The 71,138-nt window shown below is 36.2% G+C and overlaps 2 protein-coding genes and 1 pseudogene across 2 annotated transcripts; 2 read left to right on the forward strand and 1 right to left on the reverse strand.

The window, feature by feature from the left end:
• The first annotated feature begins 21,573 nt into the window (after positions 1-21,573).
• Positions 21,574-26,275, forward strand: LOC125855756 (uncharacterized). Its single transcript, XM_049535469.1, has 8 exons — positions 21,574-21,577; positions 21,621-21,689; positions 21,771-21,843; positions 23,273-23,331; positions 23,422-23,490; positions 23,822-24,069; positions 25,763-25,969; positions 26,210-26,275. Exons 1-8 carry the CDS (start codon positions 21,574-21,576, stop codon positions 26,273-26,275), a joined length of 795 nt encoding a protein of 264 aa, XP_049391426.1.
• Positions 26,276-26,343: 68 nt separating this feature from the next.
• LOC125855757 (uncharacterized) lies at positions 26,344-27,003 on the forward strand. The gene is made up of 3 exons (XM_049535470.1): positions 26,344-26,518; positions 26,606-26,897; positions 26,993-27,003. Exons 1-3 carry the CDS (start codon positions 26,396-26,398, stop codon positions 27,001-27,003), a joined length of 426 nt encoding a protein of 141 aa, XP_049391427.1. The 5' UTR covers positions 26,344-26,395.
• A 27,163-nt stretch (positions 27,004-54,166) lies between these two features.
• LOC125855758 (F-box protein PP2-B11-like) lies at positions 54,167-60,471 on the reverse strand (annotated as a pseudogene).
• Positions 60,472-71,138: the final 10,667 nt, after the last annotated feature.

Consider the following 71,138-nt stretch of genomic DNA (forward strand, 5'->3'; position numbering starts at 1 on the left):
AGCCAATTAGAAATTCGTTTGAATTAGTCGTAGCAAAAAACATTTGTCATAAAATACATTGTAAATTAAAGGGGGTAACACAGAAGTGGCAAATATCAAAAGGGGTTTTGTAATAAGTGATAAAACAACAAAATAAACAAGAAAATCAAGTATGGGGAATGTTCTTGGGATGTGACCACAATACAAGTTAAGATAAATCGTAGGGTACATGCTTTCAATAGGAAATTTGCAAGACAATAGTGACTAGGCTAAGCTTTAAATGGAAATAAGTCCCTCTCGGGCAACTTACCCCGTTTCAAATGTGTTCCTCTCGGACACCCATTTTCCGCATGAAGACCGGCCTATGCCTTACCCCACTCACTCTCTCGAGATGAGTGTTAGGATATGGGACTAAGGCTCACCCTCTCGGGCTAAACCTCATTTCGACTCACTGCTTAGGCCATCAGTCTAGTGGTTTTGGTTTCGCGACCTCTCTCCCAGGCATGCCGAAAAAACATGGGTGGCTTTGTATTTGGGACTACAAACCCTTTAGATTAAATCACAACCACTAGGTAAAATCACCATTAAAATACATCTAACCTATCAGCAAGCAAGACCCAACAAGAATACCAACCCATATTTGCTAAATCACACCCCAAGAATGGGGTTTTTTTAGCCATAATCAAGAACTAAGAAATTATACCTAACATGACAAAGAAATCAACTGGGTATAAGAAATTAAACCTTGAATTAAGCTACGGAAGAAGAATAAAGAAGACCCACTTCCAACTTGGTGAAGATGAACTCCTTTCTTCAAGTTTCCACAAAACCCTCTCAAAAACTTGAGAGAAAAATATAGAAAAATACTATAGACTAATAATAATTTTTACTCTAAAATGTTCCACTACAAGAAAAAGCTTTATTTAAGGCCAATATTTAGGGACGAGTTAATAATCCCGCCTCTAAAAGTACATATATTGGGACGAGATTTTATTTCGGTCTTAAATTCCATATGTTATTGTGAAGGTCCCAAATCCGGTCTTTAGAAAAAGTAGTAGCTGGTCCCAAATTAAAATTTAGGGGTCTTGAGAAATATATTAAAAGGCGGGAACTAATGAAAAGTTAAAAAAAGTCATCTATTTTCACCAAAATTAGGCACCTAAAATTTCATTACTAATTAAAATTCTAAAAGGAAAAGAAAAAAAAAGGTGCTTCAGTTTGTTTCTCAAAATATATCATGAAATTAAAAAACCTTAGCTAGGAACGATCATCCCTAACATCTCTTTCTTTACAGCGATCTGTGTTAGCTCTCAACTAAAAATCTGTGTTTTCTCAAAATAGATAAAGCACAGGTCGATCTACCTAGCTAGCAACAAACGTAACCCAGGTCTCATCGATTAGTATTTAATCTGTGTTTTCTCATAACAGAGAAAGAAGAGATCTACCTAGCAGTGATTTCACTCAATCTATATCTTTTGTTCACTCGGATCTCAAGTATGCCTCTACTTCTATGAGTTGATTTGATTTTTTCTGTAAAGTCGATTTGTTGTTTGTTTTGTTCGAGTTGTCACTCTTTTTGTTTGAGTTCTTGTTCTCTAAGACTAGATGCTGATCATTTCTTAAAGAAGATTCAGTTTTGTAGTGTGATATGATCCAAAAAATGAAGGTGATAGATTAGTCCCTAAAGAAGTAAGTGTTCCTAAAGATTAAAAATAATGAACTAAACTTGAAAAGAGGCACTAACAACTCGAGCTAAAACAATATTAAGAGAGAATATAGAGAGAGTTCTGTTCAAATTGAGAAATATGTTATGAGTTACAAGTGAACTATAAACAGAGCAAGTGAGACAAGTGAGATTATAGTATGTTACAACTGAATAAATGAAAAAATGATAGTTTCGTTTGTATCTGAAACTGATGAAATATGTAAAACACAATAGAATTTATGCAAATGACCTCCTGTTCGTGGTGGTGCACATAGAATATTGAAAGAGTGCCAGTTTCGTTTTGAGTCTGAAACTTGGAAAACTCGATAACTTTCAAGAAGATACATTCTAATAGTTGTTTAAAGCATTCTTTCAAATTTTTTTCTAATTGGTTCTCTAATTTCTGTCTACTTGAATATCATCTATGATCCTCTTCTTTGAGTTTTTTTTTTCCTTCTCTAAATTTGATTTGTTGATTGTTTTCTTCTTATAGCATAGTGCTAAAGAATCAATCATATTTTTACGATGAAACTAACTCGAGCTAATGAAAGATGAAGAAAGCAATAGCACTGATGCAAATTACCTCTTGTATATGATGTACATAGTAGGTAGAAACAACAATAGTTTCATTTAGGTTTCAAAACTTGGAAAACTCAAGATTTTCAAGAAGATACGTTCTAATGGTTGCACCATATTTTTTTCTGTTCTTGTAAAGCTGAATCACTAACTTTTTTCTGTTTGTTCAACTTTCTGGTAAGCTTCCTCTTTTGGGAGCTGATTTTTTCTTCTTTTCTATATTTGATTTGGTCGAGTTACACTACTTGTTTTAATTACTCTTCTTCTCTAAGATTAGTTGGTCAATTTTTTTGAAGTATATTCAAGTTTATCGTGTGATAAGATCCCAAAAAGAAGGGGATCAGTCCTAAGAGAAATGACTGCTCCTAAAGAAACAAAACAGTGAGCTACTCTTGAACAGAGGCTCTCACAGGTCATGAGTTAAAAACAATGTTCAGAGAGAAGATACCGGGATTTATATTCTACTAGAGAAATCTATTTTGAAAGTGGTTGCAGTTATGAAAATTGATCCTAATAAGTAACCACGTGCAACTAATTCCTAAAAGATTTCTATCTAACTAAAATAAATTAGTAATTACAAAAGAACCATTGAATTATTATCTACTATAAATGGATCATATCATAGTGTTTTGTGTGTGTCTAAGGAATCGATCATGCTTTTTTACAATCAAATTAACTTGAACTCACAAAAGATGTAAGAAGAAACAAAACAGATACAAATTACCTTATGTGGTGTTGTACATAGAAAGTAGAAATAATGATAGTTACATTTGTGTTACAATTTAGCAAACTCGAGATCTTTCAAGAGATACGTTCTTATAGTTGTACAATATATTAGTCCATTCCTATCAAACTCCATCACCACAAATTTATGAAAAAAACTGTAAATAACAGATTGTAATTAACTGTTAGAAGGTTAAATATACAGTTGAGTTCTTACAGTTATATTTCCTGTGGTTCTATATATAGAAGGTAGAAACAATGATAGTTCTCTTTGGGTTTGAAACTGGACAAACTCGAGATATTTCAAGAAGAAACGTTCTTATACTTGCATGCTACTTATGTGAAGAATAAGCAAATCGTTCAAGCTCTTAAAAATATTCTAAAGGGCGTAGAAAAGAAGGAATGGGAGTGGTTAGTTAAGGAACACTTTTGTTTCGAAAGTTTTCAGGTATATCTAGTGATCTAATAGTCTATATTATTAAAGCAAGCATTTCGCAGCTCATCGTGATATTTAGATGTGAAACTTTTTTTGAAGTTAATAAGCTTTCTTAGATATGAAAGTTTTACCTAACAATACAGGCGAGGAGCAATAGAAATGCAGAAAATCGAGCTAAGTTAAAGATGTTTCATCATATTGGTAGCAAACCTATTAGAGAGATTATTTATCAGCAGGTATTATCAAAAAAAATTATTTTTTGATGAAAATATTTAAGAAGTGTTATTTGACATGTTTTTCTCTATGTTCTAGATGTAATGGTGTCCCTACTTCCTGTGTTGATGCGATCTGTGCAACCTCTATAGCATTTTTATATTCATTCAAAGGCAGTTGATTTACCTGAGTTGTCACAGTAGTTTCTTCCATGTGAGTTATGTGATTCTTTCCCTTCGACTTGTTGGAGGGATTATGCCGTGGTTCCACATCGTTCCTGATTTGGATATTTGATTGATCCTGAGCTTTGATCTTGAAAGAGAAATTTGAAGAAGAATTTGAAGAACCTGATGGTGCCAAATGATTTGAGTGCTTATGAGTTCCCATCTGTTCTTCATTGTGATTTCTTGAGCCTTGCAGACCATTCACCATTTGGACCTGGTTGTTTTCAGGTCAGCTATCCTCCTTCCCATTCAATTAATTTTGAGATTTAGAACAACCATTTGCTTGTTCGATGAGTATCTCGGAGTTGTTGTCGGAGATTTAGAACAACCATTCCTTTTCAAAATTACTCAAAATTTCAGTGAGATGTTCCTTGAGATACGACGAATACTCCCCTGAGTTGGAATCTTGCTAACTCTCCTCCGTTGTTGGTCTAACATCGACACACTTCAGCTGCGATCCACCGGCACTTCCTCAAATCTTTTCACTCTGTATTTTCTAAATTGGGATGATAGGGGCTCTTTGAAATTTATGTTGTGGGTGATCCCTAGAGAGAGAAATCACTTTCTCCATTCCTTTCTAATTGAATTAATCCACCTAAGGTTGATCGAGATAATTTTTCTTGCCCATTCCAACTCTCCTTCTGAAATAGTTATCACCATCGCTTCAGTTTTTTGAATTTTCAAAGAGTTGGATGCTGAATTCATGGATGAAGTTTGTTGGATTTTACTCCCATTAAGATTAGGCTTTGAATTTGATCCATCTGCGGCTGGGAGAGCTCCAACGGTGGTGCGTGTGTCATTCTGATAAGCCTAGAGTGTGAAAAAAATCACCTTTATAGAGGTTGTGGTTGTTCGATATATTGCATTCATAGTTGATCTCTGTTTTAAATATAACTGATCTTTTTTTTTCCTGCACGTAAAGTGGCACACACATCTTTTTGCTTTGTTTTTTTTATTGATCTTTGTTTAAAATATAACTGTTCTTTTTTTTTTTCTGCACATAAAGTGGTACACACATGTTTTTCCACTATTTTTTGTTTTTGTACAACTGTGCGCGAACATCTTTTTCTTTTTGCACAAATATTTCTAATGATACTCCTTAGTGTAAATGTTTTGTGATAGAAAAATCATTATGAATGCAATATATAGTTCTCTTATATTTGATACTATCACTGTAATGCAATATGATATATAGATAGTGCTTGTAATCTTTGTTGAAGAACGGGGGGGGGGGGGGGNGAGGGGTTTCATTCATTCACAAGTACAAGAGAGTTATATCTTTTTTAGTTCCAATTTTCTTTCCCTTAGCTATCTGCAGGTGATATCGACATTTAGTTGTGCTAAGATCCAGGTTGCTTCATTTCATTGTTTTTAGCTAACTGATTTCTCATTATATTGTCATCCATATTAAGTCGTTTCATTGTGCACGTTTTTAGCTTTTAATTTATAATTAATTCCCTGCTACACAAATAACCTGGATGTTTCTCCTGAAACATTTATATCTTGCTTGTCCAATTCCTCCGCAACAGCTTGTTTCCCCTGTGAATGAATTTATGTTTTCAATATAGATTTTGATTCTTGGTTAATGAATCTCAAAGTTTTCTAAATCATTTTTTCTTACGTTCATACAGATTATTGATATACTTGGGTAGCCCTTGGTGAATTTTTGATTTCTTTTGTGAAGATTGAAGCTACAAGTTAAGATGAAAGTTTAGAAGAAGCACAAGACCATTAATATTTTGCTAGGAAAGTTATGCCAAACTTGAAATCGTGGCCTCGCTTGGGATATTGTTAATTTGCTAAGCTTTTTTTTACGTTAAGAAAATGTTGAAACTAACAACATGGGATGCTAACTTATTTTTTATATTTATGTCAGCATTTTGTATGAAGATTTATCGTAGCAATCTTATATTTATTGAAAAAGCTTATAAATTTTTTTGTGATATAAAGATCCAGAACCATTGATGGTCAACTAGAGACCAAAATTTTTGCTCGTCTCTAAAGGTTCATCTAGGACGAGATAGTTTCTCGTCTCTAAAAGGTTCATCTAGGATGAGACAACTTCTTGTCCCTAAAGGTTCATCTAGGACGAGGTGTCTCTTGTCGCGAAAAACAATTTAGGATGATGTAGTTGCTCATAAAAAAATGTAATCTAGGATGGGTTAATTGCTCGTCCCAAAAGAGTATTCTAGGACAAGTTAGTTGCTAGTCGCTAAAGGGATTTAATGACCAGAAAATGACTAATTTTCCAAGAAGGAAATCATCTATTTAGGACGAGATAAGTAGTCTCTAAAGGTATTCTAGCGACTAGCTTTGTTGCCATCTCTAAAGACATTTTACGACCAGCAAAAGGACCCCGTCCTAGTTGACCTTTCGCGAAGAAGCATTTAAGGACGGGTGGCGACCAGCCTTTTCCCATCTCAATAGACTATTTGGAAACATATAAATTGACTTTTGAAGAGAGAGAAAAGGGTCTTACAAAATTTTGGAGAGATTTTTACATACTTTGATGATATTAAACATTCTTGTAGATGGTTTTGAGCTTGGATATTGCGGTTTTAAGATTTTAGTCTCACTTTTGGAATTGAGCATTGGAGATTTTGTTATTTCGATGAAACATCTTTTGGGTAACTATTTCTTGCTTTTTGTTATGTGTGGCTAAACCCCCTCTCCTTAGGGGTGTGAATATGTAATCTAATACATAAATTAGCTTATAGGATTGTGTAACATCTCGCAATTTGAAAGAACTAGAAAGAGTTAGAATTGGAAACAGTCATTTTAGGAAAGAATGAAAAATCTGGAAATTTGTCAAGTTAAGCTAAGTTGAGTTTTGGGTCAACTTCAAATGAACATAAATCCTAGATCAGTATGATTTAGGTGTTCTTCCAGATACCTTAGGAAAGATCTTGGAATTATCTTTCCAACGCCACCAAGTTTGTGCGATTCCGAGTTAGTATAAGTGAGATATGCCTATTTGAAGTTGGGCTGTTCAAATAAGGAAAGTCTAATCCAGATTTTTGAAGGGTAGTTTGGTCTTTTCCTTACCCAATTATTTTATTTCTTTTTTAGGATTTTAATTGGGGTTTAATCAGAATTATATTAGTTGAAACAATTGGAAGAAAAGAGGAGAAAGGAGAAGAAAAGTCAAGATTCGTCAAGATCGTTCAATTTTGGTTGTGGATTTAATCAAGTATTCAATCCTACGAGGTATGTGAGATCACATACCGTTGGGTTATTTCACCCACGCGCCAATCATAATTTAATTCAGAGAAATTATGTAGTTTTGAACGCAAATATTATGAGTTCTTGATGATAATTCGTTTGAAATCTTGTGGGTTCTTGTTGTTGAAGTTTCTTGAGTTTGATTCATGACTTAGGTGTGATTTCGAGTAGAATATTATGTATTTTGAGGATATATTTAATTCTAAGTGTTTGGGGAAATAACCAAGTGAAATTAGAGGGTTTAGAGTTGAAAAACGAAGGAGAAAAGTTAGAGTTCACCTGGGCAGGTACTTGGGGTGCCGCTCCAACGAGAGCCCCTCTGAAGTTTGGGCTCTGGGGCGCCGCACCAGCCAGAGCACCCCAATAGGGGCTCTGAAGTTTAGGCTCTGGGGCACCGCGCCAGCCAGAGTGCCCTAACCCAGTCCCTGGAATTCACCCTCTGGCACCTCGCGCATCTCAGAGTGCCAGGGATGTCAGTTCTTCCACCTTTTCCCATTTCTTTCCGTACTAGTTCCCTAGCAACGTACCTATATTTTCTAGTCAATTTCTACACTCTAAGGTACTTCTAAACATCATAAAATCATCATTAACATGAGATCATCAGCCTTGAATCCTTACTTCAATTCAAACAAAGTTAAGAGTTAAGTTAAGAGAAGTTAAGAGTCAAGTCAAGAGAAGTTCATAGAGTTTTCCAAAAGTCTTTTACAAACATTTTAACTTGTTTTAAGGTTTGAGTTTAGAGTTGAGTAAAGAGTAAGAGTTAAGTTCATTTCTTCAAAGATTATACGGGAACTAAGTATTCCCAAGAGTTGAAATGTTTTCACATTTAAACAAGAAAGGAAACACCGATTTCCAAGAGAACCTTGAGCTAGTTTTGAGTAATTATCTCGAATCATAGAAAGAGTTTTGTTTTCTAAAACATATGAGCTGAGTATATTTTGGGAGTAGTATTGAGCACCGATATGGGGACGCAATTTCATAATAACTCAAGTCTCCATAAACCATGTAGCCATCATGGGTAGAAAGGATCATACTTTTTAGATGATTCTTTAGTGCTTTTTAGCACAGACTAGTGGATCCACTTAGTTGAGGCGTTCTATATCACGGCAATGTATAAGACAGTTCTGGCAGCGTGGATGAGATGCTGTATCATCACTTAGGCTCATAGTGATGGTTGTTGGTTAGAGAAATTCCACAATGTTATATTACTTTATATGTAACTTGAGTTGCTTTTGTATTTCCTTAATACATTGAGTTGACATCTACTATTTTAAATGCTTTGAATAAACTGCACCTTTATTGTTGTTTTACTTTGCATTTGAGTTGATTATTCATGAGTTGAGTAAAGCTAAGGTAAGTGTTCTTTTCAGATTCCTTTCAAGCTTATGTCTTGTTTAGCATTCCCCTCGCATACTAGTACATCCAATGTACTGATGCCATTTGGCCTGGATCGTTTGATGCTGCAAACACAGGTAACTAGGATTAGCATCGAGCGCCTCATTGATCCAATTGAGCACTTAGAGTCAGTTGGTGAGCCTCCTTGATTTTTAGAGGAATCCTTTTATATTGCTTTAGTAGTTTAGTTGTTAGGATGATCGGGGGTCTTATCTCGACATCCCTCTTTGTTTTTGAGGCTTTATACACGAGTAGTTATAGTTCTTTAGTCTTTTCATGTTCAGTTATATACGGTAAGACTTTAGTTGCCATTTTTGCTAGTTTAATATTTCTTAAAGATATTGCATGAGTTGTCCTTTGAGACTATTTCCTGTTATTTATGTCTTCCGCTGAGTAAGTAAGTCATGCCAAGGGTTCGCTTGGGGCTTGCAATGATTCTCGAGTGCTAGTCCCACTGAGGGTTTAGGCTTGGGGATTGAAAAACTTGGTATCATAGAATAGGGTTCAAGAGTCCTAGGGAGTCTATGAAGTCGTGTCTGTAGAGTCCTAGTTATTTGTGTGAAGCGCGCCACATCTATAATTATGAGGCTGCAACACTTAGGAAACTATCTCACTTGTTTCATACTCATTTCATGCGTTAGTGTTTTATCTCTATAATGTTTCCTTCTAATTCGTGCTTGCGCGTGTCTTTTAGTTAATCATGCCTCCACGAAGAGTTGTCACATGTTGTCCTGTGAGGCGTAACGTTGAGGAGCAAAGGGTACCAAATGCACGTGAAGTGCAACCCCATGGAGAGGTCAACAATGCTGAATTTAGGGAAGCAATTCGAATACTAAGTCAGGCTGTGACCAACCAGATTAGGCAACAAAGAGGGGCTCGACAAGAAGAGGCTGATACTTCGAGGGTTCGAGAGTTCTTGAGGATGAATCCTCCAAGCTTTACTGGTTCAAGCACTACTGAGGATGCTGAGCAAGTTGAACTAGCTACATTTCAACTGAAGAATGTATCTAGTACTTGGTTTGACCAGTGGAAAAAGGGTAGAACTGAGGGAGCACCAATTTTGACTTGGGAAATGTTCGAAGAGTCTTTATTGGGGTGTTTCTTTCTCCATGAATTGAGAGAAGCAAAGGTATGTGAATTCCTTACTTTTAAGCAGGATTCACTAAGTGTTGATGAGTACAACTTAAAGTTCACCCAACTTTCCCAATATGCTTCGGAGATGGGTGCAGATATGAGGAATAGGATGAGTTTGTTTGTTCCTGGGCTGTCTCGTCTGTCGAGTAAGGAAGGTAAGGCTGCGATGCTAATAGGTGACATGGGTATAGCAAGGTTGATGGTTTATGTGTAGTAAGTTGAGGAAGAAAAGCTGAGGGATAGGGAGAAATTTAGAAACAAGAAAGGGAAAATAGGGAATGAGTCTGGGAAGCAGAGAAATAATGTGAACCGTTCGTCATTTCATCAAAAGAAAAAGGGACCTGCTCCATCATTTGCTAGTGCACCTGCACCCAGAAACAAATGTCAGTATAATAGTCAGAATTCCCAGCACTTCAAAGCTAGACCTGCACAGTCTCAAGGTAGTGTGGCACAATGAGGTAACTGCGCTCCTGCATATGCTAAGTGTGGCAGGAACCACCCATGTAAGTGTCACGGTGGCTCTACAAGTTGTTTCAAGTGTGGACAAGAGGGTCACTTCATGAAAGAGTACCCCAAGAACCGGAAAGGTAATGAGAATCAGGGTAATAAAGCCCAATCTTCATAAGTTGCTCCACCAGGCAGGGCTGCACCTAGAGGAGCTACTTTCGGTACTGGCGGAGGATGAAACCTCCTATGTTCTATCACTAGTCGTCAAGAGTAATAAAATTCTTCAGATGTTGTCACTGGTATGATCAAAGTCTTTACTCTTAATGTTTATGCTTTGCTAGATCCAGGAGCGAGTTTATCTTTTGTGACTCCTTATGTTGCAATGAAATTTGATATTCTTCCTGAGAAACTTTGTGAACCCTTTTGTGTTTCTACACCGGTTGGGGAGTCTATTCTAGCTGAGCGAGTATATCGTGATTGTGTCATTTCCAACAATCACAAGAACACCATGGCTGATTTAGTTGAGTTAGACATGGTGGATTTTGATGTCATTCTAGGTATGGACTGGCTGCATGCCTGTTATGCCTCCATTGATTGTAGAACTCGAGTTTGTAGGTTCCAAATTCCTAATGAGCTAGTTATAGAGTGGAGTAGCAGTTCAGCAGTGCCAAAGGGTAATTTTATTTCATACCTTAAGGTGAGAAAGTTATTTTCCAAGGGATGTGTCTATCACTTAGTACGAGTCCTCCTATTGAGTCAGTTCCAGTTGTGAGTGAGTTTTCAGATGTTTTTCCAGATGATCTACCCGGAGTCCCTCCCGAGAGGGAGATAGACTTTGGTATAGATATTTTCCCAGATACTCGTCCTATATCTATTACGCCATGTAGAATGGAACCAGCAGAGTTAAAAGAGTTGAAGGAGTAGTTGAAAAATCTCCTTGATAAGGGCTTTATTCGACCAAGTGTCTCACCTTGGGGCGCTCTGGTCTTATTTGTGAGGAAGAAGGATGGTTTACTTAGGATGTGTATAGATTATCGTCAGTTGAACAAGGTTACCATCAAGAATAAGTATCCTCTTCTGAGAATTGATGATCTATTCAATCAACTTAAGGGTGCTACCTATTTATCTAAGATAGACCTCATATCAGGCTACCATCAGTTAAGAGTAAGGGAATGTGACATTCCAAAGACAACATTCAGGACCTGTTATGGTCATTATGAGTTCCTAGTTAGTCCTTTGGTTTGACCAATGCACCTGCAACGTTCATGTACCTTATGAATAGAGTATTCAAGCCTTATTTAGATATGTTTGTTATCGTGTTCATTGATGACATACTCATCTATTCAAAGAATGAAGAAGATCATGCTAGTCATCTTAGAGTAGTCCTCCAAACTTTAAAAGATAGAGAGTTATATGCCAAATTCTCTAAGTGTGAGTTTTGTCTCGAGTCTGTGGCATTCTTAGGACACATTGTGTTTGGAGAGGGAATTAAAGTTGATACCTAGAAAATAGAGGTAGTGCAGAATTAAACCAGACCGACGTCTCCAACTGATATTAGGAGTTTCTTGGGTTTGGCTGGCAATTATAGAACGTTCGAAGAAGGGTTCTTATATTTTTTATCCCCTTTGACCATGTTAACTCGGAAAATAGTGAAGTTTTAATGGTCTGAAGCTTGTGAGAAAAGCTTTCAGGAATTTAAAAAGAGGTTGATTACTGCCCCAGTATTGACCTTACCAGAAGGCACGCAAGGCTTTGTTGTATATTCTGATGCGTCTAGAGTTGGTTTGGGTTGTGTGTTAATGCAGAATGACAAAGTTATATCTTATGCCTCAAGACAGTTGAAAGTTCATGAGAATAATTACCCAACCCATGATCTAGAATTGGCTGCCGTAGTATTTGCGTTGAGAATATGGTGCCATTATCTTTATGGTGTTCATGTGGATGTGTTCACCGATCACAAGAGTCTTCAGTATGTGTTTAGTCAAAAAGAGCTTAATCTCAGACAAAGGAGGTGGTTAGAATTACCCAAGGATTATTACATGAGTATTCTTTACCACCCAGGTAAGACTAATGTTTTTGCTGATGCCTTGAGCATGTTGTCTATGGGTAGTACCACCCATTTTGAGAAAGATAAGAAAGAGCTAGCAAGAGATGTGCATAGACTTGCCCGATTGGGAGTTTGACTAATGGATCTACAGAAGGAGGAGTAGTGGTTATGAATGGGGCTGAATCATCATTAGTGTCAGAAGTAAAAGAGAAGCAAGACCAAGTATTTTGCTTGAATTGAAGGCAAATGCTCATAAGCAAAAAGTATTGTCTTTTTAACAAGGGGAAGATGGTGTATTGAGGTATCAAGGTAGGTTTCTGTACCAAGGGTGGATGAACTCCAAGAAAGGATCATGGAGGAAGCTCATAGCTCTAGATATTTCATTCATCCGCGTTTCATAAAGATGTATCATGACTTGAGAGAAGTTTATTGGTGGAGTAGTATGAAGAAGGGCATTGCAAAGTTTGTTGCTAAGTGTCCGAATTGCCAATATGTTAAGGTAGAGAATCAAAAGCCCGGTCGTATGGATGATCAATATAGACTGCATCACAGGTTTACCACGGTCTTGCAAGCAACATGATTCTATTTGGATGATTGTTGATAGAATGACAAAATCAGCCCACTTTTTGCCGATAAAGACTACCCATACAACAGAGAACTATGCCAAGTTGTAAATCCAAGAGGTAGTCAGACTTCATGGGGTGCCAATTTCGATTATTTCAAACAGAGGTGCACAATTTACTGCACAGTTTTGGAAATCTTTTCAGAAAGGCTTGGGTTCAAAGGTGGACCTAAGTACTACCTTTCATCCTCATACAAATGGTCAAGCAGGGCGCACTATTCAGACTTTAGAAGATATGTTGAGGGTATGTGTGATTGATTTCAAGGGGAATTGGGATGATCACCTACCTCTCATTGAGTTCACTTACAACAATAGTTATCACTGTAGCATCCAAATGGTTCCTTATGAAGCTTTTTATGGGAGAAGATGCAGATCTCCTATTGGATGGTTTGAAGTTGGGTTGATAGGACCAGACTTCGTTCGTCAAGCTATGGAGAAGGTGAAAGTCATTCAAGAGAGGTTGAAAACACTACAACAAAATTGATTTTTAACGACCAAATTTTAACGAAAGAATATAAATCCAGTCGTTATAGGTATATATATTCCGTCACAATTTTTTTCCCGTCGTTAAAAGGCAATTTTAATATAATATTAACGAAAGGACAATATCCGGACTTTAAGAAAATTAATACCCACACATTAATAATAAACTAATGACACAAAGTTTTATTTTAATTAACAACCCATTTTATTTTAACCCTTTTATATTTAACAATTTATTTATTTTTAACAAATAACTTATCCTCTATTACCCTATCCACCCACCCATCAGAACTAGGTCTCCCATTACCCCCACCCCTCCGTGAGAAAACATCGAGCTTCAGAGAGATGATGAACAATCTTCTCGATTTTTCCGCTAACAGACTTGCACCATGCATGCCACCTTTTCCCCCACTTCGAAGAGATGCGGCAGTTTCTCAACACATCGTCCTTCTCTTATGCTAGAAAGTGAGATACCTAAGGTAGATAACTCATAGAACTGATTTGTTGGAGAAAAATCAGCAAAACTGACCACGAAAATTCTAGTACCTTTAACTCCAGGTATTTGTTCAAACTCTTATAAAGGAAATCAACACCATTTTTTTCTAATTGTAGAAGTCAGCTTTCATTTTTTACTCTAAATTTCACTTGATTGTTGTTGTTCTTTGCTCTGTGTTATGCTAGAAAGTGAGATACATAAGGGAGATAACTCAGAGAGTTGATTTGTTGGAGAAAAATCAGCAAAACAGACCACGAATATTCTGGTACCTTTAACTCTAGGTATCTGTTCAAACTCTTATAAAGGAAATCAACACCATTTTTTTCTAATTGCATAAGTCAACTTTCGGTTTTTACTCTAAATTTCACCTGATTGTTGTTGTTCTTTGCTGTGTGTGACAATAATTTCGCATCTTCTTGGAGTTCCCTTCTTTTTAAAGTATGTTCTTTTGTTTTGACTATGAATTGTTAGGTGAAAATTCTGATTTTGCCCAATTTTATGTTTATTCTTTATGAATAATCTAGTTGTTTTCAATAGGTTTTTGGTGTACATGATCTTAAATTATGTATACTAGTCATTTCCAACATATGTTTGTGTGTACTTTCTGCAGTTGCCTCGATTGATAATAAAAGAAGTCGCAACAGTGATAATTATTGAATAAATTTGTCAATCTGAAATCTGATAATTTCCAGGACAAAATTTTCATTATCCTTCACTAGTGTAATTCTACCTTAAAATATGATACATTTTTTTGTGTAAACTGTGGAGATTAGGTTTCCTTATTTCCATTTTCTTTATTTTTTTTGTTGTTCTAGTCAAAACACAGTAGTTGTAGCACTAATATGAGTTCAAAATACTAACTTTTTAATAACAACGAGAGTGGCCGAGGACCTGACCTTTTATGTACATAGGACACTACAATCTTTACAAAAAATGTAGCAAGGAGGAATTCTATATATCATCTTTTTGATAAGCTATTGTAACTTTAATACAATAACTTACAAAATATTAGCTTTGTCACATCTAAGTCTGTTGAAAATTTCGCCCTAGTCTTATTGGGTTTGTTCTATCTGTGTTGCTTTATTACTTTATGATTATGATCTGTATCTACATGTACAAGTATACATCTTGAATTTTTCTACCGTGGGAATAAGATTCATTCTCAAAGCCATTTCTTGGTTAAGCAATAAATAACTCATGATTTGATAACGAGTCACAACAACATTTTGATGTACACATGGAGTTGAGGTTGTAATATTGCCTTTCTTTTTCCTTTTTCTTGAACTAGGAGTAGCTCTTTGAGTATTGTCCAGTCATTCAAAGAAAATACATATTTCTTTGGTTCAGGCTCTTACATTATTGTTAAGTTACATTAAATGCTTACAGTGTAACATTTCCTTGCATTATCGTTAAGTTGATGACATTTTTATAATACATGGTTCTGCCCTGCTTGGATTGACTCCACTCCCCTGTAATCTACTTCTGTAATTTTGGGTCTGCTTAAGACAGCTTCATGTGGTTCCATGGCTTAGGCTAGGTCTACTTTCAAAAATTTAACAGTATGTGCTACTATTAGCATGATTAAACTCTTCTATATATTTACAGTTCAAAATGCATAGCCTGTTTAGGATTTAAAAAAATCCATGTCTCTGTTTAATATCATCTTAGATGTGAGAAAAGTATTGTATATTCTACAATCTATCAAATAGTACTAAATCAATACCTATGTTAAAAGAGGTTTTTCATGTGAAGATCTAACTGTGAATACATGTTCATTTTCAGAGTATACATCACCTTCAATTGACAATTCAATGATTCATTTTCCCCTGAAACTCCAAAGTCACTGCCTCTCTGTGTTATTCTAGTGAGTAGTCACCAATAAACCTTCTCCTATGGGTAACAAATGGGCATTTAAGTTTTCACATCTCCATGATCTCATTCGGAACACGTTATACACCAAAAAGTAGTATTATTTCCCCTGATTCTTCATGTTGTTTTGCGAATGCCTTCACATTTGTTAATGTTGTAGTCAATTACTACACAATCTATTTTTTCTGTCTAACCTTGTTCTTCTGTATGATCTTTTCCTTGTGTAGATACTTTCAAATTGAATAGGAGTTAAGAATTAACATTAATTACTGTTGAGAATTAATATGTTGCATTCAGGGTTCATACATCCTTCTTAATTTGCTTCCTATGTATTTTGTTTCTTAGAAAATGGATAAATTCTTTTAAATTAGGCAATACACATAGCATTGGAAAGACTATACTAAAATTATTTCTCTGATTTCATGTAGCTGGTTGATTTTTTTGTAGGCTCTTTGTTTCATTTCATATTTTCTTTTCTATGAAGTGCATCTCATTTACGCTTATTTCTTTCTCGGTTGGTGTAGACTTCAATTCTAAATCTATCTGTGGTGCTTCTTGCTATTGAAAGTGACTGCAAAACTACTCTTTTGAAGGCTCTGTGTTGATTTGTTTTGTAAGGTATGTTTTTTTTTCTAAGCCTTTCTTCTTTACTAATATGTTTTTGAAAATATTTTATGTATTTGTCCAAATTTTTTTGGTCATTTCTTTTGCTATGTTATTTAATCTGGTCTTATCGGCCATTTCTTAAGAGGTATTGGTGGTTGCGATCTTTTAGTGTGTTCCATCGATTTTTGAGTAATTGTAACTACCACTGTCCAAACTTTAATGTGTTCAATACATGTAATAAAAAATTGTAGAACTGTAAGAAAATTTAAATGCTACAAACAAAAAAATATAAATACCTCACCTTTTTTCTTTAGTCTTTACATACTCTTCTATAAATATAATGGGATCAGATTATAGGACTTATCTAACCTTGTTTGTAATTTTATAAATTTGTTGTGAATGTATATTCAGTTCCTAATCATAAATGTAGAGACTATAGACCAGATCATCTTGATGAGTTTTCCAACTTTTCAAGAATTTCAAATGAACTGTGAATTTTACATAAATAACATATGTTGTCAATATCTTGGTCACTATTTTGGAGTTTAGTTGCAAGCAAATCTTGGTATATTTCTCATGTAATCACTATTTGATTCCCTCATTTGCTTTAAAATCATCTGCAAAGTTTATTCTGCCATACATTCAAGAAAAAGAGTAACCATAAGTAGATTTACATTATAGTTCCTAACGTTTTTTAAGAAGTAAGAGGTTGTATTAATAGTTATCTTGGAGATGCAAGATAGCCACAAAGAAAATAGTTGATAATTTTCAGAATTGCCAAAAAAATAATTGAGATTTGAGAGTTAAAAACTTATAGCTAAAATTCAAAGTTGTTTAACTAATAGGAGGGAGCTAATGATGTCTATTGGGGAAATAAAATCATTTACACAAGATTTTTATAAATAACTAAACATATTATTGATGTTTAGAATGTACATTCAAAAGTTATTATTTTGAAATATTTGGTCTTTTACTATTTATATGTTGAATTTTCTTGAATTGCTAGATTTTTGCCATGTAATTTGACTATTCAAATTTGTGTAACTTTTTTTACCATCTTTTGAGTACCTGGTTGTTATACTAAAGTATTGTTATATCTATTTTACATGCATGAAGATTATGGCACCTAATAAGCAATGGATGAAACTTATTAACGATAGACTTGCTAATGCTTATATAGATGGGGTAGAGAATTTCTTGGATTATGCTTTTACAAAATTAGGAGAACTAATGTCGATCCGTTGTCCATGTATTAAATGTGGTAATGCAACTTCTAGAACACGTGTTGTAGTTAGGTCACATTTAATAGTACATGGGATAATACCAAGTTATACTTTTTGGTATCACCATGGGGAGATGTTAGGTGAAGCACAATCATATTTTGAATTTATAGATGATAATGACATTGAAGAGGATGACGGTGAGGATGAAATACATGGGTTGCTAAGAGATTTGTACCCCGATTTTGATGGAGATAATATGAGTAATAGTACTGGTGATGATCTTCGGGAGGAGGAACCAAATGCTGAAGCAAAAAGATTTTATAGGTTATTGAAAGATCTTGATCTACCATTATATGAAAGTGCAAAATTTTCTAAACTTTCTACTTTGATTAAATTGCTTCACCTTAAAAGGATTGGTCATTAGAGTAATGAGTCATTTACAATGCTATTTAAGTTTTTGAAAGATGATTTATTGTTTGATGGAACAAACTTGCCAGATTCATATTATTAGGCAAAGAAGGTAATTCTAGATCTTGGGCTTTCTTGTAAGAAAATTGATGCATGTAAGAATGATTGCATGTTGTATTGGAAGGATGATAATTGTCTTCAATCGTGCAAAGTTTGTGGTGCATCTAGATGGAAGGATGCTAAACATAGTGGGGAAACAAAATTGAAAAAAGGAAAAAAGATACCATGCACGATTACGTTATTTTCCTCTAAAGCCAAGACTTCAAAGATTATTTATGTGCTCAAAGACATCTCCTTTGATGTCATGGCATCATGACAAAAGAGTTGATGATGGAATAATGAGGCATCCAGCTGATTCAATGGCATGGAAAAAATTTGATGAACTACACCCATTTTTTGCAGCTGAACCTCGTAATGTACGACTTGGACTTGCTAGTGATAGTTTCCAACCATTTGGAATGTCGAGAACTCCCTACAACATTTGGCCTGTGGTACTTGTTCCTTATAATTTGCCCCCTTGGCTTTGCATGAAGCAAGAGAATTTTATTTTGTCAATGCTTATACCTGGTCCTAATGGTCCTGGTGATGCAATTGATGTCTATCTACAACCTTTAATAGAGGAGTTGAATGAATTATGGGAAACTGGAGTAGAGACACTCGATGCATCAACTAGAAAGAATTTTAAGTTACATGCATCTTTGTTGTGGACCATTAATGACTTTCCAGCATATGCCAATTTGTCTGGATGGAGTACAAAAGGAAAACTTGCTTGCCCATGTTGCATTAAAAAAACTTGCTCTACAAGGCTAAACAATGGCCAAAAAGAGTGTTATATGGGCCACATGCGCTATCTTCCTCTTAATCACAAATGGAGAAATGATAAAGTGTCATTTGATAACACTGTTGAGCAAGGCTACCACCAGAAATGTTGTCTGGTGATGATATACTTGATCAAGTTGCTGATTTAGATGGGTTGCCATTAACAAAGGATCCACGGATAAAGATTAAAATATCGCATAAGAAAAGGGGTGATAACTGGAATAAGAAGAGTATATTCTTTGATCTTCCATATTGAAAAGCTTTATTGTAGCGACATAATCTTGATGTGATGCACATTGAGAAGAATATATGTGACAATATTTTGGGGACAATTTTAGATATCAAAGGGAAAACAAAAGGCACATTGAGTACTCGGTTGGATTTACAAGAAATGAATATACGGAAAGAATTGCATCCAATACAAAATGGAGATGAATATGAGTTGCCGGCAGCATCTTACACATTTTCTGTTGAAGAGAAGCAAAAAAAATTCAATTTTTTGAAGAATTTAAAGGTCCCAGATGGATTTTCCTCAAATATTTTTCAATGTGTCAACCTTAAGGATAAAAAAATTTCGGGATTAAAAAGTCATGATTGTCATATAATTCTACAACATTTACTCCCTCTTGCCTTGTGTGGTATGCTTTGCAAATATGTGTTTGAACCACTTATTGAGTTGTCTATTTTTTTCAAAGTTCTTGGGGCAAAATGTTTGAGCATAGAGGAGTTAGAACAAATAGAAGCCCAAATACCAAAAACACTATGCAAGTTAGAAAAGGTGTTCCCTCCTGCTTTTTTTGATGTCATGGTGCACTTGTCTATTCATTTACCTAATGAAGCTAGGATTGCTAGACCAGTTCAATATCGACGGATGTTTCCAATAGAGAGATACCTACATTTTTTGAAGTGTTTTATTGGTAATATGGCTCACCCTGAAGGTTCTATTGTAGAGGGATATTTAGCAGTTGAATGTATGATATTATGTTCAAGGTATTTGAATACAATAAAGACAAAGTTTAATTGTCCAGAGAGAAATTATGATGGTGGGGTAATTGAATCTGATGGTGGTTTAACCATATTTTGTGAGCCTGGAAAAAGTTTAAAGGGTAGTTCACCAGACAAAATTGATTCACATGATTTGGAGGAGGCACATTTTTATATTTTGAAGAATTGTGATGAAATTCAACCATTTCTCGAGTAAGTATTGATTAAATCTAATAATTTACTTCTATCTTGTCCATATTTCAACTTAAAATAACATGTAGAACTTCAATTCATTGTAGAGAATTTTCACAAATTCATAGTGAGGCCTCTCAACAAAGTTCAGATGTGGAGTGGAATAGACAATTCATTAGTTGGTTACAAAAGAAGGTGAGTAGAAATTAATCAATTTTCTTAAATCAAGTATGTAAATATTGTTTTCTAAAAGGGTATTTGATGTTGTTAGGTTGCAGAGTTGTACAAACATGATGATAGTAAGATAATAACAGATTTGCTATCGTTATCATGTGGTCCTCTACCATATGTGACAAGATTCAAAGGCCATATTGTTAATGGATATAGGTTTCATGTGCAAGAGTATGATAAATATTTGAAAACTCAGAATTGTGGGGTAGTTGTAGTAGGTGAGACCGGTGAAGAGCAAAAACATATGAATTACTATGGCGAGTTAACCGAGGTTCTTGAATTACAATTTGTTGGGGAGAGAAGAGTGATTTTATTCCAATGTACATGGTTCGATGTGTATGATCAGAAGAAGGGAGTTAAAATGGATGAATATGGCTTTGTAAATGTTAATAGTCGGCGATGTTTGAAAATAAATGAGCCATTTGTATTAGCCAGCCAAGCATCACAAGTATTTTATGTTATCGATCATTCGAATAAAGATTGGCATATAGTTCAAAATGTTCAACCTCGTGATTATTTTGATATATTGGAAAAAAAGGATGATGACTTAGAAGAGTTAGATAACTCTACACAAATGAAAAGAAAAAGAACTCATTAAGGTTTGCAGCTTTATCATGCTTGCTTTTACTTTATTAATTTCTTATGGTAATGATTCTTATAGTATTTTCTGTGAAAATTTGTTTAATAATCTTGGTCTTTAATGTTACCTTGATTTTACTAAAGTAGTAATGGTTCATGCGAGGAACCTGTGTTACATGTACATGTGTCTTTTTCTGAATGTGTTTTCTGTTAATATTTCATCTTATGAAAAACTTCCTTACCTATTTGATCTTTTGATTATTATTATTATTATTTTTATTTTGTATTAGGTTGACATGAATCCCTCAAAAACTCTGAAGTATGAAATGGGACAAGCTTCAAAAATTCCCAAGCATGGACTCATTCAGCCTGGTGCCTTACCAAAGGGACTAGGTCAAAGTTTGAAAGTTATGAGCACTACAAGAGTTAATGCTGAACAAAGGACTTCGATTTCCAAAAATAGAAGTTACAATGCCACAACTTCTAAGTTGAATAAGCTAGCAAACAATAGTTTCCATGTGCATCCTTGTTTTGATGAAAAGGAAGACAATGCTCCCTTCCATCAAGGAGCTGAAATGAATCAATACACTTTGATTAGTGGTGCAATGGCTCGAGGACAAACCTTAGGGATTAATGTTGAAAAATCGACTCTGATTGACAAAAATAGAAGTACTACAACAACTTCTAGTCGAAATAAGTCAGCAAAGACTAGTATCCCTGTGCCTCCTAATTTTTATCCAATGGAAGATGATGACACCCTCTTTCAAGAAGCAGAAGTTACTCGAGATGCTCAAAGAAGTGATAATTTGAAAAAGAGTTAGTCCAGTTAATATATTTGATCAAGAAATTTTTCTTTGCTTTCTTTACTTAATCTTTTTTGTATTCTTTTTGGTATTAATAATGGGCATGGACTTCTTATTTTGGTTGACTTTCATCAAAATTTGCAGGTGCGTTTGAATTTGATAAGTCAAGAAAAGTGATTGGAGTGCCTCGATTTGCTCAAAAAAGTGATACTAGTATTTTATTTTATTTGTGCAACTTTTTTTTGTTAGTTGAATTGAATTGTTAGTTTTTATAACTTGCACTTAAATTTGCAGGTCCATTTGAATCTAGAAAAGCAAAAAAAGTGTTTGAAGTGGCTCAAGGTGCTAAGGAAACTGAAACCAGTATGTATTTTCTTTTATGTAATATTTTCTTGTTGTTACTTGTAAAGCAGTCAAAAAATTATCTTGCCTTGCTTCCATCTGCAATAGATATGTTAGCATATGATAGCATCTTTCCATAGTCATTCTTGATCATTTGAGTTAATTTTCAAGCTAATTAATGGCTCCAGTTTGCGTCATTTCTTAGAGGAAAGTGGTAGGCCCAAATATCTTACAGGAAAAGTATCCATTGTGAAACCGATAATATTTAAATTAGAAGGAGTTCCATAAGCAGTGTTCCTGCAATAAACATATTGTAAGCTTAACTTTTTTACACATTGGATGAAATCTGAAGTCTGGTAAGCCCCTCATAATCTTCAAGGCCGTAGTTAAGGACTCCATAACCAATATAAATAGCAGGGGAGACATGGGGTCCCCTTGTCGTATTCCTCATTTTTCCTGGAATAACCATTTTCTACCCCACTCACCATAACAGAATACATTGGAGGTGTTACATATCATAATCAACTTCACAAAGCCATCTGGAAACCCATAACCAAGTAAAGCTTCCTCGAAAATTTCTAACTTAGCATGTCATATGCTTTTTGGAGATCAATCTTCATCAAACATCTGAGACTAGTTTTCCTATTGTAATGCCTTCATAAGTCATGATATATTAAGACATTGTGGACCATAGATCTCCCTTGAACAAAAGTTGATTGATTCTCTACTACCAAGTAACTTACACATATTTTATTTTTTGACAAATTAGTTTGACTTTATATATCATAATACAACACGAGATAGGTCTGCACTGACTAGCATTTTCAGGAGCAAGGACATTCGAGATAAGGGAAATATTAATAACATTTATCCGTCTTAGTAACTGACCATTCCAGAAGAAATCCAACAGTTCTTTAGCAACATCTTTCCCATGATATCCCAAGCTTCTCTGTAGAAATCACTACCATAGCCATCAGGACTAGGACTGCTTTTCATATCAATACTACACACAACTTTCCTAACATCCTTTGCATTAAGAAGTTTCAATATTTCCAGTTGTTTTTCAATAGCTTGCTTCAATTGTCTCTGTTTAATAACTAGGTAAAAATACCTTGTGTTTGCATCTCCAAGCCTGATCTAGTTTGCCTGACTTCTCTGTAGTAGGAACATTTCTGCTAAGTTAGAAGCTTGTTTGAATTATACCAGTTTTTTGTTGCGACTATTGTCAACATTATTATCCTGAGTGTTATTCAATTTATTCTTCTTTTCATTGACTACTACTTCCTTGTGATTCTATGTTGTGCATTTTTCCTTTGAGATTATGTCACTATTGTTATGGGCTATTTCACCTACACCACTGCTTTTATTTGCTTTATTTAATTTCCTTTGTATCCTTCTTGTTAGTAATGGGAATGAACTTCTTATTTCAATTGACTTGCATCAAAATTTACAAGTCTGTTTGAATTTGACAAGGCTAAAAAAGTGACTGAAGTGTCTCGGCAAGATCAAAGAAGTGATACTACTATTTTATTTTATTTTTGTAACTTTTTTTAGTTAGCTGAATTGATTTCTTAGGTATTTTGACTTACAGTTAGTTTTGCAGGTTTGTTTGAATCTAGAAAAGCAAAAAAAGTGGTTGAAGTGGTACAAGATGTTGAAGGAATTGAAACTAGTATGTATTGTCTTTTATGTATTTTCTAATAGTTTCTGCATTGTTACCTATAAAGCAGCTAGAACATTATCTTGCCTCGCTTCCATAGGCCCTGAGAATCTAAGAGTAACAAGACTTCACTGTGAAAAGACCAAATTGTTTCCCCTTCCATTTCAAGCTATCCTCACTGTTAATAAGATCTTTAAAAGAAGTTAGGAGACCAACAAATTCTATAGAACTCTCCTTATACCAGTCATTTAGATTCAAGTATGTCCCAGTTGTCTCATTCTTCACTTTGTGCTACAGTGGCATTGAACTTCTTGTTTGGTTTTCCTTACTATAGATTTTGCAGGTCCATGTGAAACAGAAAGGACAAAGAATGTGAGGGGAACAAATATTTGTAAGAATGTTTTGCGATTGAGACCTGGAGAAAAATTAAAAGTCACTTTCTATCAAAATCAAGTCGTCGGGCAGAATCACACCTCATTTACGAGACACTTGGGTTTGATAGTTCATGATCGTAATATGTGTCCACTCCGGGTACACTCATGGATGGACATTGAAGAGAATAAGCTTGAGCACATGTGGGCAGTTGTTACTGTAAGGATTACAACACATCTATCTCTTCTTTTTACTGATAACTGTCAAGAATCCCTTTTCAAAAAGTATTGGATGTTTTAGTTTGAAACATGACTCTTGATTTCACATTCCTTCTCCTTTAACAACAAAGTATAGTTACTCAGTTTCAATGGATAGATAAAAATTCTCACATTTCGTCTTTTCTCGTTAGCCTATTTGATAGTTAAATCTCTTGCCACTACCTGCTAATAAGAGGCTTTTGAAAAGTTAACTTTATTCTTCCACTGTAATTCCTTTGGATGTTAATATTATTAGTTTAGTGTGGCTATAGTTAATATGATTCTGCAGTTGGTAAAAACTATCAATTTTTGTTATTCAATTTTATGTTATAATTTCAATGTGTAACCTTCATCTTAACAAAATTTGGACATTTCTCAGTCATAGCAGTGTATTGATATGTACCTCGTTAAGTATTGAGTTGACACTAACTGTTACTTGAGGACCTAAATGTTTGATGGAGGATACACCTGGCCTTCTTGGCGGTTTTCACTATTGATAATCTTTCTTTGGTATTAAATTGTATATGTTGTACTTCTGTCTTTAATGACTCTTTAATTTTTGTTATGTAATATGGAGTAAATCATAATTCCTTAACTGCCCTGCCATAATCTACTTCTTGATCTTGGTCCAGTGTTATTGGTTGATCCATTATAGACTTTCCTTGACTTTGCCTGAGCTACTAATACCCAGCCACCTATAACTTTCCTCCACAACTCTTTTTTCCATTGATCAACAAAAATCTTATTCTTTCTCACTGTATCTCCATAAATCTCTGTTTGTTAGTTGAATACACATTGGATATACACTTGTAGATCATATTATAGCATGAAGTAGGTCTATATTGACTAACATTCGCCAATGTTGAGACCTTAGGGGTAGTTAAAATTATGGTAGCATTTACTTATTTCAACAACATCCCTATTCTGAAAATGTCATGTACAACATGAAAAGTATCTCCATCCACTACAATACATGAAGCATCTTAAAGAATAAACAACCAAAACCATCAGACTGTTGAGCCATTGTTAAAGGTTGTCACTTAAAAAGTCCTTGGGGTTTTTTCACTCTTTCACCCATTAGCCACTTCCTTTTAAGTTATGCTACTGTTGTGGCTTACTTTCTTTTCAAGCAGAAGAAAGATTATGTTACTAATGAATCACATAACATAGAGACTAGAGATAACTAACAAAAACTTCATCTATTATCTCTCCTGATCATGATGTATTTGTCCTTGCCCAACCTTGATTAATAAACGTGTACAGTCATTACCTGGTCAAATCCATGTGGCTTTACTTCTCTGTAATATAATTGAACTAGCTAAGCTTAGTGATCTCCTAAAATTTATGCTAAGTTCAATTTCTTCTCCAGCAAGATCGGATTGCTAGGATTCTATTATAGTAGTTTCTGTTCCTTCACGTCATGCTTTAGGCCACTCGCTTGTGTCGCTATTTTACTCTTAATGCTATTTCAAACACTATACAATAGTGATGTGAGTAAGCTATAGGTTTTAAACAGACAACTTGTGGTTGTTATTTATTTGAAATTTTGATTTCTGTTCCTAAAATTTCTAGGTTACTACCTATTGGGTGATCTATACTTTGATGCCTTGTTTTCCCTTATTCAAGAGATTTTGATGGTATTTTTTCTATTTTAGGAGAAGTTTGACAGTGATGACATGAATGATCAAAAAGATAATGTTTTGCAACATATGAGAAAGCTTTGGAATAACTGGCGAGGATCATTGCACAAGAATGTGAAATCTAAATCATTGCACGAGGTTCTTAAAGATGTGCCGATGGGAGTAGAGAAGAGTGATTGGGAATGGTTGGTCAAGGAATATTTTTTATCTGAGAAATATAAGGTAAGACTTCATATAGTTACTAACAAATATCATTTTATTTCTAGTCACATATGATTAGTTTTTTGGAATAATTTATACCATGTTCAAATTGAGTTTTGATTTCGATAAATTTTTTTGATGTCTTCTATCCACAAGATCTACCAAAGAAAATTGCAATGGTGTTTTTTTGTGCTTCTATTCTCTTTTACCCTCTTCCCACTGAGCTTAAAAGTACACATTAAATATAGAATCATTAAACAGGATTGTGATAATTTCAGTTGGTGTGTTGTTAATGCAAGACGCAAGTACAAGAAACTCAGTCAATAGGTCTAAGTTGTGTATGCCTCATCGTACGGGTAGCAGTCCTATTAGAGAGATTGTTTACGAAATGGTAAATAAATTGTGCAAACCTATAAAGAAACCTCTCCTATTTCTATAAAATATCTTATGACTTATTTTTTAATCGTGAAGGGAGGCAAAGATGGTAATCCACCAAACATGACAACTATTTTCTTTGAGACACGTAAGAAGGGAAATGAGCTTGTCGAACCTGAAACCGTTGAAAAATATGTATGCTTATATCAATTTTAATTTCATTTAACATCCTTACTCTTACTTAGTGCATTGCATTATTTTAAATATTCTTATATTTTATAGGCTGAAATTCACGAGCTTGTACAATCTGAACCATCTCTTACTAATATTGAGGTAGTGGAAAGGTGCTTTGGACCTCAATGCAAAAGTCACGTAGTTGGATTTGGTGGTGGAATAACAACTAAGGAGTTAAAAGGCGGTACCACCTCAAAGGCTGCATTGTGGGAAGAGCTGAAAACAACTCAAAAAGAAAAGGAATCACTACAAAAATGCATGGATATTCTAGAGAGTAAATATGAACACCTTGAAAATATAGTGATACGTCAGTCTTCATCAGTTCCATCAATTCCATCAGGTTAGTAAACATACTATTAGTTATTATTACATGATGTGTATTGTGTGTGAATGAAGTGATGTTGCTTCTCGTTGATAAGGGCTTTGTTATTGCAGTTGTGCTATGAGTTACCTATTTTTCTTTAGTGCATTGTGTTATCTTAAATATTCTGTATATTCTGGCATTCTCACTCTAGCATTTCTGTATATCACTTTAGTTATAATATCCACAAAGCTAAAAGATTGATTTTATGTTCAGTTCTGTATATACCAATGAGATTGTTATAACATCTTCAAATGTAAAAGTAGGTATCAATATGGTTATTGTTCTGTATATGTTGTTGGTAGAAAATGAAAATCTCTCCTCTGACTAGGTCCCTTGTATGACTTTGTCCTCTATAATATCATTGTCAATATAATTTGCCCTTTATTATTGTAGTATTAGTAGTTAATCTCAAACATCACACACTTCCACATTACCCTTTCTCTGTTGCCCTGCAACTTTAAATATATTTGATCATGTTTGTGTCATTCTCCACCATGGTAATTAGTTGTTTAAGTTTTCTAACTTCCTGCTTATCATCCAGCTGCAAGCTTGTTCCATCTGATCCACTTGCATTCTCCATTTCAACAACTTATCTATGTTTTCTTTCCTTCAACTTTCAGTACTAGTACTAGGACTAGGATTTCTGGTCTTCTTTATTTGATGTTAGTATATTTACATTCTCTTTGTTGAAGCACTTTAATGTGTGTTGTGTTCATGTCTGTCCACTTTAATCTCTCTCTTTCCTTCCATTACTCTGGAAAGAGGCCCAGGTTTTGTGAAAGAGGTGGGGTATGAGGAAGCATTCACTTGAATAAATATTTAAATGAGGAGGCACCAACCACCCTCTGTATGAGATGTTAATGTGAAAGTAATACAACTCTTGCTGGCTGCCAGTGGAGATCCTCAATGTAGAAGGTTGGGTAGAGAAAATATCTAGAATTCATGAACTAGAACTATAAATATGTTTCTAGTTGTATACATTAGAAAATAGATCAGGAACTATTCAAGAGAATTAATCCTTAAGTTCAAACTTTTTTCCGTTACTAATTAATTTACTTCAAATTGTTGTTTTGACAGATGAAGATTTTGAGGATTAAAGAACAAGATCATGTGAAAGATAATGTGGAGTGTGCAGCAAAGAATATTATATTTTTATTGTTGGTGCAAAGACTTTTTCTGTAGTTATTCTTAATGTCATTTTCTTAATTTCTAGGATTTTATAGATGTCGAACACATGTTTTATTATGTTGAACGTGTATGCTTTTTTTTTAGATATTGTGTCGAACATATAAGTTTTTAGTAATTAAATCAATGTGTTCTTTATTATTAACAATATAATTTTATATCAAATTTTCAATTGGATGTGAAAAGAATTTATATGAACTGATCATATTAGTTCTTTTTAGAAATGATGGAAAAGATAACAACTACAAATTAAATGTAATAATTTAAATCGAAATTTGTGACAGGAAATTTGATTGTTAAAAAGTATTGTAATCAACGACAGGAATTCTGGCCGCTAAAATTAGTTATAACACCTCTAATTTGTTTTTTTACTTGAAGGTTCTAACGACCAAATGACCATCAATGAAGGGGAATTTGGTCGTTATAAGCATGTGTAATGACCGGATTAATTGGTGTCGTTAAATATTATTTAACGACCGGACATGCAATCCGGTCGTTATCCTTTAACGACGGAGCTTTTAACGACTGGTCACAACCAATTTTTGACTGGTCGTTATAGACCTTTAACGATCAGATTTGGACTTGTAGCGACGATATTTCCTTTCGCTAAAGGTCATTTTTCTTGTAGTGAAACAACGCAAAGTCGTCAGAAATCCTACACTGATGTTAGGAGAAGGGAGTTAGAGTTTAAAGTAGATGATTGGGTATACTTGAAAGTTTCACTCATGAACGGTGTTATGAGAGTTTGTAAGAAGGGGAAGCTTAGTCCCCGGTATATTGGCCCTTACAGAATATCCAAAAGGGTTGATAATGTAGCTTATGAGTTAGAGCTACCTCAAGGGTTGGCAACGGTTCATCCGGTATTTCATATTTCTACGTTGAAGAAGTGCATGGGAGATCCTTAACTTATCATACCAACTGATGATATTGGTATCAATGATAGCTTGTCTTATGGGGAGATTCCTGTTTAAATCCTAGATCGCCAAGTTCGCAAGTTGAGGACTATGGAAGTAGCATCAGTCAAAGTCATTTGGAGGAACCAGTTTGTTGAAGAAGCTACTTGGGAAGCTGAGGAGGATATGAAGAAGTGATATCCACATCTCTTTGAGCCCGGAGAAATTCTAGTCCTCTGGAAAGCAAGGAGGCTCACCACTGACTCTGGAGTGCTCAGCTGAATCAACGACGTGCAGGAAGCTGATCTGGGGTCCCTGTATCTGCATTGTCATAAGATGCAGGCCAATTGGCATCAGTACATGGAATGTACGAGTATGCGAGCTGGAAACTAAGCAACAAAGGCTAGAAGGAAATTTGGGAGAAACTGAAATAACTTACCTGGCTCAACTTAACTCAACCTGACTGACTTCTCTCAATATAAGACAAATTTTAAAACAAGTGCGATATAAAGAAATAATGTTTAAAACATGCTATAAACTCTGTGTGTATACAAAGATACAATAAGCCTGAAATGTATATAGAAATACAATGAACTGATGTACATATAAATACAATAGCTTCTGAGTAGGGTAATACAATAACTGCTGTGGGAGTTTCTCTAACCGACAACCATCACATGAGAGCTATAGTGATGATACAGCGATCGACCTCACGCTGCCAGAGCATCGTATACCCGACCAAAGGTGTAAGAACTGAATTGCCTAATGGATCCACTAGTCTAATTTGAAAAGGATTCATCTAAAAAGTATGATCCCTTTCTACCCATGGTGGCTAACATGGTTTTATGGGGGCTGTGGGTTCTTTGAACGCTCCCCCAATTCGGTGCTCGATACTACTCCCAAAAATGTACTGGCTCTTATGTTTTTAAAACATATTTCTTCCTGCTAATATGAGATAATTACTCAAAAACTAGCCCGAATGCTCTTTTGGAAATCTCAGTTTCCAACCTTGTTTAAATGTAAAAACATTTCTTTAAAACTTCCTTGGGAATACATAGTTCCCTAATAACTTTGAGAAATGAACTCAACTTGAAACTCTTAACTGAACTTGACTGGAAACTTGAGCCTTAAATGAAGTTAAAACATTCAATAAAGACTCTTGAATAACCTTAAAGACTTGCTTGAACTTACTCTTAAACCTTGTTTGACTTGACTCTAACTTCCCTTAACTTTGATCCTAACTCGTCTTGAATTGGATTATGGATTCAAGACATATAATCGCATGTTTATAGATGAGCTCGGGATGTTTAGAAACACTTTGGGGTGTTGGAAACAACTAGGGAACATAGGTATAACACCTAGGAACATACATGAGAAAGCATGGAAAGAATGGGAAAGCTTGGTGTCCTTGGCGCTCTGAGAGGCGCGGAGCGCCAGGCCAAAAACTTCAGAGAAGGCCTGCTGGCGCTCTGAGTGGTGCGCCTTCCCAAAGGCTGGGCTTCAGAGCCCCTCTTGGGGCGCGATGACAGGCGCGATGCGCCAATCCCCTTGCCCAGAAACTCGACTTTTCCCCCTCTTTTCTTCAACTCTAAACCATCCTTACTTCAAAGGATCTAACCCCAAACACTAAGGATCATCATATCCCTCAACATACCATGGATTACAACTCAAAACACAACCAAATCATGTCTCACAACCAACAATAACTTCAACAACACAACTAACAACATCAACAACAACTAACAACTTCAACAACAATTCCAATCTTTCCTCAAATCATAAAATGAGCTTGGTGTGTGGGGGAAAGGATCAACCCACACTAAGAACTCACATACCTTGAAAGGGATCACCCCCGACGAAAATCCACGTTGATCTTTGACGGAAACTTGTTGATCTCCTCTTTTTCCTCTTCTTCTTCTCCTTCTTCTCTTCTTCTTCTCGAGCCCTAGCTTTTACTCTTTTAAAATGGGACAAAAATGATCCAAAGATCAGCCCTATACAACAATATAATCCCAAAAGAATTGGCTAGGGAAAAGACTAAAATGCCCTTAATTTTCCGGACGGATTTCTTGTCAATTGCCCAACTTTCAAAGGGAATATCTCACTCATACGAACTCGGAATCGAGCAAACTCAGTGGCGTTGGAAAGATCATTCCACAAGCTTCACAACCATAACTAGAACTACTCCTAACTCATCCTGAGCTAGGAGTTATGTCTGCTCAAAGTTGGCCCAAAACTCATTGATTTCCACACTTAAGCCAAATTTTCTAGATTTTCAAATCCTTTCCAAAAATTGACTATTTCCGATTCTAAGCCTCTTCCAAGCTATTTCAATTTGCCGGATGTTACAATATCTCCCCCTTGGGAACATTCGTCCTCGAATGAGGTTACTCTTACAAAGCTAAGGGTGCAACAATAACTCAAACACCCAACAAGCAACTAAGCAAACACAATAACAATCACAACATGCTCATTATAATTAAAAGAGCACTAAGAAGGAAATTAATACCTTAATCTGCGTTTCCTCCGGATTCAAAGAGATGTGGATATCTTTTTTTCATGTCTTCTTCGGCTTCCCAAGTGGTTTCCTCAACAAATTGGTTCCTCCATAGGACCTTGACTGAGGCTACATCCTTCGTTCTCAACCTACGAACTTGACGATCTAGAATCTGAACAGGAACCTCCTCATAAGATAAGTTATCCCTGATCTTAATACTTTCAGTCGGTAGGATCAACAAAGGATCGCCTATGCACTTCCTCAACATAGAGATATGAAATACCGGATGAACCGCTCCTAGTTCTTGTGGTAACTCCAACTCATAAGCAACATTACCGATTCTCTTGGCTATGCGGTAAGATCCAATATATCGGGGACTAAGTTTCCCCTTCTTACCAAACCTCATAACCCCCTTCATGGGTGAAACCTTCAAATAAACCCAATCATCTACTTCAAACTCTAACGCCCTTCTCCTAACATCAATGTAGGATTTCAGACGACTCTGTGCCGTTTTCAATCTCTCTTGAATCACTTTCACCTTTTCCATAGCTTGGAGAACTAAATCTGGTCCTATCAACTGTGCTTCACTAACTTCAAACCATCCAATAGGAGATCTACATCTTCTCCCATAAAGAGCTTCATAAGGAGCCATCTGGATGCTAGAGTGATAACTGTTATTGTAGGCAAACTCAATGAGAGATAGGTGATCATCCTAATTACCCTTGAAATAGATCACACAAGCCCTCAACATATCTTCTAAAGTCTGAATAGTACGCTCTGCTTGCCCATTAGTCTGAGGATGAAAGACAGTGCTTAATTTTATCTTCGAGCCCAAGCCTTTCTGAAAAGATTTCCAGAACTGTGCAGTAAACTGTGCACCTCTATCTGAAATAATGGGACTCTATGAAGTCTCACTATCTCTTGAATATACAACTTGGCATAATCTTCTGCTGTATTGGTAGTCTTTAACGGTAGAAAATGGGCTGACTTTGTCATTCTGTCGACAATCACCCAAATAGAATCATGTTGTCTGCGCGACCTTGGCAGCCCTGTGATGAAATCCATATTGATCATCTCCCACTTCCATTCCAGAAGCTCTATCCTCTGAGCCAAACCACCGGGCCTTTGGTGTTCCACTTTCACTTGTTGGCAATTTGGACACTTAGTAACAAACTCTGCAATGCCCTTCTTCATGCCATTCCACCAATAAACTTCACGCAAATCACGATACATCTTGGTGGAACCCGGATGAATGGAATATTTGGAGCTATGAGCCTCCTCCATAATCCTTTCTTGGAGTCCATCTACCATAGGTACACACAATCTACTTTGATATCTCAATGCACCATATCCCCATTGTTCAAAAGCTAATACTCTTTGCTTTTGGACATTTGCCTTCAACTCAAGCAAAATGGGATATTGATCTTGCTTCTCTTTCACTTCTGACACTAGTGATGACTCGGCCCTGCTCGTCACTTCTATTCCTCCTTCTGCGGAATCTGTAAGTCTGACTCCCAGGCATGCCACTTTGTGCACATCTTTTGCTAACTCTCTCCTTCCTTCTTCAATATGGGCGGTGCTACCCATAGACAACCTGCTCAAAGAATCAGCAACAACATTAGCCTTACCTGGGTGGTAAAGGATACTCAGGTCATAGTCCTTGAGTAATTCTAACCACCTCCTCTTTTTGAGATTAAGTTCCTTCTGAGTAAGCACGTATTGGAGGCTCTTGTGATCGGTGAATATATCAACATGCACACCATACAAGTAATGACGCCATATCTTCAAAGCGAACACTACAGCCGCTAACTCTAAGTCATGGGTCGGGTAGTTCTTCTCATGAACTTTCAATTGTCTGGAGGCATAAGCTATAACCTTGCCATTCTGCATTAGGACACAACCCAAACCAATTCTAGATGCATCGCAATACACCACAAGACCTTTAGTACCTTCTGGTAACGTCAATACTGTAGTTGTAATCAATCTCTTTTTCAATTCCTGAAAGCTTTTCTCACAAGCTTCAGACCATTGAAATTTCACTACTTTCTGAGTCAACTTTGTCAAAGGAGATGCAATAGACGAGAACCCCTCAACAAACCTTCTATAATAGCCAGCTAAACCCAAGAAACTCCTAATTTCAGTTGGAGATGTGGGTCTAGGCCACTTCTGCACTGCCTCAATCTTCCGAGTATCTACTTGGATTCCGTCACCGAACACAATGTGGCCTAGGAATGCCACAGACTTAAGCCAAAACTCACACTTGGAGAACTTGGCATACAACTCCTTGTCCTTCAAAGTCTGAAGAATTGTTCTAAGATGACAAGCATGATCTTCTTCATTCCTTGAATAGACTAGTATGTCATCAATGAAGACGATAACAAACGTATCTAAATAAGGTTTGAAGACTCGATTCATTAAGTCCATGAAAGCTGCCGGTGCATTTGTCAAACCAAAAGACATGACTAAAAACTCATAATGACCGTACGGGGTCCTGAAAGCTGTTTTTGGAATATCACACTCCCTTACTCTTAACTGATGATAGCCTGATCTGAGATCAATCTTCGAGAAATAAGTGGCACCCTGAAGCTGATCGAAAAGATCATCAATCCTCGGGAGAGGGTACTTGTTTTTGATTGTAACCTTATTCAACTGGCGGTAATCTATACACATCCTAAGGGAATCATCTTTCTTTCTCACAAACAAGACCGGAGCACCCCAAGGTGAGACACTCGGTCGAATGAAACCCTTTTCTAGGAGATCTTTCAACTGCTCTTTCAACTCTTTCAACTCTGCTGGTGCCATTCTATATGGCGGAATAGAGATAAGACGAGTATCTGGAATAAGATCTATGCCGAAATCTATCTCTCTCAGGAGGAATTCCGGGTAGATCATCAGGAAACACTTCTGGAAACTCTCTTACTATAGGAACTGACTGGAAATGAGGTATCTGAACACTAGAGTCATGAACTCGGACTAAGTGATAGATACAACCCTTCGAAACTAACTTTCTTGCCTTAAGGTACGAAATAAAACGACCCTTAGGCACTGCTGAACTGCTACTCCACTCTATGACTGGCTCATTCGGAAACTGAAACTTGACTGCTCGAGTTCTACAATCTATCGATGCATAACAAGCATGAAGCCAATCCATACCTAGAATGACATCAAAATCTACCATGTCTAACTCAACCAAATCAACCATGGTGCTCTTGTTATTGATAGAAATAGGACAATCACGATAAACTCTTTCCGCTAGAATAGACTCCCCAATAGGTGTAGAAACACAAAAGGGTTCACAAAGTCTTTCAGGAAGAACCTCAAACTGATTTGCAACATAAGGAGTTACAAAAGATAAACTCGCTCCTGGGTCTAGCAAAGCATACACATCAAAAGCAAAGACTTTGATCATACCAGTGACAACATTCGGAGAATTCTCTTGCTCATGGCGACTGGTGATAGCATAAAGGCGGTTTGCTCCTCCACCTGTACTAGAAGTAGCTCCTCTAGGTGCCGTCCTGTCTGGTGGAACAACTGAAGAAGACTGTGCTTTATTGCTTCCATTACCCTGCCTATTCTTTGGACACTCTCGCATGAAATGTCCATTCTGACCACACCTGAAACAACCAATGGAGCCCTCTCGACAAATACCTGAGTGGTTCCTACCACATTTGGCGCAGACAGGAGGCTTACTACTCCCTTGCGCCACACTACCCGAAGATTGTGCTGGTCTAGCCCTGAAGTCCTTCGAATTCTGAACATTAAATTCACCTCTGTATCTGGGTGCAGGTGCTCTAGCAAATGATGGAGCAGGTCCCTTTTGCCTTTGCTGAAAGGAGGAACGGTTTGAATTACCTCTCTGCTGCCCGGACTCGTTCCCGATCTTAGCTCTCTTATTTCTGAACTCTTCTCTGTCCCTCAGCTTCTCTTCCTCAACCTGCTGCACATAAACCATCAACCTTGATATGTCCATGTCCCCGATAAGCATTGCAGCCCTACCTTCCTTGCTCGACAACCGAGACAACCCAGCAACAAACAAGCTCATTCTATTCCTCATGTCCGCAACCATCTCCGGAGCATAGCGGGATAATTGTGTGAACTTCAAACTGTACTCATGAACACTCAAGGACTCCTGCTTAAGTGTGAGGAACTCACGTACCTTGGCCTCTCTCAATTCTCGAGGAAAGAAATGCCCCAAGAAAGCTTCCTCAAAACCGGCCCAACTTGCAGGTGGTGCATTCTCAGCTCTGCCCCCTTTCCACTGGTCGAACCAAGTTCTAGCAACATCCTTCAATTGATAAGCAGCTAGTTCAACCCGCTCAATATCTGCCACATGCATCACATCAAAAATCTTCTTCAACTCCTCAATGAAATCCTCTGGATCCTCAGTAGTGCTCGAACCCATGAAACTCGGAGGATTCATCCCCAAGAACTCACGAATCCTTGAAGTGTCAGCTCCTTCATGTCGAGCTCCTCTTTGCTGACCAATCTGATTTGCTACAGCTTGACTCAACATTCTAATTGCCTCTCTGAACTCGGCATTAGAAACTTCCCCTTGATCTTGCACTCCCGGTGCATAGGGTAACTCTTGCTCATCAACATAACGTCTAGGAAGACGCCCTCTACCAACTCTTCGTGGAGGCATGACTATCTGAAACACGCGCAAGCACGGATTAGAAAGAAACTTTTTAGAGATCAACTCTAACGCATGAAATGAGTGTGAAAGAAATGAGAAATCTTCCTAAATGTTGCAGCCTCCCAATTATAGATGTGGCGCGCTTCACACCGATAACTAGGACTCTACAGACACGGCTTCATAGACTCCCTAGGACTCCTGAACTCTGTGCTCTGATACCAAGTTTGTCACGCCCCGAGCCTACACCCTGGGCGGGACCGGCACCCGGAGACCATTTCTGGCCCCAAGCGAACCCTTGGCCTGGCTTTCTTAACTCAGCGGAAACCTCAACAGAATAACTCAATGCAATGCAATATTACAAAACAACTTAACTTATAAAATATGGCCATAAAGGCAACTCGAATCTCAAAATAGAATATTTACATATATATATAGATGAGAGACTCAAAACTAACTGACTGACTGTCTGTCTATGAAGCCTCTAAAATACTGAGATGGATGTTGGGACAGACCCCGCAACATCCTAATAAAACAAAAACTAAGAACACAAAATAATTGAGTCCTCCGGAATGCAAGGAGGCTCACCACTGACTCTGGAGTGCTCAGCTGGATCAACGACGTGCAGGATGCTGATCCGGGGTACCTGAATCTGCATCATCAAACGATGCAGGCCAACTGGCATCAGTACATGGAATGTACGAGTATGCAAGCTGGAAAACTAAGCAACAAAGGCTAGAAGGAAATCTGGAAGAAACTAAATAGCTTACCTGGCTCAACTCAACTCAACCTGACTGACTTCTTTCAATATAAGGCAATTTAAAACAAGTGCGATATAAAGAAAGACTGTTTAAAACATGCTATAAACTCTGTGTGTATACAAGGATACAATAAGCCTGAGATGTATATAGAAATACAATTGAACTGATGTATATAAAATACAATAATTTCTGTGTATAAAAATACAATAACTGCTGTGGGAGTTTCTCTAACCGACAACCATCACATAAGAGCTATAGTGATGATACAGCGATCGACCTCACGCTGCCAGAGCATCTTATACCCGGCCAAAGGTGTAAGACCTGAACTGCCTAATGGATCCACTAGTCTAATCTGAAAAGGATTCATTTAAAAAGTATGATCTTTTTCTACCCATGGTGGCTAACATGGTTCTATGGGGGCTGTGGGTTCTTTGAACGCTCCCCCAATTCGGTGCTCGATACTACTCCCAAAAATGTACTGGCTCTTATGTTTTTAAAACATATTTCTTCCTGCTAATATGAGATAATTACTCAAAAACAAGCCCGAAGGCTCTTTTGGAAATCTCAGTTTCCAACCTTGTTTAAATGTAAAAACATTTCTTTAAAACTTCCTTGGGAATACATAGTTCCCTAATAACTTTGAGAAATGAACTCAACTTGAAACTCTTAACTGAACTTGACTGGAAACTTGAGCCTTAAATGGAGTTAAAACATTCAATAAAGACTCTTGAATAACTTTAAAGACTTGCTTGAACTTACTCTTAAACCTTGCTTGACTTGACTCTTACTTCCCTTAACTTTGATCCTAACTCGTCTTGAATTGGATTATGGATTCAAGACATATAATCGCATGTTTATAGATGAGTTCGGGATGTTTAGAAACACTTTGGGGTGTTGGAAACAACTAGGGAACATAGGTATAACACCTAGGAACATACATGAGAAAGCATGGAAAGAATGGGAAAGCTTGGAGTCCTTGGCGCTCTGAGAGGCGCGGAGTGCCAGGCCAAAAACTTCAGAGAAGGCCTGCTGGCGCTCTGAGTGGCGTGCCGCCCCAAGATCTGGGCTTCAGAGCCCCTCTTGGGGCGCGATGATAGGCGCGATGCGCCAATCCCCTTGCCCAGAAACTCGACTTTTCCCCATCTTTTCTTCAACTCTAAACCATCCTTACTTCAAAGGATCTAACCCCAAACACTAAGGATCATCATATCCCTCAACATACCATGGATTACAACTCAAAACACAACCAAATCATGTCTCACAACCAACAATAACTTCAACAACACAACTAACAACATCAACAACAACTAACAACTTCAACAACAATTCCAATCTTTCCTCAAATCATAAAATGAGCTTGGTGTGTGGGGGAAAGGATCAACCCACACTAAGAACTCACATACCTTGAAAGGGATCACCCCCGACGAAAATCCACGTTGATCTTTGACGGAAACTTGTTGATCTCCTCTTTCTCCTCTTCTTCTTCTCCTTCTTCTCTTCTTCTTCTCTTCTTCTTCTCAAACCCTAGCTTTTACTCTTTTAAAATGGGACAAAAATGATCCAAAGATCAGCCCTATACAACAATATAATCCCAAAAGAATTGGCTAGGGAAAAGACTAAAATGCCCTTAATTTTCCGGACGGATTTCTTGTCAACTGCCCAACTTTCAAAGGGAATATCTCATTCATACAAACTCAGAATCGAGCAAACTCAGTGGCGTTGGAAAGATCATTCCACAAGATTCACAACCATAACTAGAACTACTCCTAACTCATCCTGAGCTAGGAGTTATGACTGCTCAAAGTTGGCCAAAAACTCACTGATTTCCACACTTAGCCAAATTTTCCAGATTTTCAAATCCTTTCCAAAAATTGACTATTTTCGATTCTCAGCCTCTTCCAAGCTATTTCAATCTGTCGGATGTTACACAGAAATCCTAACTCATGATGATTTAGGTGTTCTTCCTGATACCGTAGGGAATATCTTGGAATTATCTTTCCAATGCCGCCAAGTTTGCACGATTCCGAGTTCGTATGAGTGAGATATGCCCATTTGAAGTTGGGTTGTTCATATAAGGAAAGTCTAATCCGGATTTTGGAAAGGTAGTTTGGTCTTTTCCTTACCCAATTATTTTTTTTCGTTTGTATGAGTTTAATTGGGGTCTAATAAGAATTAGATCACTTTAAACAATTGGAAATTCACGCTAGGGCTTGGAGAAAAGAAAAAAGAGGAGAAATGAGAAGAAAAGTTAAGATTCGTCAAGATTGTGCAATTTTGGTTGTGGATTTCACCAAGGATTCAATCCTATGAGGTATTTTGAAAGAAAATATTATGAGTTCTTCATGATAAATCGTTTGAATCTTGTGGGTTCTTGTTGTTGAAGTTTCTTTAGTTTGATTCATGATTTTAGGTGTGATTTTGAGTAGAATCTTATGTATTTTGGGGAAAGAACTTAGTGAAATTAGAGGGTTTAGAGTTGAAAAACGAAGGAGAAAAGTCGGAGTTCACCTAGGCAGGGGCATGGGGCGCAGCACCAACCAGAGCACCCCAACAGGGGCTTTGAAGTTTGGGCTCTGGGGCGCCACACCAGCCAGAGCGCCGCAACACAGCCCCTGAAATTCACCCTCTGGCGCCCTGCGCCTCTCAGAGCGCCAAGGACGCCAATTTTTCCACCTTTTCCCACTTCTTTTCGTACTAGTTCCCTAGCAACATACCTATGTTTTCTAGTCGATTTCTACACTCTAAGGTACATCTAAACATCATGAAATTATCATTAACATGAGATCATGAGCCTAGAATTTATACTTCAATTCAAGAAAAGTTAAGAATTGAGTGAAGAGAAGTTAGGAGTCATGTCAAGAGAAATTCATAGAGTTTTCCAAAAGTCTTTTACAAACGTTTCAACTTGTTTTAAGGCTTGAGTTTAGAGTTTAGTAAAGAGTAAGAGTAAATTTCATTTCTATAAAGATTATACGGGAACTAAGTATTCCCAAGAGTTGAAATGTTTTCACATTTAAACAAGAAAGGAAGCACCGATTTCTAAGAGAGCCTTAAGCTAGTTTTGAGTAATTATCTCAAATCATAGAAAGAGTTTTGTTTTATAAAACATATGAGTTGAGTATATTTTGGGAGTAGTATTGAGCACCGATATGGGAACGCGAGTTCATAATAACTCAAGTCTCCATAAACTATGTAGCCATTATGGGTAGAAAGGATCATAATTTTTAGATGATTCCTTAGTTCTTTTTAGCATAGACTAGTGGATCCACTTAGTTAAGGCATTCTATATCACGGCAAGGTATAAGACAGTTCTGGCAGCGTGGGCGAGATGTTGTATCATCACTTAGGCTCATATTGATAGTTGTCGATTAGAGAAACTCCCACAAAGTTATAGTACTTTATATGTAACTTGAGTTGTTTTTGTATTTCCTTAATACATTGAGTTGTCATCTACTGTTTTAAATGCTTTGTATAAACTGCACCTTTATTGTTGTTTTACTTTGCATTTGAGTTGAGTTATTCATGAGTTGAGTAAAGCCAAGGTAAGTGTTCTTTTCAGATTCCTTTCAAGCTTATGTCTTGTTTAGCATTCCAATCGCATACTCGCACAGATACCATTTGGCCTACATCGTTTTATGATATAGACACAGGTAACCAAGATCAGCATCCAGCACCTCGTTGATCCAGTTGAGCACTCAGAGTCAGTTGGTGAGCCTCCTTGCTTTCCGGAGTACTCCTTTTACACTGCTTTAGTATATCAGTTGTTAGGATAATTGGGGGTCTTGTCCCAACATACCTCTTTGTTTTAGAGGCTTCATAAATGAATAGTTATAGTTCTTTAGTCTTTTCATTTTCAGTTGTATACATTAAGACTTGAGTTGTCATTTTGGCTAGTTTAATATTTCTTAAAGATATTGCATGAGTTGTCCTTTGAGACTATTTCCTGTTATTTAAGTCTTTCGCTGAGTAAGTAAGCCAAGGGTTCGCTTGGGGACAACAATGGTTCTCGAGTGTTAGTCCCGCCCAGGGTGTAGGTGTAACATCTCTCTATTTGAAAGAACTAGAAAGAAGTTAAAATTTGGAAATAGTCATTTTTGGAAAGAATATAAAATCTGGAAAATTTGTTACGTGTGTTGAGTTAAGTTTTTGGTCAACTGCAAACGACCATAACTCCTAGCTCAATATGATTTAGGTGTGCCTCCAAATATCGTAGGAAAGATCTTGGAATAATCTTTCCAACGCTGCCGAGTTTGCGCGAATCCAAGTTTGTATGAGGGAGATATGCCCATTTGATGTTGGGTTGTTCGATTAAAGAGAGTCTAATCCGGATTACTGAAGGGCATTATGGTCTTTTTCATACCCAATTAAGTTAATTCATTTTTAGCAATTAAATTGGGTCTAAACTGAATTGGTTCAGTTTAGACAATTGGAATTTACGCTAGTTTTTTTTAGAGAAAGAACGCAAGAGGAGAAAGGTGGAGAAAGAGCAAAATTCGTCGTTCTTGAAGGTTTAGCTTGTGGATTTCGACAAGGGTTGATCCCTCAAGAGGTATGTGAGTGTTTCATAGCGTTGGGTTCGTTCACCCACGCGCCAATCATGATTATTTCAGTTGAGTTTGTTCTAGAAAGTTGAAAGTTGATGAATCTTAAACGGTGTACTTGAAATTGGCATTCGTTCTTGAGTTAAGTTGAGATTAAGGAGTTCCTTGAGGTTATATTGTTGTTTCCTTGAGTTCTTTGAGTTAGAATCTTGTGTGCATATGCTGGGTATCTAAATCTAAAAAGAAATTGAGAAAAAAAGTCAAGTTTAGGCGAATTGGGGCTGGAAAACAAAGAAGGAAAAAGTCGAGCAGGTTTTGGCACGCAAGTACGTGTCGCGGACTTGCTCCCCCAGTGATAAAAAATCAGCTCCGCATCGCAATATGGACGCAGACTCCTCTATCTCAAAATTAAATTTCGTGATCAAATATTTAAATGCATCTTCGCGTCTCGGACTTGTTTTCATACAGTGATTTCTTGATCTTTTCTCATGATTAACTATCTAAAAACACTCCTAAACATCATGAGATCTTTCCTATCACAAATTACAATCCTTGAATCCATAATTCAATTCAAGGAAAGTTAAGAATAAAGTCAAGAGAAGTTAAGACTCAGGTCAGGAGAAGTTAAGAGTTAAGTCAAGAGAAGTTAAGAGCCAAGTCAAGAGAAGTTCATAGAGTCTTCCAAAAGTCTTTTATAAATGTTTTAGCTTTGTTTTAAGACTTGAGTTTTGAGTTGAGTAAAGAATAAAGTTTTAAGTTCATTTCTTGAAAAGAGTATATCGGGACTATGTATTCCCAAAGAGTAAAATGTTTTCACATTTAAAGAAGAAAGGAAACCTTGATTTCCAAAAGAGCCTTTGAGCTAGTTTTCAGTTAAAGAGTAAATGTTTTCACATTTAAAGAAGAAAGGAAGCCTTGATTTCCAAAAGATCCTTTGAGCTAGTTTTCAGTTAAAGGGTAAATGTTTCACATTTGAGCAAGAAAGGGAACATCGATTCCAAGAGAGCTTTTAAGCTAAGTTTTGAGTAATTATCTCAAACCAAAAAAAGAACTTATGTTTTTAAACATATGAGCTAAGTATTTTGGGAGTAGTATTGAGCACCGATATGGGGACGAGTTTGAGTTCAGATAACTTACGTCTCCATAAACCATGTAGCCATCATAGGTAGTAAATGATCATACTTTTTAGATGATTCCTTTGGTGCTTTTTAGCATAGACTAGTGGATCCACTTAGTTAAGCGTTCTATATGATGGCAAAGTATAGCATAGTTTTGGCAGTGTGGGCAAGGCATTGTATCACCACTTAGGCTTATAGTGGTGGTTGTCGGTTAGAGAAACTCCCACATAAACTATATTAGTTTATTATATGAGTAAAGTTCAGTTTGTTATTGCATTTTCTTGTATGAACTAAGTTGTTTTCAACTGTTTTAAAAGTTTTCTATATATTGCATGTGTTTTATTGCTTTATATTGAGTTAAGTTGTTCATGAGTTGAGTAAAGCCAAGATAAGTGTTCTTTTCCAATTCTTTTCAAGCATATGTTATGTTTAGCATTCCAATTCGCGTACTCGTACATTCAATGTGCTGATGCTAGTTGGCCTGCATCATAAAATTATGCAACCATAGGTAACCAGGGTTAGCATCCAGCGCATAGTTGATCTAGTTGAGCACTTAGAGTCAATTGGTCAGCCTCCTAGCTTTCCGGAAGATCCTTTTTATTTCTTTAAGTATTTTAGTTCATTAGGATGTTGTGAGTTTTGTCCCGATGTCTATTTCAGTTATTTAGATGCTTCATAGACATAGTTAGTTGATGTTAGTTCATGAGTCTTTACTTTCCCTTTTTAGTTAAGTTGAGACTTAAGTTACCACTTTGGGAGTGAATGTTATTTATTACATTCTAAGTTATTTATTGAACAATTCAGTTATTCTTTTAAAGTATATTTATCTTTTGTAAAGTCTTCCGCTGAGTAAGTTACCCAGGCCAAGGGTTCGCTTGGGGCCATCAATGGTTTTTGAGTGTCAGCCATGTCCGGGGTGTAGGCTCGAGGAGTGACAAACTTGGTATCAGAGCCCACAGTTCAAAAGTCCTAGGGAGTCTAAGAAGTCGTGTCAATAGAGTCCTAGTTATCGGTGTGAAGCGCGCCATATCTATAATTAAGAGGCTGCAACATTTAGGAACTATCTCACTTATTTTACATTCATTTCGTACGATAGCGTTAATCTTTATAAAGTTTCTTCCAATTCATGCTTGTTCATGTCTTTCAGATCATGTCTCCACGAAGAGCTGTCATAGGTCGCCTTGCTAGAAGGAATGTTGAACCACAGGAAAAAGGGGTACCTAATGCACCAGAAGTTCAACCCTAATGAGAGGTCACCAATGCTGAGTTTCGTGAGGCCATTCAGATGCTGAGCCAAGTTGTGACCAACCAAGCTGGGCAACAGAGATAAAATCATCAGGAAGTGTCAAATACTTCTAGAGTTCATGAGTTCTTAAGGATGAATCCTCCAAGCTTCACAGGTTCAAGTGTCAGCTTTAGACCTAAGGGGGAGATACAGATATGAGAAATCAAGTCAAGTGTTTGAGAATAAGATAGTAATGAGTCCCAAAAAGTATGGGAGATATCTTTTCAGAAGTCTTTTAGTAGTGAAGTGATGTTAAAAGGAGAAGGCTAATGATCCATGTGCAACAAGTTGAGGAGGACAAGCTGAGGGATATAAAAGAGTTTAAGAATAAGAGGGCTAAGACATCAGGGAATGAGTTCGGGCAGCAAAAGAGTAGTGTGAACCGGTCTTCTTTCCAACATAAGAAAAAGGGACCTACTCCATCATCTGCTAATGCACCTGCACCCAGAAACAAAGGTGAGTATAATAGTCAGAATTCACAGCATTTTAGGGCTAGACCTGCCCAATCTCAGTATAGTGTGGCACAATGAGGTAACTGGGCTCCTGCATGTGTTAAGTGTTGTAGAACCCACCCAGGTAAGTGTTGCGATGGATCCACAGGCTGTTTCAAGTGTGGACAAGAGGGTCACTTCATGAAAGAGTGTCCTAACAATCAACAAGGTAATGGGAATCAGGGCAATAGAGCTCTTCAGTTGCTCCGTCAGACACAGATGCATCTAGAAAAGCTACTTCAGGGGCAGGTAGAGGAGGAAACCATTTTTATGCTATCACTAGTCGGCAAGAGCAAGAGGATTCTCCAGATGTTTTCGCTGGTATGATCCAAGTCTTTAACTTTAATGTTTATGCTTTGCTAGTCCTAGGAGCGAGTTTATCCTTTGTAACTCTTTTTGTTGCTAAGAATTTCAATGTTATTCCTGAGCAACTTAGTGATACCTTCAGTGTTTCTGCACCTGTTGGTGAGTCTATTCTAGCAGAAAGAGTCTATCATGATTGTCCCATTTTCGTCAATCACAAGGACACTATGGTTGATTTAGTCGAATTAGACACAGTAGATTTTGATGTCATTCTTGGTATAGACTGGCTTCATGTCTGTTATGCCTTAGTTGATTGTAGAACTTGAGTTGTCAAGTTTCAGTTTCCAAATGAGCCAGTCTTAGAGTGGAAAAGTAGTTTAGCAGTGCCTAAGGGTCGTTTCATTTCATACCTTAAGGCAAGAAAGTTAGTTTCCAAGGGGTGTGTCTATCACTTAGTCCGATTTATTGACTTTAGTGTTGAGATGCCTCCTGTTCCGTCAGTTTCAGTAGTAAGAGATTTTCCAGAAGTCTTTCCTGATGATCTTCCCGGAGTCCCTCCTGAGAGAGAAATAGACTTCGATATAGACATTCTTCTAGATACTCGTCCTATATCTATTCTGTCATATAGAATGGCACCAGCAGAGGTGAAACAGCTTAAAGAGCAGTTGAATGATCTCCTAGAGAAAGGTTTCATTTGTCCTAGTGTCTCACCTTTGGGCGCTCCGGTCTTATTTGTGAGAAAGAAGGATGGTTCCCTTAGGATGTGTATAGATTAAAGTCAATTGAACAAGGTTACCATCAAGAATAAGTATCATCTTCCAAGGATTGATGATATTTTCGATCAACTTTAGGGTGCCACCTGTTTATCTAAGATAGACCTCAGATCAGGCTACCATTAGTTAAGAGTAAGGGAATGTGAAATTCCAAAGACGACTTTCAGGATCCATTGTGGTCATTATGAGTTCCTAGTTATATCCTTTGGTTTAACCAATGCGTCAGCAACATTCATGGACCTTATGAATAGAGTATTCAAGCCTTATTTAGAAATGTTTGTTATCGTATTCATTGATGATATACTAATCTATTCGAGGAATGAAGAAGATCATGCTAGTCATCTTAGAATAGTTCTCCAAACTCTAAAGGATAGAGAGTTGTATGCCAAGTTCTCTAAGTTTGAGTTTTGGCTTGAGTCTGTGGCATTCTTAGGCCATATTGTGTCTGGAGAAGGAATTAAAGTTGATACTCAGAAAATAGAGGTAGTGTAGAATTGGCCTAGACCTACATCTTCAACTAATATTAAGAGTTTCTTAGGTTTGGCTAGCTATTATAGAAGGTTCGTAGAGGGGTTCTCATCTATTTCATCCCTTTTATCCAAGTTGACTCAGAAGACAACTAAGTTTCAATGGTCTGAAGTTTGTGAGAAAAGCTTTCAGGAATTGAAAAAAAAAGGTTGACTTTTACCCCAGTATTGACCTTACCAGAAGGTACTCAAGGTTTTGTTGTGTATTGTGATGAATCTAGAGTTGGTTTGGGTTGTGTGTTGATGCAGAATGGCAAAGTTATAGCTTATGCCTCCAGACAGTTGAAAGTTCATGTGAAGAATTACCCAACCCATGACTTAGAGTTGGCTGTTGTGGTATTTGCTTTAAAAATATGGCGCCATTATCTTTATGGTGTTCATGTGGATGTGTTCACCAATCACAACAATCTTCCGTATGTGTTTAGTCATAAAAAGCTTAATCTCAAACAAATGAGATGGTTAGAATTGCTCAAGAATTATGACATGCGTATTCTTTATCACCCAGGTAAGGTTAATGCTATTTTTGATGCCTTGAGTAAGTTGTTTATGGGTAGTACCGCCCATTTTAGGGAAGATAAGAAAGAGCTAGAAAGAGATGTGCATAGACTTTCACGATTGGGAGTTTGATTAATGAATTCCACAGAAGGAGGAGTAGTGGTGCTGAATGGGGCTGAATCATCATTAGTGTCAGAAGTGAAAGAAAAGCAGGACCAAGATTCTATTTTGCCTGAATTAAAGGCAAGTGTTCTTGAGCAAAAAGTGATGGTTTTTGAACAAGGGGGGATGGTATTTTGAGGTATCAAGTTAGATTGTGTGATTGATTTCAAAGGTAATTGGGATGATCACCTACCTCTCGTTAAGTTCGCTTACAATAATAGTTACCACTCTAGCATCCAAATGGCTCATTATGAAGCTCTTTATGTGAGAAGATGCAGATCTCCTATTGGATGGTTTAAAGTTGGTAAAGTTCGGTTGATAGGACCAGACTTAGTTCATCAAGTTATGGAGAAAGTGAAAGTGATTCAATGAAGGTTGAAAACAGTGCAGAGTCATCAGAAATCCTACACTGATGTTAGGAGAAGGGAGTTAGAGTTTGAAGTAGATGATTGGGTTTACTTGAAAGTTTCACCCATGAAAGGTGTTATGAGATTTGGTAAGAAAGAGAAGATTAGTACCCGGTATATTGGTCCTTACCGAATATCCAAAAGGGTTGGTAATGTAGCTTATGAGTTGGAGCTACCACAAGAGATAGCAACGGTTCATCCGGTATTTCGTATTTCCTTGTTGAAGAAATGCATGGGAGATCCTTAAATTATAATACCAACTGAAGATATTGGTATCAATGATAGCTTATCGTATGAAGAGATTTCGGTTCAAATTCTAGATCGCCAAGTTCACAAGTTGAGGACTAAGGAAGTAGCATCAGTTAAATTTATTTGGAGGAACCAGTTTGTTGAGGAAGCTACTTGAGAAGCTGAAGAAGATATGAAGATGAGATATCCACATCTCTTTAAAATCAGAGAAATTCCAGACCAAGGTACTAATTCTCTTCTTAGTACTCTTTAATTTATAAGTTAGCGTGTTGTAATGGCATTGCTTGTTGGGTGGTTGAGCTGAATGTTACATGTTACACCCTTAGCCTGGTAAGAGTAATCTCATTCGAGGACGAATGTTTCTAAGGGGGATATATAGTAACATCTCGCTATTTGAAAGAACTAGAAAGAATTTAAAATTTAGAAATAGTCATTTTTGGAAAAAATATAAAATCTTGAAAAATTTGTTAAGTGTGTTAAGTTGAGTTTTTGGTCAAATTAAAATGATCATAACTCCTAGATCAAGAAAATTTAGGTGTGCTTCCAGATATCGTAGTAAATATCTTGGAATAATCTTTCCAACGCCGCCGAGTTTGCGCGATTTCGATTTCGTATGAGTGAGATAAGCCCATTTGAAGTTGGGTTGTTCGATTAAGGAGAGTCTAATCCGGATTATTGAAGGGCATTATGGTCTTTTTCATACCCAATTAAGTTAATTTGTTTTTAGCAATTAAATTGGGGTCTAAACTGAATTGGTTCAGTTTAGACAATTGGAAATTTACGCTAGGGTTTTTTGGAGAAAGAACACAAGAGGAGTAAAGAGGAGAAAGAGCAAAGTTCATCGTTTTTGAAGGTTTAGCTTGTGAATTTCGATAAGAGTTGATCTTTAAAGAGGTATGTGACTCTTTCATAGCGTTGGGTCCGTTCACCCATGCATCATTCATGTTTATTTCAGTGTAGTTCGTTCTACAAAGTTGAAAATGATGAATCTTAAATGGTGTTCTTGAAATTGGCATTCGTTCTTGTGTTTAGTTGAGATTAAGGAGTTCCTTGAGGTTATAATGTTGTTTCCTTGAGTTGTTTGAGTTAGAATCTTGTGTGCATATCCTGGGTATCTGAATCTAAAAAGAATTTGAGAAATATAATCGAGTTTAGGCGAATTGGGGCTGGAAAATGAAAAAGGAAAATAGTCGAGCAGGTTTTGGCACACAAGTCCGCATCACGGACTTGCCCCCCCGGTGAAAAAAATCAGCTCCGCGTCGCGGTAGGGACACGGACTCCTCTGTCTCAAAATTATATTTTGCGATCAAATATTTAAATGCATCTCCGTGTCGCAAACTTGTTTCCAAACAGTGATTTCGTGATCTTTTCTCATGATTAACTATCTAAAAACACTCCTAAACATCATGAGATCTTTCCTATCACAAATCACAATCCTTGAATCCATAATTCAATTCAAGGAAAGTTAAGATTCAAGTCAACAGAAGTTCATAAAGTCTTCCAAAAGTCTTTTATAAATGTTTTAACTTTGTTTTAAGACTTGAGTTTTGAGTTGAGTAAAGAGTAAAGTTTGAAGTTCATTTCTTCAAAAGAGTATATCGGGACTATGTATTCCCAAAGAGTAAACTGTTTTCTCATTTAAAGAAAAAAGGAAACCTTGATTTTCAAAAGAGCCTTTGAGCTAGTTTTCATTTAAATAGTAAATGTTTTCACATTTAAAGAAGAAAGGAAACCTTTATTTCGAAAAGAGCCTTTGAGCTAGTTTTCAGTTAAAGCTTATAAGTTTCACATTTGAGCAAGAAGGGAACATCGATTCCAAGAGAGCTTTTAAGCTAAGTTTTGAGTAATTATCTCAAACCAAAGAAAGAACTTATGTTTTTAAACATATGAGCTAAGTATTTTGGGAGTAGTATTGAGCACTGATATGGGGACGAGTTTGAGTTAAGATAACTTACGTCTCCATAAACCATGTAGCCATCATGGATAGTAAAGGATCATACTTTTTAGATGGTTTCTTAAGTGATTTTTAGCATAGAATAGTGGATCCACTTAGTTAAGCGTTCTATATGACGACAAAGTATAGGAAAGTTCTGGCAACGTGGGCAAGACGTTGTATCACCACTTAGGCTCATAGTGGTGGTTGCCGGTTAGGGAAACTCCCACAAAAACTATATTACTTTATTATATGAGTAAATTTCAGTTTGTTATTGCATTTTCTTTAATTAACTAAGTTGTTTTCTACTGTTTTAAAAGTTTTCTATATATTGCATGTGTTTTATTGCTTTATATTGAGTTAAGTTGTTCATGAGTTGAGTAAAGCCAATATAAGTGTTCCTTTCAGATTCTTTTCATGCCTATGTTATGTTTAGAATTTCAACTCGCATGCTTGTACATTCAATGTACTAATGCCAGTTGGCCTGCATCATTTTATGATGCAGACATATGTAACCAGGGTTAACATCCAGCGCATCGTTGATTCAGTTGAGTAGTCAGAGTCAGTTAGTGATCCTCCTAGCTTTCCGGGGGATCCTTTATATTTCTTTCAGTATTTTAGTTCATTAGGATATCGTGGGTCTTGTCCCGATGTCCATCTCAGTTGTTTAGAGGCTTCATAGGCAGAGTTAGTTGATGTTAGTTCATGAGTCTTTACTTTCCCTTTTCAGTTAAGTTGAGAATTGAGTTGCCACTTTGGCAGTGAATGTTATTTATTACATTCTAAGTTATTTATTGAGCAGTTCAGTTGTTCTTTTAAAGTATATTTATCTTGAGTAAAGTCTTCTGCTGATTAAGTAAGTCAGGCCAAGGGTTCGCTTAGGGCCAGCAGTGGTTCTTAAGTGCCAGCCACGTCCGGGGTGTAGGCTCCGGGCGAAACATATTGTTAATTGTTATATTTAATATTGTTTTGAAATGGGTTTATTCATTTATTGATCTTTTCATTTATGAACTAAAGTTGCAAATATAGTTCTAGATTTAGCTCTCGATGCTAGCTTGCAAAAGTTGCATAGAGTAGAATAAATGATTGATAATTATATTGGATTATGTCTTTACAACCCAACTTGGTAAAGTGTGTTAAGTTAAGGAATTGGGTTGTTTTGTATTGTGAAGCTTGTTGAGGTTCGAATGAACTCACTCGAAGCGTAATAGCTGATTGAAAGATAGCTGTTACATTTAAAACTCATCCTACCCATAGAAATTCAACAACCTAAATATATTGCTAATTACCCATTAAGAAAAATTAGTGTTCGATTACTCACACACTCCTAAGGTCCTCTTTATACTTGTTCAAACTCCGTACTATTTGTTTCTATTAACAATTGGTTACCAAACTCTCTTGATATTGATAATTGAAACCTATAGATTTACATTATGTTACGTGTTATTTCCTTCCATTCAACAAGACATTGGAACGCTTCAATACTTTGTACTTGAATTCTTTACCGTATCACTCCTTGTTGGATCAACCCCAACTCATCATTGGGTTTATTCTTGTTAGCGACCGCCTACACATTGAATTATAGGAGGTGTAGTTGAGCGTTATCAGAGTCCAGACTCTGATACCAATTGATAGAATGTATGGGTCCAAAAACAATCACTGGACTAGGACCATTGACAAAAAATAAATGCAAAAAATCATACAACACAATAAAACAGATACAACAATTTTATGTGGATACCCCTTTCCCAATGGAGGAGAAAACTATGACTTGTACTCACAGGATTTTCAAACCAACTCCATTTAACTACTAAAAGAGCAAAGATTCAAATTACAAATTCTTGTAACCTAGGAATTACAACTCTATAATCCCTCCCCCCTTACTGTAGCAACTCTACTGCCAATTACTACATAGCAATAACAATATTGCCCACTAAACCAACTAGCTCTAATCGATCTAGACATCAAGAACCTAACATAGAAAACTATAGTTAATCTTTGTTGTGTTATAATACGAAAATTGATCTTCTTCCTTTATAGCTTAGGAATAGATCTTACAAGATTAATCATTGAAATACAAACCCTAGCAACAACTAAGAACAACGACAACTCTATTAGGTTTTTCAATTGTTCTTGAGTAATATTCTGTTGAGAGAGACTTTTGCTTTTTCTGTGAAATCTATATTGCAAAAATTTGTTTGTGATATGTGAGTATAGACATATTATAGGATGAACACAAACATACAAAATAATTTTGTTAGCTAAGGGCCCGCCGCACACCAACCACATTAGGTTTTGCAGGCTTTTGGATAAATGTAGTTTTTTTTATACTGAATTCACAATTTCATCAGGAATCAGGTCCAAGTTTGTTCAATCATCAAAATTTTAGACATGTGTTAAAATAACAGAAACATATGCCGACTTTTTTTTTTCTAACTTAGGCACTATTGTTACTAGGGGTGTGCAAAAATCGAACTCACCAATAAATCGAATTGAAAAAATGCTATTGGTTTATTGCTTTTGGGTTACTAGGTTATCTGTTTTTTATGGTTTTATAAAAAAAAAAATTATCATGTTATCGGTTCGATTTTGGTTTTTAATATTGAGTTATTGGGTAAACCGATAACGCAATAAGATTGTATCAATTTACTAATTTACCCATACATAAATATTAAATAATAATATCAATACCTTATTAAGTAGTGCATTTGTACTTTAGTTTTCAATTCACACTTCACTGTGACTTTAAGTTCGAAACTTCACATTATACAAAACATCAAAACCCTAAGTAAGAACCTATTCCTCTTAATTTCTCTTTGTGTTACACTTGTATAGTTCTTTTCATATTAATTATTATTGTTTCTATTTTATGAGAATTTGTAAAGTTATATTATTGTCTTGTCGTGTCAAATTGTTAGAAATGTCTTATATTTATTTATAAGCATTTTCTTATCGGTTAAATTGAAAACATAACAATTAAGGACCAAAACAAATAAACCAAAAATCGATAAAAAAAAATATCTTATTGGTTTGATTATTATTTTAGTGTACTCAAAGATTGAAACTAATAAACTAAATCAATAATACATTAAACCAAGCCGACACAGACCGATGAACACCCCTAATTGTTACAAAACAAATACATCATAAAAATAATCAAATTAAAATGGAATTTACCAGTTTACCTCCATGAAGTAGAATGAGAGAATGACAGACTAAAAAGAGCAATTCTTTTGTCTGATTCTACAACAAATTTGAATTTTTTTGTTAAATTTTTTTATCTTTCTACATTTGCTGAAGTTGTTTTTCAAATTATTTGAAAAATACACCCCTCTGGCAGCCTTTCAAGATAATTCATTGGATCAATGAACTTAGAAAATTCCATATCAAAATTCTTACAAAAGTTTATAATTGAGAAAAAGGACCAATTGTGATTGGAGACTGCTTTAATCAAATAAGGTAACATAATAAATAAATATTTAATGATTTTAATTCAGGGGAGCTATTAAAAATAAAGATTATATATATGAGTCTAAGGGTTAACATCGAGGCATTTTTGAGCCAAAAGATTGACATTAGGGGTATTTGGGGGCCGAAAGGTGGATGAATGATAGTTTTGTACTAATTCAAATAGTTGAGGGGCATTTTAGGCCCTTCTACATTCTATTATTTGTAGATTAACTAATTAAAAGCGTCAAACTTATTTAAACTTCAATCAAGTCTATTGCGACCAATATTATATAAAAATAAAAATTAGAAGTATGAGAAAAATTCTATTCTGGCATACCACATATGTTGTGATTGGAAAATTAAGTCTCCTAGAAAGCGTTGGACCTAAGTAAACGTATAATCAGAATGAATTGTCATCTTAAGTTCTCAAATAACTTTATCGCTTATATAGAATTTTTTTTCTTCCATTATTGTGCCTTACTTTCCACTAGATCTGTAGGTCTCAAGACAACTTCACTGTGATTTTAGGTCTACTTTGTCACCTTGTAACATCTCTATTCACTGTGGTTTCATACAATGTACATTTAAATCATTTATGATTTAACCATGATAAATTAGACAATTTGGTGTAAACATCATATGTGAATAAGATTTTACCAAACTCGTTAAGTATCTGGATGTCAATGTATAACATGACCAAACCATCTCATTTGTTTTACCTTTCTAGGTTTATTTATGTAATAATAAACTAATACAAACAAATTATTAATTTTGAACAAATTTATCTAATACAAACAAATTATTTATTTCAAATTTGAGTAACTCAACAAGCACTAAATCCATAATAAGCTTCAACCCCTTACTCATGCCTCTGCGTGTGATTGTGTTTTAGGCCCATTCCATACCATAAAATATGTTTGACATAGTTTTAAAAAATGTTAGATTGGAATGGAATGCATATTAGTTACCTCCATCAATTAGAGTCACAAAGACTAAATTAAAGTTCCATTTCAGAGGAGCAAGCTCGCGGAGAAACATATCTCAACATAGTATCTTCATAATCATCCAACAATTTTGTTCCAAATAACGCCTAGTTCCGCGGTGGAGTTGAATACCTGTGAAATCGCTGACGAAGTCAGCTACACTTTTTTTCCAACTGATTCACTTTGAATATCATCTGAAATGAAGGATTTATTTTTATCTTTTAAATCATGTCGCTTTTCAATACTTCTTGCTTGAGTTATTGACCATCACCTGACCTCTCACAGGGGAGACACATAAAAAGTTTATTTCATAAATTTGACTAGACAAATCAATTTAAAGCATTATATAGAACAATTACAATGTCAACATGAGCATATTTGATAATACATTCAATACCTTATTAAAAAAAATCTAATTCTTGTTTATCAACCACACATTATCTAACCAAATACAATTCTCTCTCGATACGTTCCTCGGGAAATACAATATAAGAAATATTCAAAGGCAAATGAGTCTAAATAAAACCAAAATGAAAGGCATAGAGGAGGATCCTTTTCTTCTTCATTCTACACGAAACTCAATTCCTTGTACAATGAGGCCGTGTTTCCAATTTTGCCTTATTTGCATCAATTGGGCTTCAACATCTCCATCTTCTCCCGTATCATTGAAAAAGTTACCCATTTTCAATTCCATCCACCCATCACTTCTAATCAAAGGTAGCCTTGCTCTAGAGCCTTGACCAGAAAAATGAACAACTTTAGCTCGTTTCTTTACTTCATGGTCACTCTCTGTATCAGCAAATCTAACAACTGCCTTAACATTTATAAGGCCATAAAATCCATCTTCCAGTTTGAACACTAGATAAGCGCAATAGCTGGTTCTTTTTGACAACATTTGAGTTCCAATTTTTCCTCGGATATCAAGCCAACTGATTCTCTTAAGTTTAGCCACTTCAGAGAATCTACAAAAAAAAATTACATTCCCTTAGTAATAGTATTTAATAAAGTAATTTTTTCAAAATTTAGAGTACATGGAAAGGAACAGGAAGAGCATAAAACCTGGCATCCGGGTGAGACAACCATTCCCAATACGCTGGTGTACCACCCCACATAATTCCAAGTTTTCGTGCTGCTACCATAATACATTTAACCCCCCCGTCTTCTTATCCAGCGAAAGACTCTATTTCACAGACCAAATCACATATACAAAATATTAGGATTTGAAAAAAAAAAAAAGGGTTGTAAAGGGCACTAGACCACTCCAATCAGGATCACAACGAGCCAACCATGCTCACTTGACATGACTAGCTACCTCAAAGGTTGCCAAGATTCAGTGCACGTAACAACTAAAATAACACACCCACAACAAAAATAAAAACCTTGGAAAGATCTAACACACATTGGATCCCACATTCATCACTAAATAAGATCGTGGTCCTTCTCATATCTAGTGGATGAAATTATAATTTTCACTAAGAGTCTGTTTGGAAAGTCATCCAATAATTGGAACTGGTGTAATTACTAGGGTAGTAATTACCAATCTAGTAATTACACAACTTAGGGGTTGTTTGGTTGATAACAAGTTATCTCAGGATTAATTATCCTGGTAATAGTTATCATGGGATAACTTATCCCACCGTGTATTTGGAATAACTTATATCTTCACTATGGTATAAATGGTGGGATAAGTTATCCCAAACATTTTTACCAAACAAGACACCAAAATTTAATCCCATGACTACTTTTTTTTTATCCCAGGACTATTTATTTCTATCCCTCACACCAAACGACCCCTTAGTAATTATGTTGACTTGTTTGTTTGACACTATTTAATTACAAATGTCATGTTTGGTTACACAAGTGTAATCATAAGGATATATTAAATTTTAAAAATAAAAGTTAATTATCTAAAAAATCTATATTTAACATAAAGGCCTTTATAAACAATATAAAATTAAATATTTAAGATATATATTGACTTTAAAAAATATATTAATCAACAAACATATGTCTTCACTAATATGATGAAAAAATATAATTTTTTTAAAAAATTAGTACATTTTAATTAATAATAAAAACTAAAAATATAAGATTTGTATGAACATCATAAAATACATGTTTGACAAAAAAGATTAAGATTATAAATATAATGTCATAAACTATGAGAATATTTGACAAAAAGATAATATATCAAGTCTAACAAAAATTAAATGACTTGCAATGTGAAATATCAAGTCAATACTACTAAAATAATTGAAACTGAAAATATAAGACAAGTCTAAATTCAAAATATATTTTTTTTAATATTATACTTTTATGTCGAATTTTAACATAACGTACATAAATATGATTTGAAGAATAGAAAAAACGTAAATCTATAACCTTATTCAAGAATAAATTCTACTTTAATTTAAAAACTAGAATACTAACAAAATTATGCTAATGAAAAAAATAAACATAGAATAAATAAATAAAATAAATAATATGATAAATCACTTGAAATGGCAAGAAGTAAATGTTTAAAATGAGAAGGAAATAAAATATAAATAATATAGAAGTAAAAAAATTAGAACAAAAAAATATGATTTGAAGAATAGAAGGAAATATGATTTGAAGAATAGAAAAATGTAAATCTATAACCTTATTCAAGAATAAATTCTACGTTAATTTAAAAACTAGAATACTAACAAAATTATGCTAATGAAAAAAATAAACATAGAATAAAAAAATAAAAAAATTATACGATAAATCACATGAAATTACAAGAAGTAAATGTTTAGAATGAGAAGGAAAGAAAATATAAATAATATAGAAGTAAAAAAAAAAACTAGAATAAAATACAAAGAATTTTAAATAATAGAATTAAAAATAAACTAAAACTAAAAATAAAAATAATAAATAATAAATTAAAAAGTAATAAATTTGTAATTACATCATGTAATTACTAGCAATTCACAGCCTCACCATGAGAATTGGAGGGTATATGTTACACTCACACTTTAAGTTTAAGACGAGAAACAAGCCAAATAGGCAGCCCCATCAGCTATTTGACTCCCTTAGGGGCAATCTCGTCTTTTCCTTTTTTGTTTAACCCCAAACGATTAAAAAAAGATCAACTTTCACATATAGCAAACATAAAAATCATATTTGTATGTTATAGCNCACTGTGTAATTACAAATGTCATGTTTGGTTACACAAGTGTAATCATAAGGATATATTAAGTTTTAAAAATAAAAGTTAATTATCTAAAAAATCTATATTTAACAATAAGGCTTTTATAAACATATAAAATTAAGTATTTAAGATATATATTGACTTTTAAAAATATATTAATCAACAAACATATGTCTTCACTAATATGATGAAAAAATATAATTTTTTTAAAAAAATTAGTACATTTTAATTAATAATAAAAACTAAAAATATAAGATTTGTACATCATAAAATACATGTTTGACAAAAATAGATTAACATTATAAATATAATGTCAAAAACTATGAGAATATTTGACAAAAAAATAATATATCAAGTATTACTAAAAAATAAATGACGTGCAATATAAAATATCAAGTCAATACTACTAAAATAAATGAAACTAAAAAGGTAACACAAGTCTAAATTCAAAATAAAAAAAAATTATAATACTTTTATGTCAAATTTTAACATAACATACATACATATGATTTGAAGAATAGAAAAACGTAAATCTATAACCTTATTCAAGAATAAATTCTACTTTGATTTAAAAACAAGAATACTAACAAAATTATGCTAATGAAAAAAATAGACATAGAATAAATAAAATAAACAATATGATAAATCACATGAAATCACAAGAAGTAAATGTTTAGAATGAGAAGGAAATAAAATATAAATAATATAGAAATTAAAAAAAAACTAGAATATAAAAATAAAAAAGAATTTTAAATAATAGAACTAAAAATAAATTAAAAATAAAAATAAAAATAATAAATTTGTAATTACATCATGTAATTATTAGCAATTCACAATCCCACCATGAGAATTGGAGGGTATATGTTACACCCACGCTTTAAGTTTAAGACGAGAAACAAGCCAAATAGACAGCCCCATCGGCTATTTGACTCCCTTAGGGGAAATCTCGTCTTTTCGTTTTATTGTTGAACCCCAAACGATTAAAAAAACACCCTTCCTTTCAATCTAGTCGTATGTAGAACTACATCTCTTATCTATTTCTTCAAGTTTTATTACCCTCTAATTTGAATTACTCTCAATAGGTCTAGGATTGAAGGAAATTTTCTGCCTTTATCAATTAATAGCATTCTTTTTCACAAGTTGCTAGAAATCTGGAAACGACTCTCTAGTTCATGAATATCTGATAAGTGTTGTGAATTACATAATTCTGTGAATTTCTGCCAGATTTTTGACTGCTGTACAACATGAAATTTATGAAATCTATAAAGTTTGTAAGTCATCTGTTAAAAACAGTTGGAATTTGGCAGCAACTAAACACTTATTCTATTGGAATTTTCATCGATCTGGGAACTAGTTAGAGGACATATTGTTTTGCTTATGGTCTTTGCGATTAGTTTTCTGCTTTATATCTTGTGAACTATAGTGTTTGAATCTAAATTATTTGCCAAGGAATCACGCTGAAAACTCCAACTACTTGATATGAATGGCGAACCTTGCTAAAACCATCTCAATTTGCTTTTTAGTGTCACAAAGTGTTAATGTAGCTGGGACATGAGATGTTGAAGTAGTGTATGAAGATTCTACTATTCTGATTCTCCAAAAATGCTAACTAACTATATTAGATCATGCATTATGAGTGTAGCATGGTTGAATCTTTGATATGAGCCCTAAAGTGGCAAAACTATGACATGAGCCTAATAAGGCTAAAGCACGAACATGAACCAATAAGACTAAATTATTTTTAGGTAAATGATCAGTAAAATAATTATCTTTCAGTATGAGGTTAAGGGAGTTATCTGGTTGACCGAGAAGGCATAAGTCTAAATGACCAATTCCCGAAACTACGTTTGCCAACATAGGATAGAGATCCTTCCGCAAGACGGATAACTCTTGTTTTTATTCATGTGTCCCAAAAAGAGATAATTATGGATCCTTGCTAGCAAATCATGTCATGTCATGTCCTATGCCCATCAAGGTATAGGATGGCTTAGCTGAGTGGGCAGAGATCAGATTATATGCGCTCACATGGTGGTTTATATCGATTCACCACTTGCTCCCATAAATAACTACTAAGTTTAACTCACTTTACGTTGACAAATACAACTTCAACTTCTGTTATTGTATTTTATTGCTTTATTGGTTCCTTTTTTTAATTTTGCATACCAATACATTCCATGTATTGATCGTCTTTGGCGCTACATTGTTTTATGAAGTAGGTTCAGGATCTCAAGTTCGTGACCAGGCACATCACTAGGATCCCTCTCTTCTGCTATTGGTGAGCCTCCTTCCCACCAGGGAAAATTTAGACGTATTAGTTTTTTTTATGTTTATTTTAGTATTAAGGGTATACCGGGGCCTTGTCCTGTCATATTTCTATCATTTAGTAAAGGCTTCACAAATTTTGTCAGATGTCAAAAAATTAATATTGTTTTCCAGAATATGGGTTAATAACTTTCAGTTTAATACATTTGTGTAGTCTAAATGTATTGTGATGAAGACTTTCCTCTTTTAAGGGGTCGGGTTATCTTCATATTGTCTTCCACTTTGTTCAGTTTTATGCTTATGTGACATGCCAGAACGTTCACTCGTACTAGCAATAGTGTCGGGTGTGTGCCACATCCAAGGTTTCGGCTTGGAGCATGACAAAATTGGTATCAGAGTACATAGTTCAAGTGTCCTAGGGAGTGTGAAGTCGTGTATGGTAGAGTGTAATTTCTCGCAATATGAAATAACTAGGAAGAAACTAATAATTGGAAATAGTCATTTTTGGAAAGAATGAAAATCTGGAAATTTGTTTAAGTTAGGAAAAGTTGAGTTTTGGTCAACTTCAAATGGCCATAACTCCTAGCTCAGGATGATTTAGGTGTACTTCCAGCTATGGTTGGAAATCTCTTGGAATGATCTTTCCAACGCCGCCGAGTTTACGTAATTCCAAGTTCGTATGAGTAAGTTATTCCCTTTGGAAGTTGGGCTTTGGATTAAGGAAAGTCTAATCCGGATTTTGGAAGGGTAATTTAGTCTTTTCCTTCCCTAATTATTCTAATTCGTTTTTAGGAGTTTAATTGGGGTAAATTCAGATTTTATTCAGTTTAGAAAAGTGAATTTTACGCTAGGGCTTGGAGAAGAGGAGAAAAGAGGAGAAAGGAGAAGAACGTTCAAGATTCGTCGATTTCGTCAAGGTAAGCTTGTGGATTTCGTCGGGGGTGATCCCTACAAGGTATGTGAGATCACATAGCGTTGGGTTAGTTCGCCCACGCGCCAACCATGATTTAATTCAGTGGATTTAAGTCTTTGAAATTTTAGAAATTGAGTTTATGATGAACATTGTTGAAAGTTTCGTTGAATTCTTGTGGGTTGTGTTGTTGAAGTTTCTTGATGATTTGATTCATGTTTCCGGGTGAAATTTTGGGTTGAATCTATTGTATATTGAGGGTATTAATGATTCTAAGTGTTTAGGGAAAGAACCAAGTGAAATTAGTGGGTTTAGAGTAGAAAAACGAAGAAAAAAGTTCAGAGTTTTCTGGGGAGGGGGAGGGGGCTGGGGCGCCGCGCCTCCTCGAGTGCAACAAAAGTTCCTCTGAACTTTGGGCTTTGGAGCGCCGCACCAGCCAAAGCGCCACAGAAAGCTCTCTAAACTTTGAGGGCTGGCGCCCCGCGCCTTTCAGAGCGCTAGGGACGCCAGTTCTCCCCATTTCTTCCCCACCTTTTCGTACTTGTTCCTTAGCAATATACCTATGTTTTCTAGTTGATTCCAACACTCTAAGGTACATCTAAACATCATGAAATCATCCATAAACATGAGATCATGAACCTTGAATCCATCATCTAATTCAAGGAAAGTTAGGATCAAAGTCAAGAGAAGCAAAGAGTTAAGTCTAGAAGTTAAAAAGCAAGTCAATGCAAAGTTTGTAAAATTGTCAAAAGTCTTTAACGAATATTTTAACTTTGTTTTAAGACTTAAGTTTCAAGTTAAGCAAAGAGTAAAGAGTTGAGTTTAATTCTCAAAAATCTATAAGGGAACTAAGTATTCCCAAAGAGTTTATAAATGTTTTCACATTTGAGCAAGAAAAGGGAACATCGATTCCAAGAGAGCTTTTAAGCTAAGTTTTGAGTAACTATCTCAAACCAAAGAAAGAAGTTTGTTTTACATATGAGCTAAGTATATTTTGGGAGTAGTATTGAGCACCAATATGGGGATGTGAGTTCATATTAACTCAAGTCTCCATAAACCATGTAGCCATCATGGGTAGTAAAGGATCATACTTTTTTAGATGACTCCTTAAGATGCTTTTAGCATAGACTAGTGGATCCACCAAGTTAAGCGTTCTATATGACGACAAAGTATAGGACATTTCTGGCAGCGTGGGCAAGACGTTGTATCACTACTTAGGCTCATAGTGCTGGTTGTCGGTTATAGAATCTCCCACATAAACTATATTACTTTATTATATAAATAAAGTTGAGTTTGTTATTGCATTTCTTTAAAGAACTAAGTTGTGTTCCACTGTTTTATAAAGCTTTTCATATATATATTGCATGTGTTTTATTGCTTTATATTTAGTTGAGTTATTCATGAGTTGAGAAGAGCCAAGGTAAGTGTTCTTTCAGATTCCTTTCAAGCTTAAGTTGTGTTTAGCATTCCAACTCGCATACTCGTACATTCAATGTACTGATGCCAGTTGGCCTGCATCGTCTTATGATGTAGACGCAAGTAACCAGGATCAACATTCAGTGCCTCGATGATCAGGTTCAGCACTCAGAGTCAGTTGGTGAGCCTTCTTGCTTTCAGAGGGCTCCTTTTTACATTACTTTCTAGTTTTTTGTTGTTAAGATGATCGGGGGTCCTGTCCCAACATCCCTCTTTGTTTTAGAGGTTTCATAGACAATTATTAGTTCAATTGTCTTTACTTTATCATTAAGATGTTGTTTAAAGACTTCAGTTGCTGTTTTGGCTAAGTTTTATATCTCTTTGAAGTTATGTTTTGAGATTATCTTGTTAAGTTAAGTCCTCCGCTGAGTTATGTAAGCTAGGCCAAGGGTTCACTTGGGGCCAGCAATGGTTCTCGAGTGCTAGCCACGTTCGGGGTGTAGGCTCGGGGCGTGACAAACTTAGTATCAGAGTTTGCCTACAACAATATTTACCACGCTAGCATCTAAATGGCTCCTTATGAAGCTCTTTATGGGAGGAAATGCAAATCCCCTATTGGATGGTTTGAAGTTGGTGAAGCTGGGTTGATAGGACTAGATTTAGTGCATCAAGCGATGGAGAAGGTGAAAGTGATTCAAGAGAGGTTGAAGATGGCACAGAGTCGTCAGAAATCCTACACTGATGTTAGGAGAAGAGAGTTAGAGTTTGAAGTAGATGATTGGGTGTATCTAAAAGTTTCACCCATGAAGGGCGTTATAAGATTTGGTAAGAAGGGGAAGCTTAGTCCCCGGTATGTTAGACCTTACCGAATATCCAAGAGGATTGGCAAAGTAGCTTATGAGTTGGAACTACCACAAGAGTTAGCCGCGGTTCATCCGGTGTTTCACATCTCCATGTTGAAAAAGTGCATGGTCAATCCATCATTGATCATACCAACTAAAGATATTGGGATCAAGGATAGCCTATCTTATGAAGAGATTTCGGTTCAGATTCTAGATCGCCAAGTTCGCAAGTTGAGAACAAAAGAGGTAGCATTAGTCAAAGTCCTTTGGATGAACCAATTTGTTGAAGAAGCTACTTGGAAAGCTAACGATGATATAAAGAAGAGATATCCACATCTCTTTGAGTTCGGAGAAAATGCAGACCAAGGTACTAATTCTCTTCTTAGTACTTTTTAAATTATGAGTGAGCATGTTATTTGTTTACAATTGCTTGTTGGACGTTTGAACTTGATGTTACACATTTAGCCTAGTAAGAGTAATCTCATTCAAGGAAGAATGTTCCCAAGGGGGAGATATTGTAACATCTCGCAATATGAAATAACTAGGGAGAAGCTAATAATTGGAAATAGTCATTTTTGGAAAGAATGAAAATCTGGAAATTTGTTTAAGTTAGGAAAAGTTGAGTTTTGGTCAACTTCAAACGACCACAACTCCTAGCTCTGGATTAGTTAGGTGTACTTCCAGATTATTTTGGAAAGCTCTTAGAATGATCTTTCCAACGCCGCTGAGTTTGCGCGATTCTGAGTTTGTATCTTATGCCCTTTGGAAGTTAGGTTGTTGGATTAAGGAAAGTCTAATTCAGATTTTGGAAAGGTAATTTAGTCTTTTCCTTACCTAATTATTCTAATTCGTTTTTAGGAGTTTAATTGGGGTAAATTCATATTTTAGTCAGTTTAGAAAAGTGAATTTTACGCTAGGTCTGGGAGAAGAGGAGAAAAGAGAAGAAAGGAGAAGAACTTTCAAGATTCGTCGATTTCGTCGAGGTTAGCTTGTGGATTTCGTCGGGGGTGATCTCTACAAGTTATGTGAGATCACATAGCGTTGGGTTGTGCAATAAATATAAAAATAGAGTGTAGGTGTGAATTTGGTAGGTCGAAGAAGTGAGAGAAAGTGAGTGACATGAGACTTTTAAACATATGGCTTGTAAAGACCGTCCAGTTCTTGCCTGTTCGACGATATAAATTGAATTCACCTAATTATTCGGCGACACGCCAAATCTTTAATTAGTTCACCAAATGTCACAGGATCTCCAGCTCCTGTGAAGATTCCAATGGCAGTCTACAATGCAATCGCTGACATGGTCGGCGATACGCCATTAATTTTTATTGAACGCCAAGTTTTACAGAATCCCAACTGACATTGCTTTGAGTCACACGGCGGAAAGAGTTGTGCTCGCCGATGATATCGGCGATCCGCCAACTGGACTTGTTGTTTGCCTCCATATATTATTTCACTCTCCTCCCTTGCTTCAACCTGTACAAACTACACACCATTATTTTCTCAAAGTAAAACAAAGCAATAAAGGGTTTTGGGTTGCCTCCCAAACAGCGCCTTAGTTAACGTCGTGGCACGACGTTAGTCCACCTTATACTTTGGGGTTAGCCATAGTGTCACTAGGCAAGCCCCCTTACTGTCTCGGATTTAGGTGAGACGAGATATGACCCATTTGGGTCTCCAACTGCTTGATTGAAATAGAATGGGATGTAACGGTCTAGCTGAGGGTGGAAACATCCTCTTTCATGCCTTTCAGTAGTTTGTCTGACCCTTCAACTCTATTGAGGATGCGCGAAAGCATATCCTCAGACCTACTACCCTCCGAGTCCTTTGGCTTTTGGCATTCGTGGGGAGGCACATATTTTTCTTTCTCCCCATCTTTCCAATTAGGATTTCGGTCTCTCCATTCTCGATCCTTCCATCCCTCATCTCTATCCCAACCTTGATTTCCACCCTGCCTTGGGTAATTTGATCGATAACCACCACCTTGGTTGCCTAGGAAGTTTACCTCTTCATTATACAAGGCGTCGAAACTTGCCTCCTCAGGATTTGCACACCCAATCCCCACAGCATTGACACCACAAGTACCAGCCCCCATGACATTTTTGGATAGAATATCAAGTTGTGTCATGATCTTGGCCATATTTTGATCTCTCTCATTATCTTTTTCAACCTACTCCTTAGATAGCTGAAATGTGACCGGTGAGACTTGATGTTCACGGGTGTACCACGCCCTTTTAATGGTTGTCATACCATCAAGGAGTTGAGCTACCACTGCGTATGGTTGCTGCATTAATCCTCTGGGTGAGAGTTGGTCAACTACACCCTTGTTTACCGAGTCTAGACTCTGGTAGAAGAATTGAAAGAGCACATTGTCAGGAAGACCATGTTTTGGGCATTGTTGCACCCGTTTTTTAAATCTAAGCCAGGTTTCGTGCAGAAGTTCACCATTCAAACGCTTGAAGCTTTGAATGCTATCCCAGATAGTCATCATCTTTGAAGGAGGGAAAATCTCACATTGAATGCATTCACCAACTCCTCCCACGAAGTGATTGAGTTACGTGGCAACTCGGCTAACCACTTGCATGCTTCACCCATCAATAAGAAAGGAAATAACCTCAATCGAATTGATTTCTAAGAAATTGTTTTGAATGAGAATGGTCCACACACATCTACGAAGTTTCGAAGATGCTCGTGTGGGTCCTCATGAGCTAATCCGCTGAAAAGCCCCTTTAGTTGTAGAAGTTGCAATATGGTGCTTGTTATGTGGAATACTTTGTTTCCTTCTGCTGGGGTAGACGAATAGCTCCAACACCTCCCATGAGATATGGTTCATTGAGATTGGGTTCTTGGACATCATGGAGATTTTCGATGTCATCCTGATGGCCCACCTTGCTCCCGTTACTACTGTTGACACTCATGCTTTCTGCAATGTTTCCACAATCAATAAAACAGAACTGAAAGTTAAGTTAGTAAACTATAACAAATAAGAGCAACAATTCTATTAGACTGAAAATTTTCACATAACACCACTTCCCAGTAGCGGCGCCATTTTGATGTTTATCGTGACCAACAACACTGACCTACGGTATGAGTGTCTACAATCGTCGATAATATAGTAACCCAACCAAGGGTTTGGGTCGTGTCCCAAGGAAGAGGTGTTGAGAATTAATAACCAATTAGAATTTCATTCAAGTTAGTCGTAGTTAAAGACATTTGCGATAAAAGACATTGTAAATTAAAGGGGGTGACACAAAAGTGTCAAATATCAAAAGGGGGTTTTGTAACAAGTATTAAAACAACAAAATAAACAAGAAAATCAAGTATGGGGAAAGATTCTTGGGATGTGACTGCAATACAAGTTGAGATAAATTGTTGGGTGCATGTTTTCGATAGGAGATTTGCAAAATAATAGTGACTAGGCTAAGCTTTAAATGGAAACAAGTTCCTTCTCGGGCAACTTACCCCATTTCAAATGTGTTCCCCTCGGACACCCATTTGCCGCATGAAAACCAGTCTAAGCCTTACCCCACTCACTCTCTCGAGCTGAGTGCTAGGAGATGGGACTAGGGCTCACCCTCTCGAGCTAAACCTCATGTCGACCCACTTCTTAGGCCATCAGTCTAATGGTTTTGGTTTCGTGACTTCCCTCTCGGGCAAGCCGAAAAAACAGGGGTGGCTTTGTATTTGCAACTACAAACCTTTTAGATTAAACCACAACCACTAGGTGAAATCACCATTAAAATACATATAACCTATCAGCAAGCAAGACCCAACAAGAATATCAACCCATATTTGCTAAATCACACCCCAAGAATGGGGGGTTTTTAGCCACACATCAAGAAATAAGAAATTATACCTAACATGATAATGAAATCAATTGGGTATAAGAAATTAAACCTTGAATTAAGCAAAGGAATATGATTAGAGAAGAGTCACTTCCAACTTGGGGAAAAAGAACTCCTTTCTTCAAGACTCCACAAAATCCTCTCCAAACTTGAGAGAAAAATAACAGCTAGAATATGTTCTAAAGTGAAAAAAAAAATTGTTCCACACTCCAATATCCTTAAGACTACAATTCAAATACTCCCTCCGTTCCATTTTATGTGGCAACATTTGACCGGGCACGGAGTTTAAGAAATAAAAGAAGACTTTGAAATGTTTACTAAATTGCCCTTTAAAAAGTAGACTCTTTTTTCTCTCTCCTCATAAATGTATTGGAGTATTATTTTAAGATTAAGTGGGACCAACAAGGATAAAAGAGGAATTGTACCTTTATAAAGTTACCTTATAAGGAAATGTGACATTCTTTTTGGGACTGACCAAAAAGGAAATAGTGCCACATAAAATGGAACGGAGGGAGTAGTATTTATAGTTTTTACAGATTGTGCTGCGGAGGATTGTTCCGCGACATTAGTCGAGATCGCCAATGAACTCGGTCATCCGCCCTTTGGTCAGCTCATCACCTTCAGTGTCTTGCCTTTAGCATCCTCGCATTCTAGATCATTGGGCGGTATAGCACTGCTTCGCAGAACTTATCGGTGACTCGCCGACTGCTCCTTTCCTCGCCTTTTGATCCACTTCCTTGAAGGCTTCGCGTACTGGAACGAAGGGCGGTTCATGTCGTTTCGTTGACTCGCCAAGTTAAACTCGGCGATCCGCATGATTCCATTTCTTATTCTTTTCAGCCCTATTTTCTCCATTTTGTGCCTAAGTGTCCATGCTTCGATTAAAATTTCAAATACCTGAAACTTCAGCATTTTAATCAGGTATTGGGATAAAACAAGCATTCAAGGACACTATTTCCACTAAAATAAAGCCCTAAAGGAGTCCAAATTGTGGACTCATCATCAGCGAGGCCATATTCAGGCAGAGTGCCCATCAGAAAGGAAGGGCAGTTGGGGAAATAGGGCCCAATCTTTTGCTTTGGCCACCCAAATGGGTAGAGGTACTACTTCGAGAACCAGTGGAACTCAGAATCGCTTGTATGCTTTGGGCAATCGCCAGTATTTGGAAGCTTCTCCTGATGTTGTTACTAGTATGTTACGAGTTATCTTTGATGATGGTTATGTATTACTTGAGCATGGTGCCACTCTATCCTCTGTAATCCCTTATATTGCCTTGAAATTTGGGATCAGCCTTATACAAATTCTCGAGCCTTTCTTTATTTGTACTCCTGTTGGTGGATCTATTGTTGCTAGAAAACTTTATAGAAATTTTATAGTAACTATACTCCATAGAGAAACCATAGTTGGCTTAGTTGAGTTGGATATGGTGGACTTTGATGTCATTTTGGGTATGGACTGGTTATACTCGTGCTATACCAGGGTTGACTGTAGAACTGAGGTAGTAACATTCCAATTTCCCGATGATCCAATTTTTGTGGGGAAGGGTAGACTAGTTGTGCCTAAAGGAAAATTCATATCTTATCTTAAGGCTCGCAAAATGATTTCTAAGGGGTATATCTATCACCTAATTCGGGTCAAGGATTCCAAAATAGAAGTTCCAGCACCAGTCAGTTTTTGTTATTAATGAGTATCCAGAATTTTTCCCTGAAGATCTCCATGGAATCCCTCTTGATAGAGAAATAGACTTTGGGATTGATGTTCTTCCCGACACTCAGCTTATCTCCATTCCTCCGTATAGAATGACTCCTACAGAGTTGAAAGAGTTGAAGGGGCAGTTAAAAGATCTCCTTGATAAGGGGTTCATTAGACCTAGTGTTTCCCCTTGGAGTACCCCTTTCTTATTCGTGCGTAAAAAGGATGGTTCCCTTCATATGTAAATTGATTATCGGCATCTGAACAAGGTAACCATAAAGAATAAGTATCTTCTTCCCAAGATAGATGACTTGTTCGATCAACTCCAAGGTACCAGGTGTTTTTTCTAAAATATATCTCAAGTTTGGCTAACATTAGCTAAAGGTCAGAGAATGTGATATTCTGAAAACAGCTTTCCAAACTCGGTATGGTCACTTTGAATTTCTAGTCATGTCCTTTGGTTTGCCTAATGCTGCTGCAGCTTTTATGGACCACATGAATATGGTGTTTGAGCAGTACCTTGATATGTTTGTGATTGTCTTATTGATCCTGGTTCAAACATCTCAGGATCCTGGTTCAAACACTTAGAGACCATAAGTTGTATGTTAAGTTTTCCAAGTGTTAATTCTCGCTATATTCAGTGGCTTTCCTTGGTCACATCATTTCCAGTGAGGGGATCAATGTGGATTCTCAAAAGATTTAGGCTGTGAAGAATTGGCCGAGACACATAACCCATACTGAAATTAGGAGTTTCTTGGGCTTGGCTGGTTATTACAGAAGATTCGTGAAAGGTTTTTCATCTATTACCGCTCCATTGATAAAGCTAACCCAGAAGACATCTAAGTTCCAGTTGTCTAAACCATGCGAGAAGAGCTTTCAAGAGTTGAAAATTCGGTTGACTTCTACTTCTGTGTTGACCCAACTAGAGGGAGCAAATGGTTTTATTGTCTATTGTGATGCCTCGAGAGTTGGTATTGGGTGTGTTTTGATGCAGAATGGTAAGTTCATAGATTATGCCTCTAGAAAACTTAAGAACTATGAGAGGAACTATCTGACTCATGATCTTGAGTTGGAAGCACTGGTGTTCACCTTGAAGATTAGTCGTCATTGTCTCTATGGGGTACATGTTGATATTTTCACAGACCACAAGAGCCTGCAATATGTTTTTTACTCAGAAGAAGTTGAATCTCAGGTGGTTGAGGTAGCTTGAGTTGCTTAAGGATTATGATATGAGTTTGTTTTATCATCCTGGTAAAGCAAATATGGTTGTAGATGCACTTAGTAGGTTATCCATGGAGAGTCTTGTTCATGTAGAGGAAAGAAAGAAAGGGCTTACAAAATATATTCAGCGGCTTGCAAATCTAGGAGTCTGACTCATAGATTTTTAAAATTGTGGTACAGTGGTTAAAAATACATCTGAATCATCTTTGGTGTTTGAAGAGATACAGTACAATAACCCCATTTTGTTACAGGTGAAGAAGGAGGTTTGCAACCATAGGGTTGTGACTTTTGAACAAGGGGGAGATAGTATTTTGAGGTATGAAAATATATTATGTGTTCCGATGTTGATGGGCTCCGAGAGAGGATTATGTCAGAAGAGCACCACTCCATCTATTTTGTTCATCCGAGCTCCACAAAGATGTACCATGACTTAAGAGAAATTTATTGGTGGAATAGCATGAAGAAATATATTACCAAATTTGTTGCTAAGTGTCCGAATTGCTAGTAGGTTAAAGTTGAACACCAAAGACCTGGTGGTTTGGCCCAAAATATAGCCCTTCCAGAGTGGAAGTGGGAGATAATAAATATGGACTTCATAACAGGTCTACCGCGTACTCGCTATCAACATGATTCGATTTGGGTAGTAGTGGATATGATGACTAAGTCAACCCATTTCTTGCTTGTTAAGTTGACACATTCTGCCGAGGATTATGCTAGGTTGTACATTCAGGAGTTTTCAGTTTGCATGGGACCCCTGTGTCCATTATTTCTTACAGAGGCACCCAGTTCATTGCTAACTTTTGGAGGTCTTTTCAAAAAGGTTTGGGGATGCAAGGGAATCTCAGTACCGCTTCACCCTCAGACTGATGGCCAAGCGGAGTGTACCATCCAAACACTAGAGGACATGTTGAGGGCTTGCGTTTTAGACTTTAAAGGTATCCGGGATTATCACTTACCTCTTATAAAGTTTTCTTATAATAACAACTATCACTCCAATATACTTATGGCATCGTTTGAGGCCTTCTATGGGTAGAGATGTCGATCTCCGATACGTTGGTACGAAGTAGGTGAAGCTAAGTTTTCGAGACCATATTTGGTTCACCAAGCTATGGAGAAGGTTAAGGTTATTCGGGAAAGGTTGAGGACTTCTCAGAGCCGCCAGTGTTTGGTTTGTTGTATTCAAAATAATAAATCTTAAGAACAACATATATGTTTACAAAAATTCCCTTCATGAATGTGAAAAGTATTATATTAAAAGTGTTTAAAGGGATACTTTTGTCATTAAGTCATTTATCCCGGGATTACCATACCACCCAAGGGAAGGGATAACTTATCCCGATACTAATTATGAATTCCGAGATAAGTTATCCCGAACTTGCCAACCAAATAACAAACTAAATAGCACTAAAATTTAATCACAAGACTATTTGAAGTTATCATTCACACCAAACGACCCCTAAGGGTATATCGGGGCCTTGTCCAAGCAGATTTCTATCATTTAGTAGAGGCTTCACAGATTTTTTTCAGATGTCAAACAATCGATCTTGCTTTCCAGAATATGGGTTTATAATTTCCAGTTTAATACATGTATGTAGTCTAAATGTACTGTGATGAAGACTTTTCTATTATAAAGGGTTGTGGTTATCTTCATATTGTATTCCGCTTTGTTTAGGTTTTTTTTCTAGTTTTATGTTCGTGTGACATGCCAGAATGTTTGCCCATACTAGCAATAATGTCGGGTGCGTGCAACGTCCAAGGCCTCGGCTTGGGGCGTGACAATATGACTACCCCTTCCAATTACACCAAATTACATGTTGACCAAGTAATTACATGCCAACCAAACATGTCAAACAGGTAATTATACCAAATTCAATTACTAGGGTGACTTTCCAATCAGGCCCAAAGAGAATTTAAAATATAAAGAGGTAAAATTATGGGAAAAAACCAAGGAAATTCGACACATTGTGTATGCACAATTTACCTATCTACATGGTGTAATTTTCCAACTATAGGGTATAAATTGATAGCCCTCGGATAAAAGTAGCTCTGTCACAGGTTACAGATCTAGTGTTCAAGCTCCTGACGTTGTGGCCTTACCACTAAATTAGATTTAATAAAAGCCAAAATCATGAAAAGTAAGTCAAACACAAAAAGATGGGGGGGGGGGGGGGGGG

This window comes from Solanum stenotomum, chromosome 2 (genome assembly GCF_019186545.1).
Source record: "Solanum stenotomum isolate F172 chromosome 2, ASM1918654v1, whole genome shotgun sequence".
NCBI lineage: Eukaryota > Viridiplantae > Streptophyta > Magnoliopsida > Solanales > Solanaceae > Solanum > Solanum stenotomum.

Excerpts from the sequence above, each read along its gene's own strand:
- LOC125855756 (XM_049535469.1), top strand. Across the intron at positions 21,690-21,770 it reads TGCTCAAAAAAGTGATACTA|GTCCATTTGAATCTAGAAAA; the intron begins GTATTTTATTTT and ends TTAAATTTGCAG. Across the intron at positions 23,491-23,821 it reads TGTTGAAGGAATTGAAACTA|GTCCATGTGAAACAGAAAGG; the intron begins GTATGTATTGTC and ends TAGATTTTGCAG.
- LOC125855757 (XM_049535470.1), top strand. The coding sequence starts at position 26,396 with ATGACTTATTTTTTAATCGTGAAGGGAGGCAAAGATGGTAATCCACCA. Across the intron at positions 26,519-26,605 it reads CTGAAACCGTTGAAAAATAT|GCTGAAATTCACGAGCTTGT; the intron begins GTATGCTTATAT and ends TATATTTTATAG.